The following is a 57630-nucleotide window of genomic DNA, read 5'->3' as shown; positions in this document are numbered from 1 at the left end:
AATTTAGACAGCTTATTTGCAGGAGCAGCAATTGCTGCCGCTGGAATACAAAGGAGTAACACTATTGTCTAGGATTCTAGTATATTATACTACTTCTTTAACAACAAGTCCTAGTTCTTAGACCTTAAACCCCTAGAAACCCTAATCAGGTTCTCTTAAGCTATTAGACAAAGCACAGTTACACACTTAGGAAGTGTAAGGATTATAATAAAGTATAAGGGGAATAAGTCAAATATTACCTTGCAAGATGTGTTGTACTCTCCTAACTCTAATTACAACCTTATCTTAGCAGAGACTCTCTAGCTAAAGTGCAAGGTCTACCTGGACAGGCTATCTTTATGCATTCTAAGGAATAATAAGAAGATAGGCAAGGTTTAGTCTACTTATAATGTTCTAATCCTCTAGAATGCAACTGTCTCTCTCCCTAAGGGGAGTACCAAAGTTGCTTCTACAACTAACAGGAACATGTCCTGTCTAGCCTTTGCTATGCCTAAGGCTAACACAACAAGATAGCACTAGAGACTAGGCTATGTAGGGAACAAGATTCTTAGTGCAACAAAGGCTTAAGTCTAAGGACTTAAGCAGATTAACACATCTACACTTAAGCACTGTAAGCTATACAAGCTTGCAAGGTTACAGAGAGTAGTGTTAAGAACTCTAAGACTAACACCTTAATCCTTATTAGATAAGGTCTATATTAACATTGTAGGACTAATCTTTCTACTAGACATCTTTGGATGCAAGTACATCCTTATAATTACTAATGCAAAGTTAAGAAGGAGATAGGCTATCTTCTGCAAGCTTAAATTACAAGCTGCACAAATTATTAAGAAATAGACTACTAAGACATTTAACTAGTACAAAAAGATAGTTAAGATCTAGTTCTTAGATAGAGGAGGAGAGTTTGACAATAATAATCTAATTACATTTGCAGAGAATAAGGGACTAAGATAGGATTTCTTAGCTCCCTATACTCCTAAGCAGAATAGAATTGCAGAATTATCTAACAAGGTTATCCTTAATAAGGCAAGAGCAATAATAATTAACTCTGGCCTACCTCTCCCTCTCTAGAGTTTTGCAGTTGCATATGCAATCTTCCTTACTAACAGGCTAGTATGCCTGTTAACTAACAAGATTCCTCTTTAGGAATTTGATTAAGATCTTAATACTAGAACTCTATATATTAATCTAACAAAGGTTAGGAGATTTAGATGCAGAGCATATCTGCATAATTAGGGGAGACCTAATTTATAGAAGTTCTATCCTAGAGCAGAGAAATACTAGAATCTGGGATTCTAGGAGAACACTTTAACTAACTATATAGTTTAGAAGTTTGAACTATCTACCCTTGCTAGGTTTTAGCACAAGATTGTAACCTCTCCTTATATAACACACAATAAGGATAAGGTATACAGCATAATACCTGCTGCCCTAGACTTCTAGGGGGAGAGTTTCCTATAACTAATGCAACCTATTGCTACAGAACAGGAAGTCTATGCTATCTATACTAAGGATTAAGATTAGGGCTAGGATGCCTAAGGGCAAGATGCCTAACCTCTTACTACTTCTCATCTTTAAGAAGTAGAGAATATATTTAATACTATGCAGAGAGAGAGAAACTAAGCCTCCCTTTTAACATCTTAGGGGGAGCAAACATTAGGTTAGGACATACAGTCCTAGGATAACTAACATAAGCAGTCTAAGCCTAATTAGCTAGAGGCTACTAAGTATAAAGAAGCCTCCTAGCTAGCTTAGGGGGAGCATGTTTCTAAGGAAACAGGAAGTCCTAAGGGATTCTAAGGAAGTCCTAAGGGATTCCAGGAGCAGGCTAATGCCTTATTAACACAGCTATAATATTAAGCATTAGTAGAGAATTGCCCTAAAGGGGAAGACCTTTAAGATTATACTATAACTCCCTTCCTAGACATTTATGTTATAGGAAAGAGGAAAGTAGGGAGAAGCCCTAAGAGACCTAAGAAATTAGGCAATAAAGCAAGTCCTGAAAGCTTAGGCATATTTAGACTCTTAAGAAGTAGAAGATTAGTTGTAAGAAAAGACTACAGCAAGATCTAGAAGATAGGACTTAAAGTAACAAATCCTAATCTGTCTGATCCTAAGATAGTTAAGGAAGCTCTCTCTAGATCTAACTACAAGGAATAGGAGAAAGCTATTATTAAGGAAGCTAAGTTACTTAAGTCTACAGGATGCCTTAAATAGAAACTTATTAGCACCCTCCCTAAGGGGAGAGTCCCTCTTATAGGGAAATAGGTCTTTAAGATTAAGGTGCTCTTAGATAGAACTGTAGAGAAGTACAAGGCTAGATAGACAGCTAGGGGATTTACACAAAGGAAGGGACTTAACTATGTTAATACCTTTGCTCCTACCCTAAGAGCTGCAATAGGGAGAATACTTCTGTCCCTCTTAGTTAACTTTAGCTAGAAGAGGAGACAAGTTAATGTTAAGACTGCATTCCTGAATCTAAACCTAGATAAGCAGATCTTTATTAAGCTACTAGAGGGAGCTTATCTCTTTAAGAAAGATGCCTACAAGTACATTATACATGTTAAGAAAGGACTATATAGGCTTAAGCAGGCAGCTGCTCTCTAGCACTACGATGCTGTAGACACTCTCTAAAAGCTTAGTCTAACAAGAACTGTTAGCGATGCTTGCCTCTTTTAAGGGAAAGGCATCCTTGTTCTCCTTTATGTAGATAACTTCTAGATCTTTAGATAGTTAGACTATAAGATTAACAAGCTAATTAAGGGATTAGAGCAGAAGTACACAATTAAGGTTGTTAATACTAATATCTTTCTTGGACTTTACCTAAAGGAAGGGAAAGATAGCTCTATGTCTGTCTCTTAGGAACACTATTCTAGAGACAAACTTTAAGGACATAGTCTTAGCAATGCAAAGAGTGTTAAGTACCTCCTTAACACCCTCCTTAAACCCCTCTAGGATAAGGGAACAAAGGAGGACTATAATCTCTTTAACAAGATTATTAGGGAACTGCAACATCTGTTAAACTATACTAGACTAGATATTAGTTTTGCTGTTAACTACTATGTAAGGTTCCTTTAGAACCTAGGACCTTTGCATGTTTAGGCAGCTAAACATATCTAGAGATATGTTGCAGGCACAATTAACAAGTGCCTTGTGTATAGGAAAACTAAGGAGCAAATTTAGATTAAAGCATTCTTAGACTCTGACTTTACTAGTAATCCTAGCATATTTAGGTCTACCTTAGGAATGCTCTTTAAAATTGCAGGAGGCCTAGTTGTCTAGAGATCTTAACTACAGAAAGAAGTAGTGCTGTCTAGCACTAAGGCAGAGTACCTCTCTCTTACTAAGGTAATAAGAGAAGTAAATTAGGTAAGGAATCTTATTAATAAGCTCTAGCCCTTTACCTAGGCTAAAAGCATTTCTACTATCCTTATTAAAGTAGACAATTAATTAGCTATTAGCCTTGTGGAAAACTATGCTAACTCCAAAAGATTAAGATATGTCTCTCTTAGGAACTATTACTGCAGAGAGCAACATAACAAGGGGAGTATTAAGGTAGAGTTTGTAAGGACAGATATGCAGCTTGTAGACTGTCTAACAAAACCAAAATCCCTAAACACTATCCTCTAATATAGGCGTCTACTAAAAGGAGCATCTCGTGCGAGCATAAGAGGAACACATCCTAACATAGTCGCACGAAATAAGAGGCTGATACAGGAATTGAACCTGTAACCTTCTGATTTGTAGTTAGAAATTATACTACTAGACTAACTAGCCCTTAATAAGAAGAGGGAAATTGCTCTCAAATTTATGCCTTAGTACCTGCATTCCTACCTAAGAAGGATTCCCTCCCTAGAATTACACTATTTTATTTGTTACAAAACTAAGAAGCACAACACTTAGAACACTTATTTTATTCTTATCTATACAAAGGAAAGGAGGCAACTATACACCTCTACAAAAGCATCTAAGAAACTATAAGAAAAACACCTAGCTAAAGGAAAACTTTTCTATAAAAACCTAAAAGTATTAGAGTATGTCCTAGAACCTATAGCCTGCCCCCCTAGAACTACTACTAAAAGACTAAGCTAATTCCCCTAGAATCTTAATTTAAAGCCTAGGAGAATGTTAGTTTCTATTAGGGAAGAAGGGATTTTAAGGAGAACATACATAGGATGCTATGCTACTAACTACTGCTTTATCTCTGCCTTGTTAGAGCTTAACATTTGGCTAAGAGGAGTCTAGTTATAGCACAACACAAATCCCTAAGGATTAGGAGTTGTTAGACTAGGGTAGTTTTCTACTAGGAAGGCCTACTCCCTTAGGTTGTACAGCTCCTCTATTACTATGTTAATAAGGTCTGTAGTAAGGAGATCCTTATTAAGCTTAGCTATAAACCTATTAAAGCAAGCTACAAAAGAGAAGGGACCCTAAGCCCTAACATTTACTCTATTGTAGTGTCTGTTTATCTCTCCTCTAATAAGTTAATGTATAGTCTAATGTGCTACAGAACTATCTTTGTAGATCTATAGGAGATCTCTACTGCTAATAGCTCTTGCTTTATCGATAACTTGCTAGAAGGTTTTCCTAGGGACAGAGAAAGCTGCTCTTCTTCTAGAAGCTATAGCTAGTAATGTAGATTGTGTTGTTAATAGCTGTAAGGGATAGATAATAGATTAGCTAATAAATTAGCTAAATGGATAAGAGGTATAGATTGTAAAGTAGAGGAATAAAAAAGCTAGAAGAAGATGCTTTTTATTAAGCTGAAGCCGAGCATTAGCTACGTAGTAGGTAAATACCTGCTATAATTAGGTAACAAACAGCTCGTAATAATGCAGCTGCTAATAGGGGAGTGTTATGGATTATTAGACTAACTATTAGTAAAGTGCACGTAACTAGTGCTAAGGCATTCCTACACATAGATAGCTAAAGTGAGAATCTTACACTTGAGATTCTCTCTGCATAACAATATATACCTGCTAATCAGAGGTCTTCTTCCACTTAGCTTGAGTCCAATCACAACACCCGGCACGTGACTGCTTACGTCAGGGGCTGCATACCGGTTCCTTGCAGGCAGTGAATGCGACGACACCAGACACAACATACCTAATCACACGACACAAACATACCGCTGGACCAATACACACATCTACTCCTACCAGCATTCAAGACTACAGTGTACTCGATATCTCAGTAATGAAGTTCTCTCTTGCTCCGCTCCTCGTCCTCGGATTAGCCGCCGGCGCCATGGCAAAGGATCAGACTCAACAAGTGATCATCTCATACCCCAAGTGAGCTGCACAGGGATAGCAATCCAACAAGACTTCATGAGCGCTGACTCCTTCGCAGCAACACTCCCGCCTCTGTCCTGGAAGGAGCCAAGAAAGCCATCCTCGACGCGGTATGCATTTCGATCAGATCCGCCGGGATACACGCACGGCGCTAACATTCATGGCACAGGGCGGAGTCATCACTCATGAATACAGCTTGATCATGGGCTTCGCAGCCAAGGTCCCGGCCAAGGTCCTTGAAAGCGTGCAAGCCATGGGCCAAGAGCACAACGTCTTGATCGAGCAAGACCAGATTGTTTCTATCAACAATTGATGATATACGAGATTGCGTTTGCTTTCATGAGTGTTGTTGGACTTCAAGCGTGGCTTTCGGAGTCGCCGAAATTGCCAGGAGCACAGGAGACAGGACTGCTGTAATTGGACAGGTCTACGTACGATTGACGAAGTATTGATTTCATCTGACGTTCCTTGTCCAGTACAGCAACATTTTGCTCTGCAACTTGATGGTGGGTTATACAAGCATGTTGCCGTCTCATCAGAATGGGTTCAGGACTGCTGGGTCCCGCGATTCCGCTACGCCGGCCAAACTGCAGATACACTTTCCGCACCACCACTGATCCTACTCGAAATACGCTCTACTATCATGTGTCGGATGCTGCTCTCTAAAGCATATTTCTCGTCAGTCTGAGACCAGGCTGTAGTGTCGGATGAGAGCACAGTAAAGCGGCAAGCTTCCCGATTCAAAGCTGAGCAAGCCTCGGCGGGGTGGTGATGAACTTCGAATCTTTCACGAAGGCGTTGATGGCTTCCACGCCGACGCGACCACGTGGCATGCAAGCCGTATCGCCAGCCTTCCATCCTTGTTCTATCGCGCTGTCCCGGAGCGGTCCAGCTCACAGGCGCACACACTCCGCATTCGGCGGTCTGGGCGCCGTCGAGGAAACTTGGCACCGGACGCTGGAGGTATGGAGAAAACTCTTCCGCCTGCTGATAAACCTGAATAGACTTCAGCGCCTTCCCGTAAACAGGCAATGGACGGAGGTCGGCAGAGCATCGAGTCGCCAATGAGAGCAGTGTATCCTAAGCGGTGCTTTCGCGCATGGTGTGGGTCTCATCTTGCCATCTCAGTCTGAACCGCTTTTCCCCGCCCGTACCTCGCAAGCATGCAAGGTCCTCTTTCTCATGGCTGGCTGTCGTCGCTGGAATCTATTCACTCGCGCTGGACTGCTGAACTTGGCCGGTCACGGTCAATCCTCGAGCCTCAGCCGATGTCGCCTTAATGGAGAGAGGCGTTCTGAAGGCTGCCCCGATGGCGTTCGGAGACCCCGAATGAAGCGACAAGGCTGATGTGTAGCGCTTCTGCTGCGCACGTGTCCCTCGCCGAATCTTGTACCATTTTGACGGGACGCCGGCGGATGTCAGCCCCTTCCGAAAGATTCAGCCAGTCGCACACCGCTGGTACTCATCCAAGAAAACGCCAAAAACCGCCGGCTCGCTACACAAGCTGCCGTCTATCTTTTCACTGGCGGTGACTAACCGAGTACGAGTCTTGCTTTCACTTTGGCTGCCTCCACGCCCTTCCTATACCTCGCAACTCCTCGCGGTGGCTTGCCCCGAGCAACGACTTTTCTCAAGGGTCCAAGCCGCAAACGCCTTTTCCCTTACCGCCAACTACCTCCGTGAGACCGCTCAACCTGCGCGGCACGGTTTGGCCTGCAGTGGCTTGGAGTGTGCACTTTGAGCAGAAGAACGGAAGTATTAGCATCAGTATTAACCCATAACTGGCATCGGTGCCGAGTTCGCAGTTCCAGCTCGTCTAGCGAATCGACATTGACAACAACCTTTTCTGGGAGCAGCTGAGATAGCGAATAGTGGCAACGCTAACGAAAGTATACAGTAGTCTGCCTCGGAATACTAATACATCACAATGCCGTCGGAGACTCGGAGGCTATGGACAATGGCAACGATTGAGGCAACAGTACAGCCGTCTGAGCCTGATGCGCACGGCGGACTTCTGGCGATTTTCTGCCAATGCAATAAGGTTGCCTTGGAGCAGGCTAGCATTCGGTTTGGGCCACGGCGTCTGCACCGGTATCGCCGTACCGTATCGTGTACCTCAAGCCTCGAACGCCTCTTCGCTTAAGAGTAACCTGCCATAGGGCATAACCTTGAGCTCTGTCCAGCTCCTGCGCGGTCGCTGCTCCGAACGTAATGCAGGGCCGGACGCTCAGCTCCTCATTAGAAGAGGAAGGACCACTGCGCCGGGACTTCTCCCATTTCTTTCTGCTCCTTACCATCCTGTCCTTCTGTAAGAGATACAACCACCCATCGTCTCTTGATTCCAAGTCAACATCACATAGAGAGAGCAGCATTGATAACGATACACATTGACTGCAACTCGACATCCACACACCTTCTACCTCCCGCTTTAAATTCACACACAGCTGTCGGCGAAAAAGAAGATCATCACACAACAACAAAGCCAAACCTGAAGACTCTGTTCGATGACCGCAGTCCGCTCTGCAGGCGTGCACTACTTTCAGCCGCCGTTTGATCAGATTCAGATGTCCGACCACTACGCCAACGATGCATGGCGCCGCTCATATCCCCAGCAGATGCCGCTGCCATCGAATAACTGGCACGATGGTTCCAACAACATGCCCGTTATGACCCACGGCATGCTCGAGACCGACCTTCGCATGTTTCAACAATCAGAAGCAGGAACCTACAACACGCCCTTCACCAGCGGTCAGCAACGTATCTCGCATGCGCTCGTCTCGCCGCGCCTCGCATTTCCACCTGATGCTGCATGGGCTTCCGACATGGAACTGGGCACGCCATCAACCGGCACATTCCCATCAAACATCGACGAAGGCTACACCATTCGACATACCTCCAACCACCTCACCCTACCATCCACCCACGGACATGACCCCTCCGACACGAACAGCCCTCGCAGCTCCTTCGGCGACCAATCACCCTCATCCCAATATGTCCAACCCATCTTCAAGTCCGCACCAAAACGTCCCGGCATCGCTCGCGCAGTCACAGCACCCGACACAATCCCTCAACGACCACTCCACTCCCCACCAATCAAACGCTCCCCTTCCGACGACGGAGAAGACGACGACTACTTTCCCTCCGCCTCCGACCCAAAAACCTCCTCTCGCAACCGCAAACGTGCACGAATCCCACACACAGCCGTGGAGAGGCGATATAGAGAGAATCTGAACGCACACCTCGATCGTTTGCGGCAGACGGTGCCCGAGCTGGCAGCGCGGAGCGGGGCGGTGAATGGCAAGGGAGGAGAGCCCGCTGGGTTGAAGCCGAGTAAATGCGAGATTCTGACGGGTGCGATTGAGCATATTGGCGCGCTGGGGCAGGAGAATTATGCATTGAAGGCGGAGGCGGAGGCGTTGAGAGGGAGGTTGGAGCAGCTGGAACGGTGGATGGCGCAGAGGTGACGGCTGTGATGGAAGCTCATGGTGGGCGAATGTGCGATTCACGATGATCAGCGTGTATGTTAGCGGCTCACATGGGCAATGATACCTTAACGGCAGAAAAAATCGTACGGCTTCTTGATCCAAACCCCATTCCACGAGGCACCTTCGTGCAAGAGCTGCGGTGTCTTTTGCATATACTCTGCTCTCCCTCCCGGAGACCGCTGCTTCGCGATGCAGAAGAGCGTGGTCAGATCCCTCGATATGAAGTGTGAGGATGCTATCACTTGGATGATCTCCAACATCCTTTTCCCGTCGAAGACCAGCACTACCGCGTTGGAGGTCGAAGAGGTGGCCGGCTTGTGAGTCCATTGGTGTCGCTGCGGACACTCGTCGAGTGAATTGAAACGTCAGTGCTGTGAGAACAAGGCCGCGCACACGGTGGAAGTGGGCGTCCCCGATGTCTCGTCGGGTGCTGTCCTCTTCTGCGTTATCGACGTTACCTGCGAGCCGGGACACACTGCGTTTTCCTCAAGTGCTTGGTCTCCAGCTACAGTGCCTGCTCACGCTAGTAAGGATTCCATCCATCGAAAGCGAGTGAAAGCCATTGTAGTGCTGAAGATTCTCCTTGATAGTGCTGTACGCTAGTAAACATACCATACATGTCATATGATCAACTCCTCCCTTCCTCAAATAACAATGCTTCCCACACTACTCATCCCTAAACTTCCACCTCCCACCCGTCCTCATCGCCTCGCGATACCTCTCCTCAACAGCCTTCCTTGCCCTCTGATCCGCAATCTCATGATCCTCCCTCTGCTCCTGCGTAGTCGGAAACTCCGTCCTCCAATACCCCGGCGGCGTAGCCCTCCTCTCAAACGCCTGACGATGCTTACCATGCGCATTCGCAAAGCAATGCGCGTGAGCTTGGATGAGAATCTCCTTGCGATCAACAGCGTTGTAGCCGCCGATAATACTCGTCCAGTCTTCGCCGAAATAGGCTTCCAGAGCGCCGGCGTCTGATTTGCCGGAGAGCGCGGTGCCGCCCATACGGATTGTGGTGCGGAGGGAGGAGCAGGAACAGCCAGGTTGGTTGCAGACGGGTAGAGCTCTGCGTTGTTCTTTGCCGCGGATGGGATCGGCGAAGGCAAATGTCGTGCCCATGTAGGCGGGATTGATGCGGAAGTCTGATAGTCCGAGGGTCTCCATGGGCCGGATACGGAGAGGTTCATCTTCGGGCCGCACGGGCGGTGGTGAGTCTTGTGGCACGCGGAGCCTCTCTGTCCTTTTCACTGGTGATGCTCTCTTTACTGGGGATGTCCTCTTCACCGGCGAGACTTCCTTGACTGGTGAGATCTTCTTCACTGGCGACAACTTCTTTACGGTGCTCGCGGGTGTGACAAGTTGGGCGGGTAGCTGGGCTCGCTGACGCATCAGACGGTCCTGCCGCGGCGGCAGCTGAAGAGGCGTGTTTTGCTTCGGTGACGGACCATTATTAAGCAGATCTTCGAGTCGTTGTCGCACCTCAGCTGGTGGTGTAAACGCTTTGTCCTTCTGCTTGGCCGGTTGCTGACTGCTCTCATCCTCGCCGTCCTCCGAGAACAAAAGATGCTTATTCTTGTCTGCTTTTCGACGAGATCCACTCTGCTTGAAGCCGGCGGATGCAGCATTGACTGGCTGAAGCCTGGCCACGTTGCCACTGATCGGACGCAGAGCGTCCGCATTAGGGTGTTGCAAGACCCTGCTTTCCACATCTCCTGAGCCCCGCGACCCGACATTAATCGTGCTAGTCTGGACCTGTCGGTGAGATTTGACGGTCGGAAGCGAGTTGTCTCCACTCTGTTGATCAGCGTCTCCTTCGGAAAGTGATGACGCTTGCCTCCGCAAGACCGGTACATGTCTAGTCCCCTCCTCGGAGGTCGCTCGCTGCCGAAGTGCACTGACACGTCTGGGCCGCCGCGGTGTGGTGATTGGAGCACCGAGCGCGTCGAGATCGGAGGTCTCGGGATGCATTGAACGCGCTGGTGTTCCTTGTGGACTTTCTGGTTCCTGGGATATATGGATGGACCCGCCGGGCGATGACTGCGGATCCCGTTTGATTCGTCGTCGAGGGGACTCTCGAGAATCGAGCTTTCTTTTCAAGCATCGAGTCGAGATTACAATGGGCCCGTCACTTGATGGCTCAGCTTTCACGGTCAAGACGGAGGTTTCTTGTTCGGCATCCTCCACACCATCATCGACTGTCGTTTGGCTGGATGTGACTCTTGAGTGTGACGCTGTCGGCAGATGGACGGCAATCTGAGACGTCATACGCTCCGGCAGAATTCCGTTGATCGGTGGGCTTGATGGCAGCTCCGTGCCGTCGTGAGTCGTGTTCTCATTACCAACCGTGGTGTCGTTCATGGTCATGCGGTCCTCGGTCCTTTCAGCTCTTGGGGACCCTTCAGTGCCGCCAGGTGCGTCTTCTGGCCGTGCTTCGTCGGTAGAGGCTTGCACCATTGCGGGCGCTCCGGTTGCACCATCTTCGGGAAGCAGACGCCTTGATTGAAGATAGTCCTTCCAGTCTTTGACGGATTTCTTGTACTTTCTGCATTTCTCCTCTAAATCCAGATTTTGCGCCTTCAGTTTCGCACATTTGCCTTGCAATTCGGTATACGATTTGACAAGGTCGTTCCATCGAGAGACCGGCACTCCGGCATTCTCGATAGTCTGTGTTGATGAAGAATTCCGGTCTGAAGGTGCTGGAGTCGTCTGCGCTGCCAGCTGGGCACGCAAAGCTGCATTTTCAGCTTCCAGCTGCTCTATGCGATACGTCTTCCGTCCGAGTGAATTGAGTGCCTGCTCCAGGGTCGGCTCCTGACGCTGTGGCGATCTGTTGTCCATCGGAAAGTCGCATGCGCCTCACAAAGTCGAGACGGCTGTCCGGTTGCGCTCGGAATCAATGGACGTGGGCATGACCCTGTGACCGAGGAGTGGTATCGGAGATTGTTGTCGCTCGCTTTCACTGTGAAGATCGATCGCTGATGCAATAAAGTGGAAGCGATCATCTCGACGCCTGCAACAGACGCGTGCAGTGTGACCAGGTAGACGCGATCCGACCTCGGCGTTCCCGAGGAATTCTTGGCATCCGCAACCAACTCTCGATGCGCCGCCACACGACAAAGACGACGACACCGACTTGAACATTCTTTCGCGCACACGGCGCTCGTATCGCAACGAGCATGGCGAAGAGACCCAGGGACGACGAGGACGACATGGCTATTGCGCAGTCTGGAAAGCGCTTCAAGTCATCTTCTCCAGACCGCCTCTCACGGCTCAGCGACGAGTTGCTCGTGAAGGTATTGTCATTTCTCTCTGTATCTCAACTTTTAGTATGCCAGAGGTATGTCACATTTGAGTCTCACTCTCAGCATGCAGCGCTAAACGACCAGACTCTCCCACAAATATCAGAAACTCGCACGAGACGACCAGCTCTTCAAATCACACTACTACAACCGCTTCGTCAGACCACGAGCTAGTCGACTACCCGGATTGAAAGACGTCGGAGCATCAAAGGACAGTCTGCACTTCGCATCCAAGGCATCGAGATGGTTGGACGAAGAACATCTGGTCAAGAGCGGAGAGCGGACGGATTGGTATCGGGTGTACAAGTTGAGGCATAACTGGTCGCAAGGATGTGCTGCTGTGAATGAGATTCCGGTGGCGGAGGAGGCTGCGATACCGCCGGTGCTGGTGCAGATGAGTGATGGGGTGGTTTACACGGTGGATCAGACGGATGGGCTGCGAGCATGGGCGACGAAGGAACAACGCCAGCTCATTGCTCAGTATGACTTGCCGCGATCGCGATATCCCGCGCCGCCGACTGCGATTGCAGTAGAGCCCGTTGCGAGTCGGAGAGATGCGGCGAGGATACTTGTCGGATTTGAGGACGGTGCATACAGCGTGTTCCTGCTTGACCAAGCGAAGAAACGCCTGCTCCACCAATACACGCACACCAGCTCTTCCAACGGCGTGGTCTCCGCAGTGGCTGTATCATGGCCATACATCGTGACCATGACTGCAACACAGCTGCTGTCCGTCTATCGCTTCCCAGAGACAACCAACCCAAACGACATCCCCTCCCCACCCAGGCTACTCCACTCCCTGAAGTCCCACAACGTCTGGCCACCACTCTCAATCTCCCTCCGAGCCACCTCCTCCACCGTCCTCATATCAGTAGCCTACGCCCTACCAACCTATCTCTCCGGCTGGACAGTCGGCATCCAAGAACTCCATCTCTCTCCCACCGGCTCCCTCCTCGAATCCCGCATCGCCTCCGCCATCGACCAGCACTACCGCCCTCTCGCCTTCACCAGCAGACCCATCATCCAGCATCTCACACCTTTCTCCACCGCATCCTCTGCGCCGCCTCTGGCCCTAGAGCTGAAGCATATCCACTCCAAACCGACTTCGCTATCATACACACATCCCTACCTCCTCGTCTCACACCCGGACAACACTTTGACGCTCTACCTCGTGACCTCAACGGCAGAGTCGCTCTCTATCAGCGCGGGGAGTCGGCTATGGGGCCACACATCTTCCGTCTCCGGCGCATCGGTCGGCAACCGAGGGAAGGCGGTGTCAGTCAGCCGACGAGGCGATGAGCTACGAGTTTGGGAGCTAGAAGGCGGCTTTGGGTCAACGGCAGCGCGGAAGCGTCTCGCGAGCGGTGATTTGAGTATACAGATCAGGCCCGAGACCAAGGCGCCTGCTGTGAAGGATCCGACTCAAGCAGGACTTGATTTCGTGCACAAGAAGAGTATTAGTGGTGCTGCGGATGTCTCGAGCGACTTGGATTCGGACGAAGAACCGGAGTTGACGCTCACGAGAGGATGGATCGGGTTTGACGATGAAAATGTGGTGTTGCTGAAGGAGCAGAGTCAGGGGAGGCAAGCCTTGGTGGTTTATGATTTCACATGATTGATGATCTGCGGATAGATATGGCATTTGGCATGAGCATCCGACGTACCTTTCACACATGAGACCACATTTGATTTTTGACACCGCATTTCATTTCGACGTTACTATACGTGCATATGCATCGCTGTACTGGTGAATCCCAGCGTTTTTGCCACTCCTCAATTCCAGGTCGTCAATGTTTTCCCCATTTGCCAGCCAAGCTTTTAGCCCACGCCAGAGAAAAACAAGTTGAATCAACCCAGGAGAAGAAGAAGCGACCATGATGCATGCCTCGTAATAAAACTCCAGTCGTGACCGTGGATGACCTATTCCGACCCTACCGCACCTTTTTTCATTTTCCCGTAAAACCACACTCTCTCTCATGCTCCCACCCTTTAACCTTCCAAATCGTCCGGCTGCCAGTCAAGGTCGTCATTCCAGGTTGTGAGGTCCACGCGTTGTTCGTCGTTCGTGTTCTTGTGCGATATGCAAGATTACGTTGAATCCATGGTCCGTCGTGCTCGGGTCGATGCGTTTAGGCGTTCGGGCAGGAAGCCTGAACGTGGCCGGGCTGCTTGCAGCGGTAGCAGACGCGCTCGCCGGAAGCCTCGGATGGGCAGTCGCGGGAGAGATGACCGACTTCGCCGCCTGGGAGGAAGAGGTGTCAGTATGAGTTCGGGTGAAGTGAAGTGAAGGAGGCAACTCACAGTTGTAGCACTTCTGGCCCTGGGTGCAGTCACGGCTCATGTGGCCGTAGCCGCCGCAAGTGTAGCAGGTCTGGCCACCAGCACCTCCAGCACCGCCGCCGAAACCACCGCGTCCACCACCATAGCCACCACGACCACCACCGTAGCCGCCGCCACCGTAGCCACCCTGACCACCCTCGTTGCAGTCGCGGGCGATGTGACCGACCTGGCCGCACTGTGGGATTGTTAGCGCAGGTTGAGGGAGGGGAGAGGAGATGAAGTTTAGAACGTACCTTGTAGCACTCACGGCCACCGCCGCCACCCTGCTGACCGCCGAAACCACCACCACCACCACGCTGAGGTGCGTTGGGGCACTCACGGGACATGTGTCCAGTCTCGCCGCAAGAGTAGCAGGCCTTGTCCTTAGCAGGCTCGGTGCACTCGCGGGAAAGGTGACCCTGCTGGCCGCAGTTGTAGCAGGTCTTTTGAAATGGTCAGCTGAAGTCGATCGAGGCGCTCAATTCGACGCAACTCACCGGGGTTCCCTTCTGTGGGCAGTCACGGGCCTGATGGCTCTGGTCGCCGCCTGCGAAAATCAGTCTCAAATTCAAGGCTTGGCGTTTGAAGGTTCTTCATTGGTGAAGACATGTTGGATGTCGCGGCGGTCGGAGGCGGCAGCGGAATGAACAAAACACGACGATCTTGTGTCGATGAAGTCGAATGTATGCCGTGATAGATGGTACCTGATACCTCCACACACTGCCGCTGCCGCGCCGATGCCAGAGCACTTTGATGGGCAGCTAGAGTCAGAAGAGGGAATTTTACTCACAGTTGTAGCATGCACGTCCGCCGCCCATGGCTGGTCCGCCTTGCTGCTGTTGTCCTCCGAAATCCATGATGATCGAGTTGTCGTCGGAGTGTGTAGGTGATGTGTAGTGGTGTAAAGTGTTGTTGTTGTTGGAGTGTGTTGTTTGTAGTTGATGGAAGAAGAGCGGCGGCTGGAAATGTCGAATTCGAAAAGTGCCAAAATCTCCCCACAAGCCACGTCATTTTGGGCCTGGCCTTGTGCCACCAGGAATTCGCATTCGCCCCCGCCATTCCAACCACTTCTCGAAGGGAGTGATCGATGAGAAAGATCACTTTGAGCTGAGTTGGAAGACTCAAATATTCAACTCAGGCAGCATACACATAACTTGCATATGAGAAAATGTTCCATCACCTCATCGCCCAGGGCATATTCATCGTCCAACCAGATCCTGATACATCGCTACAAGCGCGGATCGGACCCTCGCACGTGGCAAGGAACAGCGGCAGGATTAGTGTTTTAGATCTATCACGACATGCCCGATATGGCAATCAGGGCTCGTGAAAGATGGAGACGAGTCCAATCGTTAGGCTTGGTGTTTCCCGTCATAGGTGCTTCCGACTCAAGAACTTGGCGTGATCGAGCAGCCATCAATCCACTGAATCAAGGGCAAGGTATGCAACCGCTGCCATGCCCATCATGGCCTTTTGCCAAATCACTCGTGCCTCCAAAGCCAGCAACCATCATTCATCCTCTGCACACCAGCTCAGCGGAAGTCCACGGCAAGAACATCCTACTAGAACGCCGCCTGACTCTCCGCCTCACCATTGTGCAACTTCAAAGCCTGCTCCGCCAACTCGCTCCTCAACGCCGCAGCCTCCGTATCTCTCGTCAAGCGATCCCACTCCCGCAGGTTCTTCCGCTTGCGAGACTCTTTCTCCTCAATCTGCCTCCTCAACCGCTCCGCCTCATCTTCCAGCTTGTTGAGTTTGGATCTGTCAATCAACGGCTCGGCTTTCAATCCGCCGTCGATGATCTTCGGCAGGTCGGCGATGGCAGGGTGTACGCGGTTGGCGGATAGGGTCGCTAGCGCCGCATTGTTGGGATGGCGGCCGGCTTTAGGACCCGTGGGAATGTCGGGAACGGCGTGGGCTCGAGGGAACGCTGGTGGTTGGCTTGCGATGCTGTTAACACGGTTGTAGGTGGTGGGCGTGGCTTGAGAGTAGGACGATCGAGGTCCAGAGGGGGGTGGTCGAGGTGAGGTCTGGTCGTGGCCAAAGCTCTCTGCGCGCTGCAGTCCTCCAACTTCGCCGCCACCCCGACTGTAGCTTCCAGAGTCTGCTCCTCCACGCGAGTATCCTCCAGCATCTCCACCTCCTCGTGTGTATCCTCCTGCATCTCCTCCCCCACGTGAGTATCCTCCAGCATCTCCACCTCCTCGAGAGTATCCTCCCGCCTCCCCTCCTCCACGTCCAAAACCACCGGCTTCACCACCACCTCGACCAAATCCAGCACCCGGTCCACCTCGTCCACCGCGGAACGATCCTGCAAATCCACCTCTACCTCTCGGAGGAAACTCACCGCCAAAGCCACCTCTTCCACGCGGCGCAAAGTCGCCTCTCGGTGCTGGAGCTCCACGTGGGCCAGATGGCGGTACTGCTGACTGCCTAGGTGCAGCAGGGAGGGTGGAAGAAGCTGCAGGGCCAGTAGGCGGAGCAAGAGATGTTGCTGGAGCTCGCGGTCCGCCTGGGCCGATTGGTGGAGCACGTTGTACTGGAGCATCGTCCATTCTGCGTGGCTCTCTGGGCGGCGGTACTTCGCGAGCAGCAGGATAGCTTCGATCGTCTCGGTACGCTGGCTCAGCGGGTTGTGTGTTGGTGTAGCCTCTATCTTCCTGATACGAAGACTGCACAGCTCGCGCTGGCGTAGATCGCATGGCCACGTCAGCATCAACTGCGCGGTACGGCTCCCTGTTATCATATGGATCGCGTGGAGAGGCTCTGCTCGAAGGTCGATCGTCTCTTCCTGCTGGACGTATCGCCATGCGACTTGGGTGCACTGGTGGTGATGAGCGACGAGAAGTTGCCGCCGAGTTGTGGTCCGATGCTTCTCTGCTCAAGTAGTCCTGCCGAGTTTCCCGTGCTGGCGAGCGCGGTGGTTGTCTCCAATTATCCACAGCTCTTGGATCGACGCGATCAGCCCTCGGCGCAGGCGATCTTGAGCGCATGCGAAAGTCTCGAGTCCTAGACTGTGCGGGTGAGGGCCGATGTTCACCGGGTGAAAACTGACGCCGTGGAGGACTGGCAGGTCTCGATGGTGGAAAGTCATCGTATCGCGATCGCTGAGGAGTGGGTTGATTCTCGCGCTTGGCTAGTGGTGGTGTTCTCCGACCTCTGCTAGAAATCGGCGACGGATCTCTGCCTCTTCTCAAGGGAAGCGGACTACGCTCCCTGAATCGAGGCAGCGGCGACCGTGTTGCCCCACTATTGCCAGCAGCGTATCCTCTGTCTCTGTCGTCTCTGAAGTCTCGCTGTTGAAAATCTCGGTCGTCTCTTGCGGGTTCTCTTCTGAACAGATCATCTCTCGGCAGCTCTTCTCTCCGTACTGGAGGTGATCTCGGTCGAGCACGATAGCTATCGCCACCTCTGGGAACTTCTCCTCGGTCGCGGAATCTCTGCGGAGATGGGGTGCGTCGTCGGAAATCGTCTCGTCGGACTGGGGAGCGGGATCGTGGGCGTTGCGGCGCGCGGTAGCTGTCTCCGCCGACAGGAGGATATGCGCCGCGGCGTGCTGGTGATCGTGCGCGGTAGCTGTCGCCTGCACGTGGTGGTGGTGTTCGTTCGCGTGCGTTGCCAGGTCGGTATGACTGCCCTCTGCCCGTGCCAAAGCGATCCTCGATAGGAATGTCTGGCTCGCGTCTGCGCAGTGATTGTTAGTGTGTATTTCCGACCGCATTGATACCGCGTATCAAAGTAATGCAATACACTGCCGAGATGCAGCATTGCGCAGCAATCGTCAGTAGTCAAAGTCGAGTAACAAAGCTCTGAACGAAGCCTCGCTGCTTGTCGAAGCATCGTTACGCTGCACATTCCGTGATTGCCAACCATCGCATTCTTGCCGACTCACCTTCGATCACGATCTCTATCCATGCTTCGGTCCATGATGATGGTGTAGAGTGAGACACAACCTGATGGTCGTGTTGTTTGTCGCGGAAGCTAAAAGTTCAGACAGCGAAGTTGGAGTCGGGAACGGGATTTCTTCGGCGGAACCTGATAGTACGGAGGCGGACTTGGTGAAGGATTCGAATCGCTCCTTTGGTTGTTCGTGACAAGCAGCACGTCGGGTATGCCATTCCACGGTCCATGCTGGGCGCATACTACGCACGCTGCACGGTGTCGATGTCTCCATCATCTCCTGCTTACTACCACTTCCACGGGTTACAGCCATTGTACAGTCAACTTCCTTCCTGCTTCCATTTTACACCTGCTCCATCCCATTCCCTCTCACTGCACTTTTACAATTCGTGATCCATACCCGCATATGATCATCTCCGTCCACCTCCCCTACCGCTTTTCTGCTCCCGCTCGCGATCGCGCTTTTGACGCTTCGCAGTCTCCTCCGCCACCAGTCCACTCAAATCCTCCGCACCCTTCCATCCACCCCGATTTTGCTGCGCACTCTCCGCCTCAAACCGCCTCTTGAGCTCCTCCTTCGACATCTTATCATCTCTCGCCAGAGCATCCGGATCCATTGACACATCCAGATCACCAACCTTCCGCTTCTTCCCTCTGTCATCTCGCTCTGACCCAAGCACAGGACGTCCTCCATTCAGATCGTAAGCGCGCTCGCCACCAAAGAAACCCTCGGCTCGGATCGATCGCTCGTTCAGAACTTGTCCTGCTGATCGTGGGTGATTGCTGGCCTCCGTCTCGGTACCAACGCGCTCTTTTCGTAGATTCATGTCATCTGACATGCCGCGCATGCCCATGAAGTCGGTCGGTACTGTGCTTTGGAATCCGCCAGGAGTGTCGGTACCGCTGTAATGCCCGTCAATACCCGTCCTCCTGCCACTATCGTCTTCCTCCTCGTCTTCATCCTCTTCTTCCTCCTCCTCTTCTTCCTCCTCATCGTCTTCGGGAGGTTGAAGCTCTCCCCATAGCGACTTGTCGACCGGCTCTACCTTGGCAGCCTCGTCCTTCGCAGCGTCCTCTTGATACTCCGTCAAGCCAAAGACATCACCACCCCACTCAGGCCGGCCTTCTGCGTCCAACGGTGGCTTACCCCACTGGCCTGGTGCGTATCCCCATGATGATCCGACTGGAGGTGGTGCGTTCAGTCCAGGAATCTTGAGAGCCGGATATGATGGTGGCGGTCCGACCTTTTGTTGCGCAACAAGCCACGGCGGTGGTGCACCAGGTCCCATGTTGAGCGCCTCCATGAGCTCCTCACTTAGCTGGCCCGGACGGAGGTGGCGCAAATTCGTTTCGAACTCCTTACCCTCGTAGTAGACTTCACCATACTTGGTCATCGTTGGTTTAGTCTGCCTGCGAAAGAACGCCTCGTAAAGTTTTTGGTAATCAATGTCGAGCTTGCCAGTCTTTCCACTGACGCGCTCACGCTGCTTTTGCTTCAATGTGGCCTCCGCCTCCTTTGCGTGCGCAGCATCGCGCATGTCCTGAATGCCAGTCTCCGCAATGAACTTAGGCAGCACGAATCCAGGCTTCTCGATACCACGCTTGCTGCTCAAGTACTCACGCTTCAGACTCCAGTGGTTCGGTACTGGAATGACGTTCCGCGCAGACTTGAGATTAACCAGCAGCTTCGGGTCCGCAGCGTCTGTATCTGTCCACTCCACAATCTCCGGCTTCCGCACAATGGCCTTCAGCTCTGCAATGCTGAGCTTGTTGGCAGCCTTTCGCTGCTTCTTCGACAAGCGCTTTCTTGTAGCCTCCTCCTCGTCCTCTGACTGAACATTGTCGTCATCATCATAGTATACCTCCGGCTTCGCTTCTGGCTCGTTCTCTTTGGCGTCCTCGTCGGTCTTCTGGAACCTTGCTAGCACACCGGCGTACTGTGAGAAAAGCGCATCATCTTTGGGCAGGTCGTCGTCGATCTCGATTATCGTGGTTTCATCGTCTGCCGCATCGGTCGTGGGCGCTGCTGCTTGTGCAGGCTCTTCCGGCTTCTCGGCGACATCTGGCTGCGGTGGTACTGCGGAGACCTGGTCGATTGTTAGATGTGCGGTTGTGTGAGTCTTGGTATCCAAGCACAGGCTTACCTCTTGCTTCTGTTGCTTCTTCTTTGCGCGACGCTGCTCATTCTTCGTTGGCTTGCGAGCCTTCGCACCAGATTGAGGTTCGGCGATCACGCCCGGCATGGTGAAATACCTTGTCGCAACCACTCCTTCTTGTTGTGCAGGATTCCGCCTCTACTGCCACCAGTCGCTCTTTGCTGCAGCGTCTGTTGCTGTCCAGCCGTCCTCTTCCCGGTGTGATTGCGCACGGTCTACGGTGATGGGATAAGGGTCGCGATCGCCTTGGAGGATAGTTTTGATGCTTCGCACGGCTGCGTAGTCGAGTATGGGCAGCGGAAGGGTAGTGGGAGGGTGAGCTGAGGAATGATTGAAGAAGTGGTTCTGACGGTCGAAGCTTTGAACGAAGTATCTTAGTGATGCCTGAGGCATGAACTCGAGCTAGCAAAATCGAGCAATTTTAATTGCAGTCAATCGTTGTAGGTATTCCATTTGACGCACATCAGCTAGCGCGCCTACTACGCGAGCCAATCATGATGGGCAAACTTATTGATGCCTGAGGCATGAGATCGCTCTCAACTTCACTCTGGTCTTTGTCACAAGCCATTCACCTGAACCAGACTTTCGTAGCGGACAACCTGTCGATGCGCCTTCACTCGCGACGTTCAAGGCTTCACATTCACATGATGGAGGTTCCTCGCAGCCTCAGGCTGCTCTGCTTTGACCAGCACATATATGCATATGTCTTTGCTCTCTCCCTACTTACTTCTTTCACCAATCCTCAACTACTACATCGACACCACTGGACCCCTCCTCCTCCTCTGTTCGCCCACGGCAAGTGCGCTCGCAAGATCTGCCCAAGTCGAATAGGTTTCAGCTGAAAGCCCGGAGAGATAGGTTGTCGACCCTTCTCATTCGAACGACGCACGACACACTCCACGACACCCAAAAGCACCATCTCAAGCAGACTCTCGCACCGCAACTTTTCTACACAGTAGTTCCCGCGCACAGAACCAGACCAGATTGTTCCGCACCGCTATCATGGCCGGCTATAAGCGTCGCCGCGCGGAATCTGTGGACCTCGTGACAGCCGAGTCCGTCTCGGAAGCAGACGAACCTCGACACAACCAAGCCAACGAGGAGTTCGTACCGCTGGTTGTCACGGCGCCAGAGGCTGTTCAACTTGAATTGGACGTCGACAAGTTGAATAAGCGCCTGGCCGACGGGATGAACTCGTCTGGTTTCAAGGACCCAAGTACGGAGAAGATCCGTGAGCTGATCAAGGCGGCACTCTGCAAAATAGAGGTGTCAGAGGTTATGATCGGCCTTTCTGGTAACATGGGCGGAGGCAAGAGCGCCACTATGAACTCCTTCTTTGGGGTGGGAAAGATCGCGCGCGAAGGCGCAAATGGGTTCTCTTGCACATTATCCAGCAACAAGTTCTGCAACGCCAAAGATGACCAGCCACTGGAATTTCAGGCCGAAGTCTTCTTCTTCGATGGCCCACAACGTCGGGAACTTCTCGCTGGACTTCTTCAAGACTACCGTCGATTCTCGGCGTCTGACGACTCTGTGGACGCAGACGATCGTGTTGAAAGCAGCCCGGAGAGACTCATGGCAGTAGAGCAGACCCTGCTCTCTCTGCTTTGCAATCGTGCGGAATGGAGCGACCTGGAAAGCATACAGAAACTTTTGAGCGAGCCTGACAACGACGAGTCCCTTCTGTTAACACTGGAGCGACATGTCTATGACTCAATTCAAACGGCTTCCAAACAGACACAAACGGTTTTAGTTAACGCCGACAAACCGAGGCAATTGCAGACTGTTCTCGGATCGTTCGTCACCGAGGGTACCAATATAAGAAAGCCCAAGCACTCCCTGGCGCCGATGGTGTCGCTGGTCGAGTATCGCTTCAAGAACCCGATGCTCGCAACAGGCGCATCATTCATCGATACGCCCGGCGTGTCCGACCCCAATCCATTCCGTCGAAAGAGCGCAGAGATTCATGCTCCCAAAATCACTCATGCACTCATCATGGTCGACGTTTCGCGTGCTGGATCTGAGTCGGTCGTCTGGGACGAAATCATTCGGCATTCTCATCTGGGGACGGGCCGTGTCATGCTTGTCGTTACCAAAACCGATTCCTGGCAGAAAGATGGCGAGCTAGAGATGGACGATCCGCATGATGTCGACATGGCAAACACGTTGCAGTCCGAAATGGAAGACGTGAAGCAAGCCCGGGACGAATTGAAGGAGAGGCTCAAGGATTATACCGGCGCAGACCCTCCCGAAGCCGTACCAGTCGAATTGGCCGCACAAGCGAAGAAGCTGTCACTGTTTTACAAGCACAAGGAGAGACTTCTCACCCGTCACAACCTTCTCGTTCGTAACGAGCAGGTTAAGACGGCACTTACCAACAAGATGAGCCGCAAGCTGGCATCAATTGGATCCGTTCCGATCTTCATGGTGGGCAACAAAGCCTACCAGGCCTACCTGGAAGGCTTCGAAGCGGGCGATGGTCCAGCTCTCACCCTGGAGGAGACAGGCCTGCCCGAGCTCCGTCGCCATGTGGCGATGTTGCCCAATGCCCTCCGTCTGAATGCGATCGACGTCCGTCACACGAGGATCTCCCGCATGATGGCTCGAGTTAATGCGTTTGGCGATCAACAGGAAATGGCATCCAAGGGACATGTCGTTGCCCTCATCAGCGATACGGACAATATCAAGAAATCGATCGATGTGTCATTCGCTCGACTGGAGAACGAGCTGAAGCGACGCTTTCTTGATGTGTTGCGTAGACATGAACAGCCATGGCTGGATGCTGTTCAGGTCAAGGTGAAGAAGTGGCTTGCGGAGAATGGGGTCACACCATTTCTCACCCTTATGAGAGTTGGTGGGGTCCGTGGACCCGGCAGACATGGGAAGATCGATATGATTGAGGAACTCCTCCAATTGTATCGAAGGGATTTTCCCCGGGCCTGCACTGCTCCAGCCCACGATGCGATTGCGAAGTGGCAAGGGGAGACACGGGTCGAGATCGATCGACACTTTGACGACATGGTGAAGAAAGTGCAAGGTGTGTCACATCCCGAGACTCCTCTCTTCCATCAGAAACTGACTTCATTTTAGATGCCTGTAAAGGCAGGAGTGTCGATGCAAATGATTTCCTCGTGGCCGTGCAGGCGTTGAGAAATGCTTTCGAGGACAACTACAGCCTTGTGGGCGTAGCGCTCAAGAACACCATCGGGTAAACATATCACCATCAAACCGTTTTTGACCTACTAACGATTAAAAAGGACCGTCCAAACGAACACCACTGTCAAATGCGGCACCAACTACATCGCAAAAGAAATGAGGCGGATTTTCGGCGAGATTTACCTGCTGCGGAACGGGGATGATCGACCCAAGATGCAGAGGAAGCTGATGCAAATCTCCTATCCTAAGCAGCGTCCACCAGCCTTCATACAGGCGACGTCTATATCTGGACCTGGTGGTATCTGGCACGCTGTCGTCACCGCAGCAAAATCAGAAGTGGCGAAAGGAATTGGCGAGCAGAATGATGCACTCCACAGCGCCTTGGACATCTTCACCGACGCCGTCAAAGATGATTTCGAGGAGACATTTGCCGACAAGTTCAAGCCATCCGATGAGGAATTGACACTTCGCAATGCGATGAAGAAGATGTCTCTGGTCATGGAGAAAAGCGTTCGGAATGATATGGCGGGACGCGTGAAGGCGTTGAGGGCCGGAAACTTCGTTTCTGGCGAATTGCCAAAGGTTTGATCTTTGAACTTGATGCTTCGAGGAGTTCGAAAAGCTTCGCGCTGCGGGAGACGCAAAACGATTTTGATTTGATTCACGACGACGGCACACAAGCCTGTACTTTTACAAGTCACGACTAAAGCTACCAGCGAGCGCAGCAAAGGCTGCATTTCAGACTACGATACCAAACGAATGTTCATGCCATTATCGCAACTTGGTAGCATCCAGCCATCCGTGATGAACTCTCGCCCGTGTAGGTATGTTGTTGTTCCTCGTGTTTAGAATTAATGACGTGGCGGTGGACGAGCCAAAAGCCGAATTTTAAACGCGACACGCCAGATAGTCTACTTCTCACCTGCAATCACCATCGGCGTCGAGCAATTTTACGACTTCTCGCTCTCATCGCAACCTGGCATGGAACGTGTCGTGGACAGGTCGGAGCTGCTATCCGATGCCAGTCCACCCCCTCCCTCTCCGAACATCGATGAGCTCAAACACCTGGACCAGTTCGAATATGTTTCACACAAGGCCGAAACCAATGGGGATATAGCAATGGAAGATGAGGAAGAACTAGACTTCTGCCTCTTTGCGCCATCATCAACCGGTCAAGTCCAAAGCAAAGCAGCCGTCTCCAAGATCAGGCTTGCATCTCCCGATGCTTCAAATGCAACGCCGAGTTTTGTCGTTCCAAGCCGGGACGTGAGTTACTACTTTACGGATACATTGCAACCCGATGAACGACAAACCTTCGAGGTAGCCGCAGTCAGTGGGCAGGATGTCATCTCACACTCGCATTCGATATGGCCAGGATGTACGTACGAGTGGCGAGTACTACATGTCAAGCCCACCAAGAAACAGAGGCAGGCCTTGGCCCGGTGTGATGCCCTATATGCCAAGCCAGACGAGCCCTCGGAATCGGTCTCCAAACGCACGAGGCCGGGCAAGCAGTCTCGACTCAAAATTCGAGCCAAGCAAGCGGCGATCAGGGCGGAGGAGGAGGAGCGGAGGAAGGCTGCGGAGTTGAAGGAGGCTGCTGAGCGGGAGAAGCGTACGAGGAGGAATCGCGAGAAGCAGCAGAAGAAGAGGAGTCGCGAGAAGGCAAAGAAGGCGGGTACGGGCACGAGTGAGGGCAATGATGGGCAGGAGTCGCAGCCGGATTGAATGGAGAGCCATTTCTGTCTACTCTATCCTCAATTGAACTGCTGGAACCTCGCCTGCAGGACAGTCCATGCACTGGACGATCGACCACATGGCTGTTCAGGCTGTGAACTGCCTACGATGGGCCATCAACGACCGCATTCAGCCGCAGTTGTTCGTGACTCTGCACCGCCGAGCCCTTTAATTTGGCGGCCTTGCTGCAAGACCCAAAGCAAGAGTACAACGCTGCCTGATATTGTCTTCACTTGGTCAGCGGCCTCTAGACGAGGAGTGCCCCAGAACGGTCCTGGAGAGAAAGGCAACTGGAGAAGATAGCCGTCGAAGAAGAAGAAGAACAGCAGGGCTACGATGCCAGGCTCAAATAGCTGTACAGCTAAGTCATCTGCACGCTCTGTTAGCCGTACATCTCCGTCGACATGCCAGTTTCGATACCCGTACAGCTAAGTTATCTGCACGCTCTATTCGTCGTACATGTCCGTCGACAAGCCGGTCTCGGTTACCTGCACACTCTACTGGCCGTTCAACTCCGTCAACACGCCGGCCTCAAAAGCTGTACAGCTCAATGATCAGCACGACCAAGCAGCCGCACATGTCCGATGGCATGCTAGCTTGTATAGTTGTGCAAGCGACTACTCCTGCAAGAGTGCGCGAGATTCTGATTGGTCTTCATGCTTCCTACGCTAGCTCATGTCCGGAAGATCCGCGCAAGCTTTCCCATGAAATTGCCTTCGAAAGTGACAGCAAATGAAAAGTTCAAGGAGCTCAGCCTTAATGAAATGGTGTGAATGGCTCTCGACCTCGGCGCGCTATCTGCAGTCTGCGTTGTCGGGAATTTGCATGTTGACATCTTGAGATATATCCAATTGCTCAACAGTCTTTCGCTGGAATATGAGCCGGGAGGAGATACTTAATACAGATCTGCCTGAAGTAAACGCGATTTCTGTGATCTCATCTGTCTGCTGTAGTCTTCGACCAACGCCTCGCTGTAAAGCACTCTTCTGCGCATATCAGACGACTGCTCTGACGACGTCCCTAAGCTCGCATCTGCCACCAAAAGCATCGCCAGACGAGAAAGAAATTCATACTCCCACGTCCCACGTCTCACTTCGAAGCGTTCTCTTGACTCTCCTCAATCGCCTCGTCAACCCCATCCTTGACCTCCTTCGCCTTCTGCTTCGCCTCCTCGGCTTTCGCCGCCGCAAAGTCCACGATGGCTCCACTCTTCCCCATAGCATCGGTGTCGTCGTCCTGACCTTGCGGGAACCACCTGTCACCTCCCTCTCCCGCGACTTGATCCTTCACTGCTTCACCTGGCCTTTCGGCCTGCGACTCGGCCAGAATCTTGTCTTCCTTGTTATCCCGTTCAATGATGGCTGAAGACTCTGGCGAGTCGTCTCCCTGTCCGCCGTTCTTGTTCTTATTCTTGTTCTTCTTCTTCTTGGGAGAAGGAGATGGCGACGATTCAATCGCGCTTTCGTCCTTGAGCTTTTGCGCGGCGTTCTCGACTTTCTGCGCGGCGCCCTGGGCATTCTCCTTGACTTTCTGCGCGGCGTTCGGAGCTTCGTTCTCGACCTTCTGGGCAGCATTCTTCGCACCGTCCTTGGCTTTCTGGGCGGTGTTCGCAGCTTCGTTCTTCAGCTTGTTGGCCTGATCCTTCGCATCTTCCTTGAGATCACTCCCGCTGCGGCCCTTGAAAGTGCCCTCCTTGACTGCCTGAATATCCTTCTGCAACTGGTCCTTGTATTTCTTGCCGTCGAAGTTCTGAATCTTGTCCTCGGCTTTCTTGCCAGTTTGCTCGACCTTCTCCTCGGTCTTGCGCTTCGCTTCCTTGCCGGACTCCTTGGTCTGATGCGCTGCTTCTCTCACGTTCTTGGGCTTTCCCCATCCCAGGTATGAGCGGACGAAGAAGCGGCCAAAGAGGTAGGTCAAAGGAACGAGGTAGAACAAGTTCAGGTAGATGGCAAAGGCTTCGCCGTCAGTGTCGATGCAGTTGACCTTGGTGATCTCAGTGCGCCACTTCGTCTCGTAAGTGGGTTCCGTTCGCTCGTTAAACTGCTGGATCTTCTCGACGATTTGGTTGCTGAGAGTTTCGCCTTGGTTGGTGGTCACGCGCTCGGCAATGCCCTCCTCGCCAATGGCGCGCAGGAGGAGCTTCTTGGCGAGTGCGATCAAGGTGCCGGATGCCATGGGAGATTCAATGACTTTGGATGCGGTCGAGGATGCAGCGGAGGCAGCAGAGCTGACACTGGATGCAGCTGCTTTGACCACGGACAGAACTTGGTATGGTGTCTCGACTGGCACATCGTACTTGATGAATAGGTGAGCAGCTGCATAAGAAGCTCCCCAAACAAATTGAGCGATTTGCATGGTTGTCAGAGTGCGTTTGAGGACGCCAGGTACCCGGACACCAAGTGCTGAGAGGGTGAAGTAGGTGTACTGTACAACGGTCAGCATGCCATATCAGTCAATCCGTCCCACTCCCAATACATACCATCAACGAGTGGATGAACGAGTTGACAAACACGAACATCGAGATCGGAGGACTCATGTAGCGAATGCCTGCCCACATGCACATCATCGCGCCGGCATGGTGATACGTCTGCAAAGTGGCACTGCGCTTGCCCTTGGCCAGAATGATCACAGTGTCCAAAACCTCGTAAAACTTGCTGACGTAGAAGATCCAACCCCAGAAGGCCAGACCTTCATTCCACAGACGTCCGACATCAGTCGGGTCCGGGTTGCCATTGTATCCCAATTTGATAATCTCGTTCTTGACCTCCCAGATGTTGATTGTGGTGTTGTAGGTCACCGCGTCGCCCAAACCTCTTGGTCCATGAATCTTACACAACCCATCTGCGATGCCTGCGAATCCGGTGTGGTCGTTGCGATCGGGCCAGACTTGGTAGTATGCACGACACATGGCGACGAAGGTCGCGGCGGAGTAGACTGTGAGGAGCGCATTGTGGATGATGACGGAGAACTTGAAGATGGGCTCTTTGGAGATGGCCCACGGCTTGTAGGCGCGCTGTTTGTTGATAACATTGAATAAAAGCACGGAGAAGATGTAGGTGAGCGCGATCGTGATCGGAACCTCGGGGCGGAGGGCGAAGTTGTAGAGGTCCTTGTTGATGCCGAAAGGTGAACGGAACGTGCCCTCATTGACCGGAGGAGGCAGCGTTCTTGGAAGATTCGCCGGAAATGGGTTGAAGCCTCTGGGTCTGGTGAGGTAGACGTGTGGACCCGCGGTCGTGTCGCTGGTCAATCTCCAGTCCATGGTGAGGAAGTCCTGGTCAGGACCGTAGTCTATGCAAGGTACGTTGGAAGCACCCGAAGGTTTCAGATCGGTGTCGCGTGAGGCTTGACCACGCGGTGCGCGGTGCGGCTTCGGGTGTTGGAGAAGTGAAGTTCGAGTTTCGGTCGGCGGTAGAAAGAGCGAAGGAGTGTGGGAGGAAGGAGCGGATGTCTACGAAGCGTGTCGCATGCCTGTGATCTTGTCGCAAGAGAGGGAGCGGAGTGTAATCTGAGGAAACTCTGATGGCTGGTGAGGTGAATGTTTAAAAAACGAGGTCGGCAGGAAAACGAGAGCGAGGTGTGGCTGATGCGTCGCGTTTAGAGTTCGGCCTTGTTCCTTTCCTGCGACGTCATGATGGAATAATGTATGACCTTGGACGGAAGACATGGAACGAGGGCCGAGAAGAGTGTCTCCTGAACGTACAAGTAAAGCGGATCTCCTACACTAAGATAGACTCTTCTACACACATCAATCCACATTCACACAAGACCTCAATTCATCAACATGTCCGAAGGCAACAAGGCAGCAGAGCAAGTGAAAGGCGGCTTCAAATCCGTCGGGGTGCGTTCCCTTTCACATGCAGATGATCGCAGCCAAGCTGACAGTGACCACAGGACCTCGGCGAGTCCATCCGCTCCAACATCAACTCCTTCGCCGACGACCTTCTTGGCGGCAACAAGACCCATGAAAGCACTGGCTTTTCCAACGATGCCAAAGCTCTCGGCCGCGAAGTCGAGAAGGGAGCTGAGACGGCAGGACAGAAAGCCGACAACACCACGAGTGCGCCTGGAACCACGCGGATGGGCGAGGACAATTCGACGACTGCGCCTGGAACTACACGCACAACGGAGAACTGATCAAACAGTCGCTGTCAGCGGTATAGAATCATACAGCGGATGAACTACCTTTCGATCCTCAAAGATCCTTCACCGGCGCATCACCTTCTGCCGCTCCACTTCCATATTTCCTCACAGCCTCCTTCGCCGCTCCCTTGTCCTTCTCAAAGTACTTGACCTCCTCCGAATCCATGTGCTTCATGACATTATCCGCCTGCCACTTCTTGAAGCTGAAACCCACACCCTCGTGCGAGTAGTCCTTGTCGTTCGCCTGATCCTTGTGGTACTTGACCTGGATAAAGTCCGAGTCGACAGTGTCCGGATCCAAGCTCAGACTGACCAGTGCGTTGATGGTAGCCGTCTTGGGGATGAGCTTGAAAGTCCAGGATTGCTCGTTCTTGAATTGGATGAGGTTGGGCTCATTGACAACAATCTCGTAGCCTTCGTTCTTGCTGGCTTTGAAGAGTTTGGGGAGCGCGAACCATTGGCCTGCCATCTTGTAGCGGTCGTTTGCGTATACGAACTGTTTTGAGGTCAGAGGTAGAGCACAAATAGGTAAGCGGTAGGCGAGAGTACCTGATCATCGTAGACGCAGTCGGCAGTGTAGCGCTCCACGCGCTTGATAGTTGGCTCACATGAGTAGAGGGCGATGATGTCGTCAATGAGTGCCTGACGGGCGGGAGTGAGCTTGATCGACTTGGATGGGTCCGGGTGCCAGTCTTCGGTGGAAGACGTCTGGCGGACTTCATGTTGTTCGCCTGGTGCTGAGGACATGTTGGCGGTTGTTCTGAAGGTGGCGGTTTGCAGAAATTGGTTTGCGAGGCGTTTGTGGACGAGAGGTCTGCAAGTAAGTGGTTTGTGTAGTATGAAAGGAGATCTGAACATTTGTTGGTGTGGGTTGTCAAGACAAAGAGGTTGCATCGAGGAGGAAGGGTGTTAAGAGAATCTCGGCTACTTCACTGACGACACAGGTACGACTGCATTCTTGTTCGCACAGTCGTGACGCGTGGATTTGGAGTGGTGTGTCTGCTGGAGATGGAAGACGTGTTCCGCGATCATTACTGCAGGAACGCAGGATGCAGCATGTTGTGGGCGTGAGATCAATATGACGAGCTCATCCGGAGGGAAGTGCTTCGGATGGCTGTCTCACTTTCAGACCGGCCGAGTTGACCAGCATTGGCAGGGTCTGAGCGTGAGACGTGGAGTCCGCTCCCACTTCGTCCTTCTTCACAACCTATTCCACGAGGACCACGATACTGTCAAATGAATGTCGCAATCAATGCTTGGACTGGATTGATCGCGTCAGCCTTCCTTTGAACACGAGGACGCTTCTGCAGAAAATGCGGCCAAAGTGCTAGATTCACCAGAGCAAAGTGCAAAACCTGTAAGGCTGCTGCGACACGCTTGAGTGAATTACTCCCAAGAAGCAGGTGCAGCCTGTGCGTCTCTTCTCATTTGGCCTCTCGGATCGAGCAAACATTCAGCAACATCCATGCCGAGTTTCGCCGCCTGATTCGCGGAGACACTTTCATGCTCTTCTCACCTCGTCACTTCATCACAGCCAAGAACATCGGCGCATCGAAGTCGTGATAACTTCACTTGCGCAACCTTTTCCAGAGTCAGGAAGCTGTGGCAAAAGATCTGAGATCCAAGCACTTGATCCAACATGGCGACAGCAGCTACCCAAAAGCGCTGGCTCACCGCCAACAAGAGCAAGCTTCACAACAAGAACCTCGACTATTCCGTGCGACCGTCTTACCATCTCTCAACCACCAGCAGAGCCTAACAACCTCCCAGATCATCCTCCGCAAAGACGATGCATGGGATCAACTCGACGCACCCACCCGCCAGCGACTCTACGACCTCCTGCCTCCCAGACCAGACGGAGAGCCCCACGACATCAATGTCAACCCTCTCAAGTGTCCGCATGAGAAGTACATTCGACGCGCCATCAAGTCCTGGCAGGAGGACCTGATCGATGGGAAGGAAGCAAAGGCGTGGCGTGAGTCGGCCATTCAGGCGGGGAAGGATCGTGATGCGGGGCTCTGGGATGAGTTTCGGGAGGCTGAGAGGGAGAAGTATTGGGGTGCGAGAGAGGACGAGCCAGGGAACGGAGTGGTGGATGGCGAGGATGAGCTGATGGGGGATGGGAAAGGGGAGCGTGGTTAGGGTTGAGCTTGTGTGGTGCTGCTTAGGGTTATAATGGTGATGGGAAGTTTGAGTACGGTGTCTCCACGGGCAGGCAGGTTGAAATGGAGGTTACAGCAAATGAGTACGCTAAGACTACAGAAGATGTCTTCAAGGAGTGCGAATGCATCGCATGGCAGTGTGTTGCAGAAGTGGTGTTTCGAACATTTGACACGGTCGAATTTGCGAATTTACAACGTCGACTTCAAACATCGTTCTTGCACATTCAACTCATCCATTTTCGCAACATGGCCCCCTCTTCTCTCCAACATCGCCGCACACACAATCTTCTACTGATATCGAAACTCCTTAACCAACGCGATGCAGCCTCTCCTTTCACACTTGTGCTCGACAGCTTGGAGCAATCGGGCAAACCACTACTGGCGGAGTTCATGAAGCGAGCAAAAGTATATTCTTCAACCGCAAGCGGACACGTCAGTTGCTAACCAATTTTCAGTCGTCAAATACGAAAGTAATACTAGTCTCATGGGAAACACTACGAAAGCCTCGCGATGCCGATGTGGTTGTGAGAGCCTGGAAGCAGAGTTTGCGAGAATGGCAGAATGAGATCGCAAGTCATCTCAAAGCGGACCCCGAGCAGAGTATGATGCCCAAAGTCACAAGCAAAACAGAGGAGCTGACATGCTTGACAGAGAAACTCATCGTCTTTGATAGCCTGAACACATTGGCCGCTTCAGAAAGCTCTCATCTTCCGGCTCTACTATCATCTTTCATTGGTCCATCAAGCTCAATACTGGCACAGTACCATACCGATGTGCCTGAGTCACTACACTCCGGAGTTCGCAACGCATATGGACCATCCGCTCTGACGCTGCTGAGATACCTGGCGACTACAATCTTCACAACGCACTCGATACATCACGTCTTGGCAAGAAAAGCCGCCCGAGAACGAAGTCATGCAGAGCCAGTTTTCGGACTCGAGCAAGGCGTCGAAGGAGTCTTGCAGGGACTGGGAGCGAATGGTATAGACGGACTGGTACTGGAGATGGAGCACAGACGTAAGAGTGGGCGCGGTGTACGGGAGTGGTACTTCCTACCGCTTCGGGTGCAAGCTGCATCTTCCACGTCTACGACCCGGCCAAAGGAGATTGTGACTCTGCTTGAGAATCATGCGGAGTACAAGTCACCTGAAGAGACAGATCATGGTACTGCGAACACGGCTGGCGAGGCAGACACGACATTCGAAATTGGTCTTACGGAGAAGCAAAGGCGGGATCGAGAGGGAGTTGTTCTGCCGTACTTTGACGCACAGAAAGGTGGTGGGGATGGTGGGAGGATTCTGTATGATATTGGGTCGGAGGATGATTGGGACGAGGACGAGGACGAGATATGATTGAATTGTCTCTGTCCAAAATGTTTGATGCTGCCTCCTCTGTTCGTGTAAATGTATGCATCGAAGAAGTGATGCCTCAGGCCGGACTTGGTGACTGCCTTTCTTCGAACTTATTGAGCTTCTACCATAATCTCACGCGACACTTTCCTTCACCACCAACGCAGACCTCAGGATGGACCGCAACTACAGGCGAGACGATCGACGGGACGACCGACGACCGAGAGAAGACACTAGAAATCACAAGCCGAGATTCGGTAGGAAGCGTCTTTGTCGCAAACCACAATTGTCGCATAAGCTAACATTTCTAACCAGAGCAAAACCGATCACGATCACCCGCCCGACACGATCGCCGCGACGACCGAAGACGGTCACCACCTGCACGAGGCCCGCCACCGCCACGAGGACCTGGAGGACCACCACAACGCTCAGACCAAGGCCGCGAGCCGCCCCGTAGACTGTCCGCAGCAGGCGGCGCACCACCACGAGGACCAGGTTTCAAGGGACCTCCGCGAGAGCCCTTTGATGGCAGACAGAATACTGCAGCCCCGAGGAGAGGTCCACGCGAGATCAAAGACGAGGATACGAAGATGGACGGACCTTTCGAGGATGAAGACTCAGAAGCGGAGATGGCACGAGTGATGGGATTCAAAGCCTTCCGCACCACGCAGAATACGAAAGTGCCCGGGAATGACAAGAACTACGGCGTGCACAAGAACAAGAAGGCCGAGTACCGCCAGTACATGAACAGAGTGGGTGGGTTCAATAGGCCGCTCGATGCGCTGCCTTGAGGTGGATTGCAATGTGGAGGAGTTTCGCTTTGATCGCGGATTCGAGCGCACAACATCATCCTGGAGTATATTACTGCTTGGGCATATCTGAGACAGCAACCACGGCCAGAGCTCTACATGTCAGAGCCACCACATGCATATGGGGCCAGATCTCTACTCGCTGGCAAGACCGCTGCTGGACCTGCCACACATGTATAAAGCGGGCTCGTGCGGCAATCTCGCGTGGCTACGTGGCTTGCAGACCAGGCCGCCAAACCACATCAAGGACATGCGCATTCGTTTCGAAAGGAGTTTCAGCCGACAAGCGACCCAATCTGCATCTCTTGGCGCTGATACGCACCACCACAACTGGAGATGGATTGAATCGCTGCAATATCAGCTGGGTCCGTGTGGGAGGTAATGTGGTGCATGAGAGAGTCTTGAGCGTATCGCCGTCGCTGTCTGGCCGGCACGCTGCATGCTCCCTAAGCGAATGGTCTGTTCTTGCGGAACGTCTCCATCTTGCACCACGGCTATGTCTGCCTCGCTGCATGAACCGCCATCTCTGGAAATCGGATGATGTCCAATATCAACCTGCCGCCGAAAAGTCGTATAGACGACACACCATCGTTTCGACGCCGTGATGCCTTCTTTCCTCGAGAAGGTATATCTAGATCTTCCCGCTCGCAGGTAAATCACAAAAATGATTCCAAGCAGCTCTTGAGCACAGTCTCACTCGTTCCATCCCCGTTCTCAAGCGAGCGCCACCTTCTCTCACTCTTTCGTTCTGTTCCTCACCCGAGGCCACCATCACTCCATCCCTCAACATGCGTTCCTTTACCAACATCGCTGCCATCGCAGCCTTCGCAGCCCTCCCTCTCGTCTCAGCTCACGGCTACATCGAGTCCGTCGCCGTCAACGGAAAGTCCTACGTCGGAACCTCTCCTGAATGGTTCTACCAGCAGAGCAAACCGGACCGAGCTGGCTGGTACGCCAAGAACCAGGACAATGGATTCGTCTCGCCCAGCGCGTACACCAATGCAGACATCGTCTGTCACAAGAGCGCGACCGTTGGTGGAACTCCCGTTCCTGTCAGTGCTGGTGGGAAGATGGATATCAAATGGGTGCGTCGTGCAATACTGCCTTTCTGCAACGAATGCTGATGTATGCCGCAGAACACCTGGCCAGACAGTCATCACGGTCCCGTCATCACCTACATGGCTGCCGTTGGCGGCGACTTTCCCTCAGTCGACAAGACCAAATTGCAGTGGTTCAAAGTCAAGGAAGGCGGCCTCGTCAGCGGCTCCAACCCTGGCACTTGGGTCACTGACCAGCTCCTCGCCAACAACTTGGTCGACTCAGTCACGGTTCCATCGACCCTCAAAGCGGGCAACTACGTCGTCCGCCACGAGATCATCGCTCTTCACTCTGCTGGCCAGCAAGACGGTGCTCAGAACTATCCTCAATGTAAATCATCCTTCCTGTTCCCAAATACCCGAAACATGATCTGACTTGCAACACAGGCTTCAACGTCAAAGTCTCCGGCTCCGGCACCGTGGACCCCTGCAATGGTGGCGGCGCGTCATGCGCAGTCGGCACAGCGCTGTACAAAGCCAACGACCCGAGCATCCTCATCAATATCTACCAGACACTCTCGAGCTACAAGATCCCGGGTCCGGCTCTCTACAAGGCTGCAGGCGGCAAGACCAATACCCGTCAAATCGTTAGCGGTGGTGATGGTGGGAATGGCACGGCGCCTGGTGGTGGCGACGGGTCTGTACCGCCTTTCCCTCCGATGATGCCTAGCAGCACCGATGCTGGTGAGGTCCCGTTGCCGACTGTCGCTCCGACCATGCCAGGTGGTACCGACGTTCCTGTTCCGACTATGCCAGGCGGTACTGATGTCCCTGCTCCGACCATGCCAGGCGGCGTTCTTCCCACCGGAGGACCATTACCCGGCTTTCCTCCCACCATGCCCACTGGCGGTCCATTTCCCTTCCCACCTCCAGGCACAGGCGGCGCACCCATTCCAACCGGCGCTCCTTTCCCTGGACTCCCGATTTGGACGTGGAAGCCGAAACATGTCGCTGTTCCGTTCACGGCCTAGATGGCTGTGAGAGCCGACGAGGAGAGAGGTGCAGGAAGTGGAGAGTGCGTGGAATGTTGCTGGCCGACATGGGTGAATAACAGGACTGTGTCTGTCGTTACAATGGTATCGTAGAGTATCACACAAAACGCAAGGAGTATCAGGAACTGAATTGTTGACGTGAGGCCAGCGGTGCATGTTCGATGAGTTCACGTTCCAACCATGTGGCCCCGCTAGGATATGACCGCTCACACTTCGGTGGTTGTAAAAGAATAGCCAGCCGCCTCCGAACCTTGCCTAGGATTACTCCCCATGTTGACCAGGAGGTGAACCAAGCACGAGGAATCCCCGAGCCGGCAGATTGTTCACGAGGCAGATACACGAACCCGATATCAAGGTAAGAAGACATCAGGTCACTGCCATCTCCTTCTCCTCCTCGCTCATACTCCGATCTCCTCTTCCTGTCCTCCCATCGAAAGAACCTAACCATGAGATCCCCCACATCCACATCCACATCCACCCTCCTCACTCTCACCCTCGCCCTCGCAATCACCCTCGTCCGCAGTGAGGAATTGGAGGAGTCCAAGTACAGCGACCGTCCAGCGTGCGTGAAACCGGAAGGAGGTAATGAACACCCGACCGCTCCAATGCCTGATGCCTGACCGAGACCATTCTCTCTTCCAGAAAATCACTGATATCCTCCCACGAAACGAAACAGGATTCTGTCGCTGGACCCGCTGCTGCGGTCCGTTTTGAATGCGTGGATGCGTTTTGTCGGTGTACGTACACCCTTGGCTCCTACTTCCCTCACTCCCTTTGAGGCTTTCGCCGGCTCGCTACACGGGTCCGTCTATCTGTACTAACCCTCGCCCCGTGGAACAGGGCGCTGCGAAGGCCGCCATAACGGATGGTGGTGTCCGCCGCCTTCGTACTGCACTTATACGGAGGATCCGAACATTAATAAATGCGTGACGTGAGTTGGACCTGGGATTCGATGGACGGACTCGATGTGACTGATGCGATGGCGCCATGCTGTAGGGACAACGGAGGCATTCCCCCGAAGGCGAGGAGGAAGTTCCGTCGCGATGTGGCAGGGGCGATTTGAGAAGAGTGTGGCGGTCCACTCGGACTACCACGGGACATATTAATGGAGGATGCCTTGCTGGAGAGCGCATGCTTATAAGTCGCAGCGAAGAAGCGGGATGTAGATGCTTGCTTGCCTGGGATCAAGGGCGTCAGGTGTCCAGACCGTGATCAGACCAGGATGTGGAACCGTTGACCGCCCAAGTGCTATTTGGTGCGTGACCATTCGTTAAACGGTGCGTGGGGGCGGTCACGTGCGCGGGAATCGCGTCCACGCGTGTCGCGTTCCTTACCTGTTTTTGCAGTGATAATAGACTGTTTTTGATCGCCCTCCCGTGCCCTCGTCGTCGCCGTAGTATACTATGCTCCTGTTGTTTCCGCTGTATCCGCCGCTACTGCTAGCTCTACCGCTATAGCTGCTACTGCGGCGCCGCCGTCCACCTACGAACGCGCGTTTCTTAATAAAGATAATAAGGATAAGGACGATGGTAACATGCCGTAGGACGAGTTCGATAGACTAGAGCTATAGGAGAAGGAAGAGGTGTTAAAGGAGCGTAAGGAGCGTAAGGAACGAAGGCGTTTAAGGGGATTCTACAACGCTCTTAGTTAGCCGGATAACAATAGAGCGGTAGATAATACTACCGGCGCGGCGGTCGGTAGTGTTGTTAAAGGCGCGGCGGTCGGTGGTGTTGTTAAAGGCGCGGCGGTCGGTAGTATTTAAGGAAGAAGTAATAGATTAGCCGGCGCGGCGATTTATATTAATAAGAGCGCCTTCTTATACGGCGGCCACCGTTACCGCTCTTACTTCGATGTTGTTGCTCCGCCGGTCGTTAAAGGACTAAGATTTCTATTAAAAGAAGCTACTAAGGCATAGCTCTATTAGCATAGCAAGGAGACTAGCTAGGAGCCTATCTATAGTAGCGGTCTATGCCTAAAGAAGGGTGTTGTTATTACTTAGCGGTTTATCTGTGCGAAGGGGAAGGATAACTATAATATAGTTAAAAGAAGGAAGGGATTAGATGCCCGTAGAGTCGCTATTGTACGCAGGAACACCTCCTCGAAGAAGAGCGGCTACACTATGTCGGTAACGGTAGCAATAGTAGACGAGTCGTCGTAGAAGATATCCCTTAGAAAGAAGCCTTGCTACAACTACCCCCCTAGTAAGGCTATTAGACTACTATTACACCGCCGTCGTTCTTGTAGACCTAAGATACTTAAGTTTCTTCGCACTGCTCGTAAGGCTAGTATTACTACGAAGGAACTAAGATACTAGTATAAGAAGAAGTTTAACACTAGCGACGAGAAGGACACGCCGCCGCTCTTAAAGGACATATATAACGCATAGTATACCATTCGCCTTAAACAACTAGATAGCCTTACGCCGGTTAAGAGGGTGTTAAAGACGCTTGTTTGTTTGTTTGTTTGTTTGTTTGTTCCATTTACGTCCTGTAGGAGTCTATGACTATGTAGGACGGCTGTCTCGCGACAGCAGTCTATCTATGTACAATCGTTGTTCTCTCGTATCTCTTGACCTTAGGGAAAGACCCGTGCCTAGGATAGTAGCCAGCTAGTATCGAAGGACTTTAAAGAAAGACAAATAAGGAAAAGTAAAAGGAGTGTAGGCTAGACGGTCTCGTCTTCGCCTCTTGCTAGGTGCCAGGACCTAGAAGCAATCTTTGTGTCCGAGAGAAAGGTAGTAAGGTGTTTCCGGAGTTCCTTATCTTCTACTATTTCTAGTAGAGATTGTGCTTGTCGTAGCGGTAGTGGCCTAAATGCATCGTAGATAGGGCAGCTACATACGAGGTGTTCTGCTGTTTCTCGTCGTCCGCAAGGGCAGTCTGGCGTCGTTACGTGTCCAAAGCGATAGAGATAGGACTTTAGGTATCCGTGTCCTAATAGGATAGTATAGAAGGCACTAGTTAAAGCGCGTCTTCCTCCTATTCTGTGTTTTCCTGGCGAGCTCCATGGAAATCGACTAAGGTAGCTATTTGTATTCCTAGGTACCTTATTAATCTCCCGTTGTCTTGCTATTTCGTATCGGGTTTTCTAGACGCTAAAGAGATCGTCTTTTGCGTAGTTAGCCCTCTCGTGTTCTACGAAATGCTTGTATTGTCGGAGTCGATAACAGAGTAGTTATATCTGTGTTCTCTGTCGTTTTTGCGGGAGTATCTCTCTCGAGTCCTCGTGTTGGACTTCTCGCGTATCCGAAGGCGCGCTTTGGATAGCGAGTCTTACGGGGTGGTTTTCGGGTAGCTTTGCTGCGCGTAGAGAGTATAAAATTGACTGCCTCTCTAGGCGTAGATCCGGGGGGAAGAGATTTGACTCTACTTCGGACGGGACGTTTGGGGCGGTACGGAAAACGCCTAGGATCTTTCTACAAGCTTTACTTTGTAGAGATACTAGAGGTTTTATGCTCTTTTTCGACCGCTACCAAACCGGGGCCCCGTAGTCTGCTATTGTAGTAACGCAGGCTAGGTAGATCTTTCTTAACGATATAGAAGATAGACCGCGTTCGGTATTTGCTAGTCTTTCTAATCGATAGAATGCTGCTTGTGCTTGTGCCGATCTTATTGCAATGTGCTCCTTAAAGGTAAGACCGGCGTCTAGCCAAATCCTAAGCTACTTTATCGCTTTCTTTGCCGGGCGAACAATATCGCCGTTTGGAAGAATTACCGGGTAATCGGACCCTTTCCCTTTCGAGAAGTGTACTAGGTCTGTCTTTGCTAGGTCGAAAGCAATCGAGTTCTTCTTTCCTAGGTCTATTAGCCTTCTTGCCTCACGTTCTAGTACCTTAGAGTTCTTCTTAAGGGACGTAGACGAGGTAGATAGTCTAATGTCGTCGACGTAGGAACTAGGAGTAACTCCTTGTAGCGAGAAGAATATGTCGCGCGTATAGATAAGAAAGAGGATAGGAGACATCGGGCTGCCTTGCGGAACGCCGATCTCTACGTCCTGGAATTCCTGTATCTGTCCGTCGAATGCTATTCGTAGGCGTCTATTGCTTATAAACGACTGAACCCAACGTATAAGGCTATGCGGAAGCCTTAACTGGATCATTATTCTTAATAGTCGGTTCTTTGCAACGTGGTCGTATGCTCCTCTTACGTCGAGGAAGATAACCGAAGTCTTCTTTTTCTTTCTTCGATTCTCCTCGATTTCGTTCGTTAAGAGAAGCACCGTATTAATAGCCGATTTCTTCTTTCGCCCTCCTAACTGCGAGTCGTGTAGAAGGGGCTTCGTCTCTGCGATAATCCCTAGGCGTTTCGCGAGTATTCTCTCACTAATCTTACCGAGGCAGTTTAGGAGAGAGATAACTCGGTAGGCCTTAGGGACCGAATAGTCTAGTTTTCCCGGCTTTGCTAGAACTGCGCCTGTCGCAACTTTCCAGCATCGGGGGTGGTGTCCTTCGTCGAGTAGCCTCCTATATATACGTAGAAAGGTAATAGGAATAGCGCCGTACGCTTTACTAATAATAGCTTGCGTAATACCGTCTGGGCCCGGCGTTTTTCCTTTTACTATCTTCGTACTACAGGCGGCAGCGAGTTCCTCTTCGGTTAGCGTAGTCCAGCCCCAATCCCCGGCTGTATACGCTTCCTAACGGCTAGGTAGAGGTTCCTCGGCAGGAGGGCGCGGAAATAAGGCTTCGGAGAAGGCCTTACATTTCCCCTCGAAAGAATCTTTGTTGTTTATCGTAGGTATCTGTCTTCGGCTGCTATTCCTAGTATAGGACATAGCTTTAAAGATAGATTTCGAGTCTTCTTTTTCGAGGAAAGCGTTCTAGTGGTTCTTCTTAGCTGTTTTAATAGCTTGGAAGTACTCGTTTCTCGCTTTCGTATACGCCTCTTTCTCGTCTAGCGTCGGCATGCGTCCGCAGGTAAAGGTCTGTCTATATGTTCTAGACATTGTGCGGCGTAGCGTGCGTAGCTCTCTGTTCCACCAAGGTTTTGCGCAGGCGTGTACTACTTTCTCTGGGATTGCTCCCCGCATCGATTCGGTAATACACGAGGTAAAGGAGTCTGCGATGTCGTCGAGGGAGTTCGTATAGTCAATAGACGTCGCCTTGCTTATTAGGAGATCTGTAAACAGTTCCCAATCCGCGGAAGCTATATCTAGAACTACTTTCTTCTGTTAGGCTCGATCTTGCGCGCCAATAAGGTCTATAGATATAGCCTTATGATCTGAGCCTGTCGGAATCGTTCTCCAGTCGATTTCTTTCGTAGATAAGGATCCTCTTGTAAACGTCAGGTCTAGGACCGACTCTGCGTCTAGGTGCGGCCTATAGAAGGTCCCGACACCTATCGTATTACGTAGAGTAAAGCCCTGGTCTTCTATCCACTCTATAAATTCGCGGGCACTAGTAGTATCCTTTCCCCTCGGATCCTAGGACGGGTGTCTAAGGTTAAAGTCTCCTACTAGTAGAGTGTTTGGAAGGAACGTGTTGCGTAGAGAGTAGAGGCTTCTCTCTGTTGTTCGTCGGTTTTGCGGGTTCTCGGTATCTCGAAGGTCTTTCTCGTTGTAGAGATTAACTATCTGGATCTTGTTGCCCCTCTTGTCTGAAATAACAAAGGAAAGTATGTCGCTGTCGTCTAATAAAATAGGAGAGATATTGACGTTGAGTCTTGTGCTAATATATAGCATTGTCCTTGGCCGGATCGTGGAATCCGTAGTCGTTGGGAATAGCTGGTTGTACTCCCGGTGTGCGATAGATCTTGTCTCTTTGTAGCCTGTTATCGGGTCTTCTATAGTCCACGGTTCCTGGACTAGTAGAAGGTCGGCTTTCTGCTTAACCGCGACGTCTAAGGTCGACTCTGTAGCCTCGATAGATCAGTTAAGATTGACGTGGAAAATCCGTAGAGAGTGTTCTAACATGTAGAACGTTCTAGGGGCCTCCCTTTCTGTTGTATACGATCCTTCGCCTTTTCGACTCTTAGGCTGTCCGCGCCTACGTATAGACGGTTTTGAATAGCCCTTTTTGCCTCCTCCTCGGTAGCAAAACCTACTAGAACTGTCGCCCCAGTAAGAGTCCTTCTTCTCTCTTCGTTCGTTAGCCAAATCGGGGTGCCTGCGAGTTTAAGACCTCTATTAAAGGTCTTAATTTCTCGTTGAATGTCCTGTAGGCCCGTTGGCGTGTTGAAGTTCGCGGTCGAGACGCCGTGGACTACGACCTTGTGCCAGAGAGAGTCCTCTATTACCCGTGCCTCGCCTACGATATCGGTAACCTTAGTAAGGCTATCGATCGTTCGTTGGCGGGCTTTCTCTGTTGCAAAGTTTAGGACAATGTTGCCCCGAAACGATTTCTTTATCGCAAGGATAGCTAGCTCTTGGTCTTCGCCTTTAAGAGCGTCGTTGATTTTGTCTCGGGTTGCGATCTGGTCGAGTTCCTTCTCTTTATCCTTTGGTACAAGGATAAGAGGCATCGGTTCTGCTTGTTCTTTCGGCTTGCTAGCCCTCCGGGAGACGGTCGTCCACTGTTGTTGTTGTTGTTGTTGTTGTTGTTGTTGTGTTGTCTTTGTTGTCGAGGAGGTAGAGGTAGAGGTAGCGGATCCGCTGTCTCCCTTAACAACGTCTGCAAAAGTAGGCTTCTTCGCCTGTGCTGCTAGTTTCTTTGTTGTCGTTTCTAGGTTCGAGACTTGCTTTGCGAGGATTTGGGACGTTGTCCTAAAGTCTGTACGCTCGGTAAAGTGCCGAAAGACTTCGAGAAGGTCGAGAACCCGGGTTTGTTCTCCTGGAAACCCGACTAGATCCCCCGCCGCTTCGACTAGTAGCTGTCGGGCTTGTAGGATCTTCTCGTTCGCGGGCGTGTAAGAGAGTGTTTGTTTCTTTCCGAGAGAAGGGCTGCGAGTCGGGGAGATACTGAATTCGAAGGGGTTTTGCCTTTTCCTGGGTATGAAAGGAATGCCGGTTCTTTTTAGTAGTTCCTCCGGCAACGGCAGGGGTTTGAGAGACTTAAACGTAACTTCCTCGTCCCCTCTAGCCGTAGCTTTTGGAGTCTGAGGGGCTGAGCTTGCGTCTGTTATTTCCATTTCCGTCTCGGTAGACATTGTCTTGTTGTCGTTGTTTGTTGTTTAAAAAGAGGCTTAGCAGTCTTACGCCGAGAGGGCTGCTTGTTCGTCTCTATTTCCAATCGCGTTCGGGTCCTAGCCTACTTGCGACACTAGGGCACTCTTCTCCCTACTATACAATAGTATAGGAGAAGGTATACTTCAAAGAGGAGAGAAGAGATATATAAATATACCTCTGCTTCTAGGAAGTACTCTGGCCTGCAGCAACGTGCGTCTTTATAGCAGGCTTTAGAGGCGTTCTGCGGGTAGCCGTAGCAGGTTCGGGACAACCTTTGTCTCTAGGGAAAGGTAGGCCTATACTCTATACAGAGTATCTAGCTATACAGCTAGTACTACTACTCTAATCCCTAGAGGTGCAAATTCGTCCTTACTAAACTACACTGCTCCTTTAGCTTCCTCTCTCAGCGGCGTAGGACAACAGGTAACTCTAGTGTAGAGAGAACTGAGTGTATGTGTATGTGTATGTTTGTGTATCCTGGGAACACTGCTCTTGTTTGGCCTTTGGCTCTTTCAAAATTCGACCAAATCAGGCGTTTGATAGCTGGAATAAAAGCTCTCGTTAAGGGCTTTCAAACGGGCTACACGGCGTCCGAATCGGCGGCGTATTGGTTGTGTTGTGGTGTGTTGAAGTGTTGTGGTACAGGTTGTGAACCTTTCTTGTGCAATGCCCTAAATAGGGAATATTTCGAGTGTGGGGGAGGTAAGGTCGGAATAAGGTTTCGGAGGTGGGGGCCAAATCCCGGAGTTCAAATTTTTTCTGCACCCCAAAGGGGGCAACAAGGTGAATCTTTGAACTCCAGTAGCGGCGTGGGTTTTGAGGGCAGCAGGGTGAATGCGGGTTCGTTGGAACGGCCTTGATAAGGGCTTTCGAATGGTGCGTGTTTGGTGATGATCGGGTCAATATTGGGTGTGCAATGGAAGTGCGGATGTCGATGTTAAAGACGCTTAACGATAAGGGCTACTAGCATAGTAAACCTTTAAAGGATTAAGCTAATAACCTCCGAGGATTAGCATAGTGCAATCTAGAGCTGTTGCAGGTCTTTAAGGACAACAGCGACGTATAGCTCGTCGATTGTACGTATAAAACTAACTAGTATAGCATCCCCCTTATAGTAGTAGTAATTCGCATACGCACCGGCATCTATACACCTGTGCTCTACATCCTTATGCTGGACGAGACTAAGGGTAGCTTTATATAGGCATAGCAGCAGATTAAATAGTGTCTAGACGAGCATAGCATCGACGAGCCCTCGTATATAATACACGACCGTAACCGGCAGATGTAGAAGTTATTTAAAGCGGTGTTTCTACGAGTACTATACCGGCTCTACATATAGCATATAAACGTTGCTGTTAAGAGCAACGCCGACAGCAAGTTCTTAATAAATGTTGTGCCTCTAGCGCCTAGCAGTAGCGATAAACCTACTGCCGTCCGCAAGAAGGTTACTAAGGAATAGCTTAAAGGATACAGAGCTTGCCTTAATACTACAATACCGGACGACTTCGAATTATAGTACAACGTTTATAGGGCTGGCGCTAAGAAGCCCCTTGTAGATTCCTTTACGGATAAGGAAACACTACTAACACCGGAAGAGAAGGAGTTATAGCTCTACCTCTGCAACGTCTACCTTCCGAAGTAATAGTAGAATAAAGAGAAGAAGTTCTGTATAAAGGCGTAGACTAAGGGCATCTGTAGTTACAGCATTATAATAACATTACTATATAAAGGTATATACGGAGGTCTGAAGGCATAGCTTAAGTCTGCACGTAAGGATATCTTTAGCCTCTTTAACTCTATAGAGCCCTATTACGAACACCTTGTCGACAGATACAAGGCGTTACTTACGAAGTGCAAGGGGCGTGTATCTAGTGCGTTTAGAGGCAAGCCCTTCTAGAGCAAGGTCGTAAACGTAGTACATAAGGATACATTAAAGATAACTAACGAGCAGATTATAAAGTAGAAGCAGCACTAGAAGATAGACGAGCCGCCGGCGTACACTAACACCTTTATAGCTAAGACTAGCACACTATGTTTATACCGCCTTAGTCTATACCTCGAGGGCTTCTTCGCTAGTAGCTAACTACTTACGCTTACGTATAAGGAGTTTAAGAAGGCGTAGATCTTTCTAGGTAGCCGACTGCCTCCTAAAGCGACAGCGGCGACGACGACAGTGTATAACCCCCTTATGCGTACTAACAAGCGCAAAGCGGACTAGATGTAACATAGCCCTAACAGCAATAGACGTAAAGCTACTAGACCGGAGCGACTCTTACAACAGACTAAGGAAGCGGCTATAGCACGCCGCCGCAATAAAGAGCCTAGCAATCCCTTATTACGACTGCTACTACCGCTAACGCTATTATAGCGACTCGGTTGTAGATGTAATAGCAAAGGTAGCTGCAATCCGCAGAAGCGCGTGTACAGCTGTATAAAGGCTAGCAAGTAATACACAGAGCACTGCTATAGTAATAGACTATATAGCAACAAGCTAGCGGCGGTGTTAAACGAGGATCTTATTACTAAACGAGTGGCAGCGACGGTAAGGTCTTAACTCGCCGCAGGGCTTATAGCACCGCCGCTAACGCAGCTATATCCTTACCGCTATAGCTATAGCTATAGCTAACAACACTACTACTATTAGAGCTAGCAGTAGGTGCCGCCGCCGTCCGGTTAACAGCTCTACTACTACTAGCTCTAACAATATAGGACTTAGTAATACAATCCTTACTAATATCCGCAGTAGAACGCGCCTTAACAGCCTAGTTAACAGGAGCTACCGGATCGATAGCTATAGCGTTTACTACAGCCGCGAGCTTTTTAGCGTATGCACTACCTTAATTATGACCTCCTTAGTTATTAAAACTAAAGGAGTTTCTCGCGCTCTTATTAGCCTACCGGATTTTACTAAATATACCGGCAATCGACTTATCTTACTATAAGAGTAGTCGTTTGCGCGAGTAAGAGATATACGCCGGCGTTCTGAAGAGTTTCTAGCATAGAATTTCCTTCTACTACCTCTACTACTACTAACATACTATATATATACATGTTAATTACACGAGCTTGCTCGCATAATACTCCCTTGCAACCTCCCTAATGTTTTAATGCGATTACTAAAGTAGTTGTAGTGTTATCGCCGTCGAGGGCAAAGTAAGGATCAAGTTGAAATCCTAACGTTATTAGACCCCCACGCACCGTTTAACGAATGGTCACGCACCAAATAGCGTCTGGGCTGCGAGATGCTTATACCTTACGATCCCCATGTCCTAACCCCCATGCGTCAACAATCCTATCGATAGACGGCAAATATCACCTGGTCTCTTTCCTCCTCCTCATTCTTCTTCCCGGTCCCACCGACTCACATTTCCAGCATCTTCACATAACAACACCCACCCGGCCCTCACCCCCCCACCTACCAAGAAAATGAAACTCCACACATCCGCCCTCCTCGCCACCGCTCTCGCGACCACCCTCGTCAGCAGCGCCGAGGACCGAACAATCGTCCACTCTCCCGTAAATTGCGTCAAACGCGACGGAGGTAGGTAGAACTACGCCACAGAGATCCGAGATATCGCCCTCTTCCACCACCTCGCCATGCAAGAAAATCTTTCCCCACCGCAAAAATAAAAAATACACGACGACGGACGGACTGACGGACTGACGCACGGACTGACTGACTTCTTCCCTCACCAACAGCGCCATGCGACTCCGAAAACCGCTGCTGTGGTCCGCGGAACTGCGTAGCCGGGTTCTGTCGATGTACGCCTCCACTCCCCCCACCCCTCCACCTATACGCCGTTCCTCTCAGCTAACGCTCCTCCGCCCGGACTAACCAGGGCGCTGCGAAGGCCACTACGGCGCCACCCGCGGAGACGGGGATTGGTGTCCCCCCGGCCAAGTCTGCCAGCTGCAGCTCGATAACCAGTATCATTGCGTCAAGTGAGTGAGCTCCCCCCTTCCTTCCCAAGAGTTCGAGGAGGAGGAGGGCACTGGCGAGCGGGGCGGGGTGTTTTGTTTTGCAGGGGGGTTGGTTTTATGTTTACCTTACTTCCCGCTTTCATTCTGTGCCGCCGCGAGGAGGGAGGGATGGACTGATGGACTGACGGACTGACGGACTGACGGACTGACGGACTGACGGACTGACGTGCATTGTTTTTGCAGGGACTAAAAGTGCCGTGCGGTCGAAGTGGGACTGACTGGCGCGGGGGAGTGGTGTGGGCTTTTTTTGGAGGAAGGAGAGGGAGCGTCAAAGCTGTGGTTTTTGGAATTGCTGGGTTTAGAGTCGTCGATTGGCGGGACTTTTTGGCGTTCGAGGCTCTGTTCGATTCGCGTCAAGGGTGCAATGGGACAGGGTCGCTGCGAGGTGGGACGACTTCTGGGCTTATTTCCTATCAGCTTCTCGAGACATCTATCGCACAGGGGTATCATGCGCACACATACTCTCTCTCCCATCCAGAATCATCGCCCAAGCGCTCAACTTTTCACCTCATCCTCTTCTCCCCCCTTTTCCTCAACAGCAACACCCCCTCTCTTCCCCGCACTCTTCATAAACGGACTCCTCTCCCTCAGTGTCCGTCCCTTCCAAATAAACACCACCGGCGCAAAAGTCACCCCCAGCGCCAAAAATCCAATCAACGTACTCGCCCACCGAAACCCTAAATTCGTATACATGCTCTGCGTCGCCAGCGGCAGCAATCCCGCGATGACATTCTCCCCCGCCGCGACGGCGCTGATGGCGGAGCCCGCGTACCCGGACTCCGCGTATGCGTCGGTGACGTAGTCGGCGACGGCGGACACGACGACTTGGATTCCGAAGCCGACCATTAGGAGGCCCGTGGCGGGTGCGATCCAGGGGAGGAAAGGGGAGGAGGTCCAGGCGTAGACGAACATGCCGCCGGTGATGCCGATGAAGGAGCCCGCGACGGAGACGTAGAGTCGCGCTTCGGGGATGGGGGTGCCGGGACTTTCGGTGTTGCGGGAGGCGGAGGCGAGGTAGATGCGTATTGATGGGAGGGAGACGAGCCAGCCGAGGAGCTCGCCGATGACGACGGCGCCTTGGATGTAGCCGCAGGTGTAAGCGGACCAGCCGTAGAGAGACTGGAAGACTTGTTCGACGGACTGGGTGAAGACGAAGACGGTGCCGAAGGCAAAGGCGGACCAGAGGGTTGATGCGGCGAGGACGGGTTCCGTGAAGAGGAGGTACATCGGGCGGCGGATGGATGTCAAGAGGTGAGGGATGAGACCGGGGGAGGAGAGGTCGTCTGCTGTTGTGAAGGTTTGGGATGTTGAAGGGGGGGAGGACTTTTGGAGACGGGAGGCGATGCGGCGGAGGATGATGTTGGGGCGGGTTTCGCGGAGGATGAGGATGTAGAAGGGGAGGAGGGTGCCGTAGAGGATGAGTTGGATGTAGAAGATCCAGCGGAAGGAATTGGTGGCTTGGACTACGCCGGCGAAGAGGACGGGTCCGAGGGTGGAGCCGACGAGGTAGCAGCTGAGGAGGGGTGAGTATGATGTTGTGGAGGAAGAGGAAGGGGAAGGAGACTGACACGATGTAGATGCTGACTGGAAAACTGCGAGCTTTGTCTGTAGCCCACAGATCAGGAATGATACTCGAGATGGTGTTGGCACACAGAGCGACCAGTCCTCCTGAGAAGAATCTTGACACGACAAGAGTGGCATAGTTGGTCGCCACCGCTTGTGGTATGACGAACAGTAGGAATAGAATGTACGAGGTCAGAAATCCGGCTTGAACTCCGATATCCTCCATCAATGGCAGTCCAACAATGATGAATACCGCTCCTCCGAGCGTCCAACTCGTGGTGGTCCAGTATGTATGTGTGAACGTCGCCGTGTCCGCGATATGGAACTGCTCGGCTATTTGATCTGCCGCAATGGTGATGGAGGTTCCGTTTAGAGTCAATGTGAGAGTTCCTAGCATAGCCATCCCTGCTACCAGCCATTTCTTCGTTTCGCTCCAGTTGTAAGGATTCCTCTTGTCGGAAGGTCCGTCAAAGGTCACGATTTGGACGCCATTGGCTTTGTCGGGTGACGAGACGAGAGAGTTGTGGTTGCTGCCGGTCTCGTCTGCCAGCACGCCGTGGGACTCTGTCTGTGGAGCGGCCATGTTGCAATTATTGTTGAACAATCAAGTCCAAGTCCGAGGTAGAACTATCCAAGAAGTAGAAGAAATGCTAAGAAGAATGGTGCAATTGCTTGGATGCCATGGTAGAAACCTTTTCCTCGCTCCGCACAGCATTGAAATCGAAGAGTTTGACCCGCCGTAAAGACAAGCAAGCAAAGAAGCAGAGAATAATACGACGTATAAGAAGAACCCTCCTCTTTGTATGTCGAGCCGTACATGTTCCGGGCGAGAAAAGTGGCGACTCCACTCTCAAACCTACCTTATCCTCGATCGGGAAGAATCTTACGACGCGCAAGGAAGTACAAGTCATATGTACGTTTGTTAAAGTCTCTTTTCCTTCGACGAGGTTAACGCGGCAATGAGAAGAGACTTTCGCTTGCTTGCATCATCTTCGACGGCATCCTCGTCGTCTTGTCTTCTTCTTCTCCTCTCGTTACGAGTCCAGTCCATGCCCTTTCTGCAAGGGCTGCATGGAGAGCGAGTCTCCGATGTCGATGATGACCAAGACAAACTCCAATCCTCGACAAATAAGAATCATCGGCGGCGAATGGACCCAGATTTCCATTTTCCGATTTCTTTCACAAGCGCGACAAGCGACAGCATACCTTACCCTCACCATGTCTCGATGTGGTATACAGTTGAGGAAAAAGATGACAGGCATTTTTGTGATCACCCGGCCCTGGTGCCCCGATGCATGATATTCCTCGTCAATATTCTGCACCATCGGGTGGATTCGTGTTGCTGGTGTTTTGCTCTCGCTTATGTGCATGATGAAAGTGCCGAGGGCGGGGCAGTTGGTGGTCGAGGTAATCCGATAGTTCTATCGATAGTTCTATGTGGTTAGAAGCAGAGCTAGAAGTGGTTTGCATCACGTGCACGCTGCATAGCGTGCACACCTTAAATTCGAAGAACGTTAAAACTACGAATTTAGCCAATCTTTAATAAATTATTACACTACAACTATAACACCTATAGAGTCTATATTAAAGGAGCTAAAGGAGGCAGATATAAAGAATATTGTACAAGTCGTAGATAATTAGGATGTGCACCGTAGCACTTTATCTCGTCGATAGCGCAAGGTAACTATTTCTAAAGCTAAACACTATAAAAATACTATAATTTTGTTGCACTAATAAGAACGTACTCTTATAGCCTATATTAATACCCTTATACGTAGAGGCACTCTACCGACACCGGCAATGCTTCTTAACTTTGCTAAAGATATAGTTAGTCGCCGTCCTTATCCTTCGTAGGCCTTAAGATTCGTTAGTCGGCACTTAGAAGCTATCGATTCGAAATACCTTAATCTACTTAATAAATACCGTAAGAAGGCCGACTCTATTAATTAGTACTAGGCCTATTACGACCTATTAAAAGAGAAGACATACAAATATAACGTAGAGCGTTAGAACATATATAACATAGATAAGAAGGGCTTTATAGTTAGTATACTTTAAAAGAGCCGGAGGATCTTTACGAAGGCTTACTACGAGAACGGCCGGTTTATTAGACATATATAAGATAGTAATCGTAAATAGATTACGTTATTAGCTACTATATGCGCTAATAGCACCTTACTACCTCCGTACCTTATTTATAAGGCTAAGACTAGTAACATTTAGTCTTCGTAGCTATAGGATTTTAAGGATATTTACGAGGCGTTCTTCGCGTCCTTACCGAACGGCTAGACTAATAACAACCTTAGCCTTTACTAGATAAAGAAGGTATTTAAGCTGCTTATACGTAAGAAGGCTAGTAGAGGCTAGAGGCTACTTATAATTAATAGCTATAGCTTATACGTAAACATAGCATTCCTAGAGTACTATATTTAATACCGGATCCTTATAGTAGTCTATCTACCTTATTTAACATACTACTTATAACCTCTCGATATCGGCCTCTTTAGCCCTTTAGCTACCTTCTATAGTACTAATCTATTACGAGAGATCTTTAATTTAGAGGGCTGCTCTACCTTTAGTAAACACGACTTCTAGAGGCTGTTTTAGCTAGCTTATTAGAAGGCATTTAAGCCGGCTAATATCTATAAGGCCTTTACGAAGACTAGACTATATCTACTAGATTTAATAGCTATATTAGCGGCGTTCGACGAGACTAAAGATAAGCGCAAGAGCAAGAGTAAGAGCAAGAGCAAAAGTACGAGTAAGAAGGTTAGTAAAAGTAATAGTAGTAGGCCTACTACTATATATAAGAGCCGGCTAAATACTACTACCTCTATAATCTTAGCCTCTAACTAGCGGTAGCTTCGAACGCTTATAAAGGACTACGTAAAAGAGGTAAACGACGAGACTAACTAGTATAAGGTGTAGAAGCTAAGTAATATAGTATTGCATCTATAGACTAAGAACGCCCTTCTTAAGAGCGAGCGTAAGGGCTTACGTAATGCCTTTAACAACGAGAAGAAGAAGCGATAGCGTAGTACACCGCTCCTTGCCCTTCTATAAGAGTAGGCTGTATAGTTTTATTTACTAACTAAACTAAAGTAATATGTCGCTATCCTTACTAAAAAGGAGTAAGCTAAGGTTACTATAAAGTAGTTTGTTTGTTTGTTGTTTGTTTGTTTGTTCCATTTACGTCCTATAGGAGTCTATAACTATGTAGGACGGCTGTCTCGCGACAGCAGTCTATCTATGTACAATCGTTGTTCTCTCGTATCTCTTAACCTTAGGGAAAGACCCGTGCCTAGGATAGTAGCTAGCTAGTATCGAAGGACTTTAAAGAAAGACAAATAAGGAAAAGTAAAAGGAGTGTAGGCTAGACGGTCTCGTCTTCGCCTCTTGCTAGGTGCTAGGACCTAGAAGCAATCTTTGTATCCGAGAGAAAGGTAGTAAGGTGTTTCCGGAGTTCCTTATCTTCTACTATTTCTAGTAGAGATTGTGCTTATCGTAGCGGTAGTAGCCTAAATACATTGTAGATAGGGCAGCTACATACGAGGTGTTCTGCTATTTCTCGTCGTCCGCAAGGGCAGTCTGGCGTCGTTACGTGTCCAAAGCGATAGAGATAGGACTTTAGGTATCCGTGTCCTAATAGGATAGTATAGAAGGCACTAGTTAAAGCGCGTCTTCCTCCTATTCTATATTTTCCTAGCGAGCTCTATAGAAATCGACTAAGGTAGCTATTTGTATTCCTAGGTACCTTATTAATCTCCCGTTGTCTTGCTATTTCGTATCGGGTTTTCTAGACGCTAAAGAGATCGTCTTTTGCGTAGTTAGCCCTCTCGTGTTCTACGAAATGCTTGTATTATCGGAGTCGATAACAGAGTAGTTATATCTGTGTTCTCTATCGTTTTTGCGGAAGTATCTCTCTCGAGTCCTTGTATTAGACTTCTCGCGTATCCGGAGGCGCGCTTTAGATAGCGAGTCTTACGGGGTAGTTTTCGGGTAGCTTTGCTGCGCGTAGAGAGTATAAAATTAACTGTCTCTCTAAGCGTAGATCCGGGGGGAAGAGATTTAACTCTACTTCGGACGGGACGTTTAGGGCAGTACGGAAAACGCCTAGGATCTTTCTATAAGCTTTACTTTGTAGAGATACTAGAGGTTTTATACTCTTTTTCGACCGCTACCAAACCGGGGCCCCGTAGTCTGCTATTGTAGTAACGCAGGCTAGGTAGATCTTTCTTAACGATATAGAAGATAGACCGCGTTCGGTATTTGCTAGTCTTTCTATTCGATAGAATACCGCTTGTGCTTATGCCGATCTTATTGCAATGTGCTCCTTAAAGGTAAGACCGGCGTCTAGCTAAATCCTAAGCTACCTTATCGCTTTCTTTGCCGGGCGAACAATATCGCTGTTTAGAAGAATTACTAGGCAATCGGACCCTTTCCCTTTCGAGAAGTGTACTAGGTCTGTCTTTGCTAGGTTAAAAGCAATCGAGTTCTTCTTTCCTAGGTCTATTAGCCTTCTTGCCTTACGTTCTAGTACCTTAGAGTTCTTCTTAAGGGACATAGACGAGGTAGATAGTCTAATGTCGTCGACGTAGGAACTAGGAGTAACTCCTTATAGCGAGAAGAATATGTCGCGCGTATAGATAAGAAAGAGGATAAGAGATATCGGGCTTCCTTGTAGAACACCGATCTCTACGTCCTAGAATTCCTATATCTGTCCGTCGAATGCTATTCGTAGGCGTCTATTGCTTATAAACGACTAAACCTAATATATAAGGCTGTGCGGAAGCCTTAACTAGATTATTATTCTTAATAGTCGGTTCTTTGTAACGTAGTCGTATGCTCCTCTTACGTCGAGGAAGATAACCGAAGTCTTCTTTTTCTTTCTTCGATTCTCCTCGATTTCGTTTGTTAAGAGAAGCACCGTATCGATAGCCGATTTCTTTTTTCGCCCTCCTAACTACAAGTCGTGTAGAAGGGGCTTCGTCTCTGCGATAATCCCTAGGCGTTTTGCGAGTATTCTCTTGCTAATTTTACCGAGGCAGTTTAGGAGAGAGATAACTCGGTAGGCCTTAGGGACCGAATAGTCTAGTTTTCCCGGCTTTGCTAGAACTGCGCCTGTCGCAACTTTCTAGCATCGGGGGTAGTGTCCTTCGTCGAGTAGCCTACTGTATATACGTAGAAAGGTAATAGGAATAGCGCTGTACGCTTTACTAATAATAGCTTGCGTAATACCGTCTAGGCCCGGCGTTTTTCTTTTTACTATCTTCGTACTACAGGCGGCAGCGAGTTCCTCTTCGGTTAGCGTAGTCTAGCCCTAATCCCCGGCTGTATACGCTTCCTAACGGCTAGGTAGAGGTTCCTCGGCAGGAGGGCGCGGAAATAAGGCTTCGGAGAAGGCCTTACATTTCCCCTCGAAAGAATCTTCGTTATTTATCGTAGGTATCTATCTTCGGCTGCTATTCCTAGTATAGGATATAGCTTTAAAGATAGATTTCGAGTCTTCTTTTTTAAGGAAAGCGTTCTAGTAGTTCTTCTTAGCTGTTTTAATAGCTTAGAAGTACTCGTTTCTCGCTTTCGTATACGCCTCTTTCTCGTCTAGCATCGGTGTACGTCCGTAGGTAAAAGTCTGTCTATATGTTCTAGACATTATACGGCGTAGCGTGCGTAGCTCTCTATTCTACTAAGGTTTTGCGCAGGCGTGTACTACTTTCTCTAGGATTGCTCCCCGCATCGATTTAGTAATACATAAGGTAAAGGAGTCTGCAATGTCGTCGAGGGAGTTCGTATAGTTAATAGACGTCGCCTTACTTATTAGGAGATCTGTAAACAGTTCCTAATCCGCGGAAGCTATATCTAGAACTACTTTCTTCTGTTAGGCTCGATCTTGCGCGCTAATAAGGTCTATAGATATAGCCTTATAGTCTAAGCCTGTCGGAATCGTTCTCTAGTCGATTTCTTTCGTAGATAAGGATCCTCTTGTAAACGTAAGGTCTAGGACCGACTCTGCGTCTAGGTGCGGCCTATAGAAGGTCCCGACACCTATCGTATTATATAGAGTAAAGCCCTAGTCTTCTATCTACTCTATAAATTCGCGGGCACTAGTAGTATCCTTTCCCCTCGGATCCTAGGACGGGTGTCTAAGGTTAAAGTCTCCTACTAGTAGAGTATTTAGAAGGAGTGTATTGCGTAGAGAGTAGAGGCTTCTCTCTATTGTTCGTCGGTTTTGCGGGTTCTCGGTATCCCGAAGGTCCTTCTCGTTATAGAGATTAACTATCTAGATCTTATTGCCCTTCTTGTCTAAAATAACAAAGGAAAGTATGTCGCTGTCGTCTAATAAAATAGGAGAGATATTAACGTTAAGTCTTGTACTAATATATAGCATTATTCTTGGCCGGATCGTCGAATCCGTAGTCGTTAGGAATAGCTAGTTGTACTCCCGGTATACGATAGATCTTGTCTCTTTATAGCCTATTATCGGGTCTTCTATAGTCCACAGTTCCTAGACTAGTAGAAGGTCGGCTTTCTGCTTAACCGCGACGTCTAAGGTAGACTCTGTAGCCTCGATAGATTAGTTAAGATTAACGTAGAAGATCCGTAGAGAGTATTCTAACATATAGAACGTTCTAGGGGCCTCCCTTTCTGTTATATACGATCCTTCGCCTTCTCGACTCTTAGGCTGTCCGCGCCTACGTATAGACGGTTTTAAATAGCCCTTTTTGCCTCCTCCTCGGTAGCAAAACCTACTAGAACTGTCGCCCTAGTAAGAGTCCTTCTTCTCTCTTCGTTTGTTAGCTAAATTAGGGTACCTGCGAGTTTAAGACCTCTATTAAAGGTCTTAATTTCTTGTTAAATGTCCTGTAGGCCTGTTAGCGTATTAAAGTTCGTAGTCGAGACGCCGTAGACTACGACCTTGTGCCAGAGAGAGTCCTCTATTACCTGTGCCTCGCCTACGATATCGGTAACCTTAGTAAGGCTATCGATCGTTCGTTAGCGGGCTTTCTCTGTTGCAAAGTTTAAGACAATATTACCCCGAAATAATTTCTTTATCGCAAGGACAGCTAGCTCTTAGTCTTCGCCTTTAAGAGCGTTGTTAATTTTGTCTCGGGTTACGATCTAGTCGAGTTCCTTCTCTTTATCCTTTAGTACAAGGATAAGAGGCATCGGTTCTGCTTGTTCTTTCGGCTTGCTAGCCCTCTAGGAGACGGTCGTCTACTGTTGTTGTTATTGTTGTTGTTATTGTTATGTTGTCTTTGTTGTCGAGGAGGTAGAGGTAGAGGTAGTAGGTCCGCTATCTCCCTTAATAACGTCTGCGAAAGTAGGCTTCTTCGCCTGTGCTGCTAGTTTCTTTGTTGTCGTTTCTAGGTTCGAGACTTGCTTTGCGAGGATTTGGGACGTTATCCTAAAGTCTGTACGCTTAGTAAAGTGCTAAAAGACTTCGAGAAGGTCGAGAACCCGGGTTTGTTCTTCTAGAAACCCGCCTAGATCCCCCGCCGCTTCGACTAGTAGCTGTCGGGCTTATAGGATCTTCTCGTTCGCGGGCGTGCGAGAGAGTGTTTGTTTCTTTCCGAGAGAAGGGCTGCGAGTCGGGGAGCTACTAAATTCGAAGGGGTTTTGCCTTTTCCTAGGTAGGAAAGGAATGCCGGTTCTTTTTAGTAGTTCCTTTAGCGACTGCAGGGTTTTAAGAGACTTAAACGTAACTTCCTCGTCCCCTCTAGCCGTAGCTTTTAGAGTCTAAGGGGTACCTGCGTCTGTTATTTCCGTCTTAGTAGACATTGTCTTGTTATTGTTGTTTGTTGTTTGAAAAGAGGCTTAGCAGTCTTACGCCGAGAGGGCTGCTTGTTCGTCTCTATTTCTAATCGCGTTCGGGTCCTAGCCTACTTGCGACACTAGGGCACTCTTCTCCCTACTATACAAAGTAGGAGTATAGGAGAAGGTATACTTTAAAGAGGAGAGAAGAGATATATAAATATACCTCTACTTCTAGGAAGTACTCTAGCCTGCAGTAACGTGCGTCTTTATAGCAGGCTTTAGAGGCGTTCTGCGGGTAGCTATAGCAGGTTCGGGATAACCTTTGTCTTTAGGGAAAGGTAGGCCTATACTCTATATAGAGTATCTAGCTATATAGCTAGTACTACTACTCTAATCCCTAGAGGTGCAAATTCGTCCTTACTAAACTACACTGCTCCTTTAGCTTCCTCTCTCGGCGGCGTAGGACAATAGGTAACTCTAGTATAGAGAGAACTAAGTGTATATATATATGTATGTTTGTGTATCCTAGGAACACTGCTCTTATTTGGCCTTTAGCTCTTTCAAAATTCGACTAAATTAGGCGTTTAATAGCTAGAATAAAAGCTCTCGTCGAGGGCTTTTAAACGGGCTACACAGCGTCCGAATCGGCGGCGTATTAGTTGTATTGTAGTGTGTTAAAGTGTTGTAGTACAGGTTATAAACCTTCCTTATATAATGCCCTAAACAGGGAATATTTCGAGTGTAGGGGAGGTAAGGTCGGAATAAGGTTTCGGAGGTAGGGGCCAAATCCCGGAGTTTAGCAAAATTTGCACCCTAAAGGGGGCAACAAGGTGAATCTTTAAACTCTAGTAGCGGCGTAGGTTTTAAGGGCAGCGGGGTGAATGCGGGTTCGTTGGAACGGCCTTAATAAGGGCTTTCGAATAGTGCGTGTTTGGTAATAATCGGGTCAATATTGGGTGTGCAATGGAAGTGCGGATGTCGATGACTATAAAGTAGTAGAAGTAAGAGCGAGCAATAAATAAGAAGGTAGCTACTTAATTAAAGGCTAATTAACGTACTTAGGCTAAGGCAGATAGACTAGCTATAGCAGCCCGGAAGGCTACTAAGAAGGCTACTTAGTAGGAGACTAAAGGTGCTAATTTATAGCTAAAAACAGACCTCCTTACCTTTATACGTAAAGCCTTACTAGCGCCGGTAAGGGCAAGGCGTCGTATAAGGCAGAAGAAGCTAATTGTAGTATTAAAGCTGTCTTAAGAGCGGAGGAGGGGTCTATAGCTAGCTAATTCCTCTTAACCTATAATACGCATAATATTAAGGCAGAAGTTATAAGCTGCT

The 57630-nt window shown here is 50.3% G+C and overlaps 12 protein-coding genes across 12 annotated transcripts; 7 read left to right on the top strand and 5 right to left on the bottom strand.

Moving 5' to 3' along the window:
• Positions 1 to 5113: 5113 nt before the first annotated feature.
• MYCGRDRAFT_99350 (uncharacterized protein) lies at positions 5114 to 5752 on the top strand (the record flags this gene model as incomplete). The annotated part of the gene is made up of 3 exons (XM_003855185.1): positions 5114 to 5291; positions 5350 to 5401; positions 5461 to 5752. The coding sequence occupies 3 exons, from the start codon at positions 5197 to 5199 to the stop codon at positions 5602 to 5604; spliced, it is 291 nt and encodes a 96-aa protein (XP_003855233.1).
• A 2043-nt stretch (positions 5753 to 7795) lies between these two features.
• MYCGRDRAFT_91275 (uncharacterized protein) lies at positions 7796 to 8755 on the top strand (the record flags this gene model as incomplete). The annotated part of the gene is made up of 1 exon (XM_003855186.1): positions 7796 to 8755. One exon carries the CDS (start codon positions 7796 to 7798, stop codon positions 8753 to 8755), a length of 960 nt encoding a protein of 319 aa, XP_003855234.1.
• A 3230-nt stretch (positions 8756 to 11985) lies between these two features.
• Positions 11986 to 13690, top strand: MYCGRDRAFT_84922 (uncharacterized protein; the record flags this gene model as incomplete). Its single annotated transcript, XM_003855187.1, has 3 exons — positions 11986 to 12113; positions 12163 to 13529; positions 13602 to 13690. 3 exons carry the CDS (start codon positions 11986 to 11988, stop codon positions 13688 to 13690), a joined length of 1584 nt encoding a protein of 527 aa, XP_003855235.1.
• Positions 13691 to 15956: 2266 nt separating this feature from the next.
• MYCGRDRAFT_37376 (uncharacterized protein) lies at positions 15957 to 16229 on the bottom strand (the record flags this gene model as incomplete). The annotated part of the gene is made up of 1 exon (XM_003855169.1): positions 15957 to 16229. A coding segment is annotated over one exon (273 nt), but the record flags the coding sequence as incomplete, so codon positions are not given.
• A 2475-nt stretch (positions 16230 to 18704) lies between these two features.
• MYCGRDRAFT_99349 (uncharacterized protein) lies at positions 18705 to 20537 on the bottom strand (the record flags this gene model as incomplete). The annotated part of the gene is made up of 2 exons (XM_003855168.1): positions 18705 to 20381; positions 20439 to 20537. 2 exons carry the CDS (start codon positions 20535 to 20537, stop codon positions 18705 to 18707), a joined length of 1776 nt encoding a protein of 591 aa, XP_003855216.1.
• Positions 20538 to 21452: 915 nt separating this feature from the next.
• Positions 21453 to 25334, top strand: MYCGRDRAFT_91272 (uncharacterized protein; the record flags this gene model as incomplete). Its single annotated transcript, XM_003855188.1, has 4 exons — positions 21453 to 23487; positions 23541 to 23658; positions 23708 to 24188; positions 24513 to 25334. 4 exons carry the CDS (start codon positions 21453 to 21455, stop codon positions 25332 to 25334), a joined length of 3456 nt encoding a protein of 1151 aa, XP_003855236.1.
• Positions 25335 to 27089: 1755 nt separating this feature from the next.
• On the bottom strand, positions 27090 to 28792 carry MYCGRDRAFT_69170 (uncharacterized protein; the record flags this gene model as incomplete). Its single annotated transcript, XM_003855167.1, has 2 exons — positions 27090 to 27767; positions 27823 to 28792. Coding segments are annotated over 2 exons (1461 nt in total), but the record flags the coding sequence as incomplete, so codon positions are not given.
• A 746-nt stretch (positions 28793 to 29538) lies between these two features.
• MYCGRDRAFT_69167 (uncharacterized protein) lies at positions 29539 to 30342 on the bottom strand (the record flags this gene model as incomplete). The annotated part of the gene is made up of 2 exons (XM_003855166.1): positions 29539 to 29982; positions 30036 to 30342. 2 exons carry the CDS (start codon positions 30231 to 30233, stop codon positions 29539 to 29541), a joined length of 642 nt encoding a protein of 213 aa, XP_003855214.1.
• A 1552-nt stretch (positions 30343 to 31894) lies between these two features.
• MYCGRDRAFT_37110 (uncharacterized protein) lies at positions 31895 to 33000 on the top strand (the record flags this gene model as incomplete). The annotated part of the gene is made up of 3 exons (XM_003855189.1): positions 31895 to 32053; positions 32104 to 32248; positions 32300 to 33000. The coding sequence occupies 3 exons, from the start codon at positions 31895 to 31897 to the stop codon at positions 32998 to 33000; spliced, it is 1005 nt and encodes a 334-aa protein (XP_003855237.1).
• Positions 33001 to 33172: 172 nt separating this feature from the next.
• On the top strand, positions 33173 to 33822 carry MYCGRDRAFT_69164 (uncharacterized protein; the record flags this gene model as incomplete). The annotated part of the gene is made up of 2 exons (XM_003855190.1): positions 33173 to 33254; positions 33313 to 33822. The coding sequence occupies 2 exons, from the start codon at positions 33173 to 33175 to the stop codon at positions 33786 to 33788; spliced, it is 558 nt and encodes a 185-aa protein (XP_003855238.1).
• Positions 33823 to 34493: 671 nt separating this feature from the next.
• On the top strand, positions 34494 to 36023 carry MYCGRDRAFT_103512 (putative endoglucanase-4 precursor; the record flags this gene model as incomplete). Its single annotated transcript, XM_003855191.1, has 3 exons — positions 34494 to 34891; positions 34943 to 35234; positions 35291 to 36023. The coding sequence occupies 3 exons, from the start codon at positions 34595 to 34597 to the stop codon at positions 35872 to 35874; spliced, it is 1173 nt and encodes a 390-aa protein (XP_003855239.1).
• Positions 36024 to 47472: 11449 nt separating this feature from the next.
• Positions 47473 to 49275, bottom strand: MYCGRDRAFT_69159 (uncharacterized protein; the record flags this gene model as incomplete). The annotated part of the gene is made up of 2 exons (XM_003855165.1): positions 47473 to 48490; positions 48546 to 49275. The coding sequence occupies 2 exons, from the start codon at positions 49121 to 49123 to the stop codon at positions 47473 to 47475; spliced, it is 1596 nt and encodes a 531-aa protein (XP_003855213.1).
• Positions 49276 to 57630: the final 8355 nt, after the last annotated feature.

The sequence above is a fragment of the Zymoseptoria tritici genome, chromosome 2 (assembly GCF_000219625.1).
Source record: "Zymoseptoria tritici IPO323 chromosome 2, whole genome shotgun sequence".
NCBI lineage: Eukaryota > Fungi > Ascomycota > Dothideomycetes > Mycosphaerellales > Mycosphaerellaceae > Zymoseptoria > Zymoseptoria tritici.
This window is presented reverse-complemented; position numbering and strand designations above follow the sequence as displayed.